This window comes from Lathyrus oleraceus, chromosome 7, assembly GCF_024323335.1.
Source record: "Lathyrus oleraceus cultivar Zhongwan6 chromosome 7, CAAS_Psat_ZW6_1.0, whole genome shotgun sequence".
Classification (NCBI taxonomy): Eukaryota; Viridiplantae; Streptophyta; class Magnoliopsida; order Fabales; family Fabaceae; genus Lathyrus; species Lathyrus oleraceus.
In genome coordinates, this window is record NC_066585.1 from 352,263,988 (window position 1) to 352,336,076 (window position 72,089).

At 38.3% G+C, this 72,089-nt stretch overlaps 1 long non-coding RNA gene and 1 other non-coding gene across 2 annotated transcripts; one reads left to right on the forward strand and one right to left on the reverse strand.

Moving 5' to 3' along the window:
• The first annotated feature begins 13,243 nt into the window (after positions 1 to 13,243).
• Positions 13,244 to 13,350, forward strand: LOC127108683 (small nucleolar RNA R71). Its single transcript, XR_007796206.1, has one exon. It is a non-coding gene; the product is annotated as a small nucleolar RNA R71 (small nucleolar RNA).
• Positions 13,351 to 31,188: 17,838 nt separating this feature from the next.
• LOC127106051 (uncharacterized) lies at positions 31,189 to 33,446 on the reverse strand. Its single transcript, XR_007795266.1, has 4 exons — positions 33,017 to 33,446; positions 32,729 to 32,900; positions 31,683 to 31,913; positions 31,189 to 31,522 (listed from the first exon to the last, which is right to left on the reverse strand). It is a non-coding gene; the product is annotated as an uncharacterized LOC127106051 (long non-coding RNA).
• Positions 33,447 to 72,089: the final 38,643 nt, after the last annotated feature.

The following is a 72,089-nucleotide window of genomic DNA, read 5'->3' on the forward strand; positions in this document are numbered from 1 at the left end:
TGAGCAATGGACTATATGTCCTTGATCTCGAAATGCCTATATATAACATTAATACTAAAAGGATGAAACCTAATGAGTTAAATCCAACTTACCTTTGGCATTGTCGATTAGGCCACATAAATGAGAAACGCATTTCCAAACTCCATAAAGATGGACTCTTGGACTCTTTTGATTATGAATCATATGAGACATGCAGATCTTGTTTAATTGGAAAGATGACAAAATCTCCATTCACAGGAAAAGGTGAAAGAGCTAATGATCTTTTGGCCCTCATACATACTGATGTATGTGGACCACTGAACATACCAGCCAGAGGAGGTTTTCAGTACTTCATCACATTCACTGATGATTTCAGTAGATATGGTTATGTGTATTTAATGAAACACAAATCAGAGTCCTTTGAAAAGTTCAAGGAATTCAAGCATGAAGTACAAAACCAACTAGGTAAGAATATTAAAACTCTTCGATCAGATCGAGGTGGTGAGTATTTAAGCCTAGAGTTTGATGACCATCTGAAAGAGTGTGGGATCCTATCCCAACTTACTCCTCCTGGAACACCCCAATGGAATGGTGTATCTGAGAGAAGAAATCGAACCCTGTTAGACATGGTCCGATCCATGATGAGTCACGCAGATCTTCCAAACTCCTTTTGGGGACATGCACTATTGACAGCAGCTTACACACTTAACCGTGTTCCATCCAAGAAGGTTGATAAGACACCATATGAGATATGGAGTGGTAAGAAACCACATATGTCTTACATGAAGATTTGGGGTTGCGAAGTTTATGTGAAACGACAAATTTCAACTAAGCTTGAGCCCAAATCTGACAAATGCTTATTTGTGGGGTATCCTAAAGAAACAAGAGGGTATTACTTCTACAATCCTTCTGAGGGCAAAGTGTTTGTCGCTCAAACTGGAGTTTTCCTAGAAAAGGATTTTATTTCCAAAGGAACCAGTGGGAGGAAAGTAGAGCTTGAAGAAATTCAAGAATCACAAAGCATCGACACACCTATGGAGGAATTGGAGCAGGAAACACAAGTAGTTGTGTAAGAGCAACCTGCTCAAGTAGAACAAGACCAACGTAGGTCAGGCAGGATACGTCACCTACCTGAGATATATGGATCAAGGTGATGTATTACTCATGGATCAAGATAAGCCTGTGACCTACTCATGGAATCTTCGTTTTGATGAAACAGTGAAACTGTATGGATTTGTTAAGAACGAAGATGAGCCTTGTGTCTACAAGAAGGTTAGTGGGAGCATGATCGTATTCCTGGTATTATATGTAGATGACATATTACTTATTGGAAACGATATCCCTACCCTGCAACAAGCAAAGTCTTGGGTGGGGAAATGCTTATCTATGAAGGACCTAGGTGAAGCAGCCTATATATTAGGAATCAGAATCTATAGAGATAGATCATAAAATGCTTGGCCTAAGTCAGAGTACATAGACAAGGTGCTGAGACGCTTTAATATGAATGATTCCAATGGTTATGTGTTTTGCTTAAATGGTGGCGCTGTGAGCTTGAAAAGTTCAAAGCAAGATACAGTTGCTGATTCTACTACTGAGGACGAGTATATTGCTGCCTTAAGTGCAGCAAAGGAAGTTGTTTGGATCAAAAGTTCATTAGTGAACTTGGCATAGTCCCTAGCATTGTGGATCCCATTAGTCTCTATTATGATAACAATGGTGCTATCGCACAAGCCAAGGAGCCTAGATCTCACCGACGATCCAAACACATACTTAGGCGTTATCATCTCATTCGAGAGATAATAGATAAAGGAGATGTGAAAATATGTAAAGTACCTACACTTGACAATATAGTTGACCCACTGACAAAGCCTCTTGCGCAGCAGAAGCATGATGGCCATACTAGATCAATGGGCATACGGGGTATGCCTGATTGGCTCTAGTGCTAGTGGGAGATTGTTGGTGTAAGCCCTAGAGGCCAATACATTTTGGTACTTGTATCGAATAATAAAAGGCATTCTCTTTATTATGGTTGATTAATAAAGTCCCTGGAATAGATAGTCCGTTTAATGTGTTAAGTGTGACTTAATCGTGAGAACACATTAAACATAAGGACACTATTCCTAAAGTATCCGTAGTCGAGCTTTAGTGTGAAGTGGGATAACATTAAAGCATTAAGACTATTATGTTTGTAGACTGATGATCACATCTCATGGATCATGGATAAAGAGTTATCAAGTCTTAAACATAGGTATGAATATTAGGAGTAATATTTATACCGGATTGACCCGCTATGAGAATACTATATAGAAAGTTATGCAAGGTGTCATAAGTTATTCTCATGGTGATAATAGTGTATTCCACTCTTCGACCTGAAACCACTATGGACCCTAGATGTAGAGTCGAGTGCTTTATTGCTGATCCAACATTGTCCGTAACTGGATAGCCATAAAGACAGTTAATGGGTACTCCACAAAGCATGCTGAGGGACATGAGTGTCCTAGATGGAATTTGCCCATCCTGCGTAACAGGATAAATGTCTATGGGCCCAATATTGAACTGAACAAGGATGACACGGTCTATGCCTTGTGTTCAATATAGACATAAGGGCAAAAGGGTAATTATACACATAAGTATTATCACAGAAGGAATTGTCAGATCACATGACATTTTCGTGTCTTGGGTAGCATTGATGTGTTGCTAGATACCGCTCATTGTTTATTATGTTAAATACGTGATTTAATATAATTGCCAACGCCGCGAAAACCTACAGGGTCACACACAAAGGACGGATTGATGAGAGATAGAGTAACTAAGGAATATCGTAAGGTACGGTACCCTTAAGTGAATTATAGAACATCGTAAGGTACGGTGTACTTGAGTAGAATACGAAATATGGTAAGGTACCATGGGCTTAAGTGATTTTGGGCATATTATAAGATATGGGCCAAAATACACTTAAGTGGGCTTTTTAGCTTGAAGCCCACACAAGTGGTTCTATAAATAGAACCCTTGTGCAGAAGCAAAAGTTGCGGTTGCATTCTTTTCGTTTTCTTTCTCTCTCTCTCTCACTCAAAGCCTTCACTCGTACCAGCTAGCACTGAGATTGAAGGAATTCGTTCGTGTGGACTGAGTAGAGACGTTGTCATCGTTCAACGTTCGTGATCGTTTTAGTGGATCTGCATCAAAGGTTTTTGATCGTCACAAGAGATCTGCACCAAAGGTTTCAACCGTCATAAGAGGTAAATATTCTATCACTGATCATGACCATTCGTAAGGATCTCTAAAGGAGAAATTTTAATTTCCGTTGTGCTTTGGGTCGCAATTCTCCTTCACTAATACCTTCCCTTCGCATAACCAACTCCCGATCCCATCTCTCTTTGGTCACGAGACCATGTCTTTTCCCGGTTTATTTCGAGCGTTTCCTTTCCCTCTTTTGGGATAAATAATGCACGGTGGCGGCTCTGTTTGTTTTGTTTTTCCCGCCAGTTATTTTTCGCGGATGCGACACATGGTGCCCGCCACAAGGGTAAATTGTGGCGCCCAAGTGGAGATAGTGGGAGACGTGGCAGTTGAGGGAAGTTGAGCTATGACACGCCATGGCTGGACCCATGGCGCCAGCCACAGTGGGAGCCACAAGTGCAAAATGCTTAATTTTAGTCTTTTTAGCTCATTTTCACTCTTTTTCTCGATCGGGGCTCTGATTAGACTGAAAACCTAAAAACAAAGAGAAACATAGTAATAACATAACAAAATAATATTAAAACAACTAAAATGCATGCAAAATCAGAGTCAAAAATACGGTGAATTTCAGTGTCATCAAATTCTCCCACACTTAAACCCTTGCTTGTCCTCAAGCAAGACACTAAAAAGTTCATAGAAGAAAAACTGGTGTCAACGAGTGATTCGGGTTAGAAAGGTTTCTAAGTTCAAGTCAGGATGCAGTGATAGGTACTAACTGAGCGAACTAAGGGTATCATGATGACACTTATCCGCAAACACGGACATAAACTCCATTCCTATATTAACCAACCCATATTATCCCACAATACCTAGGTCTGCCTCTTCATCTCTTTTTGTGTCCTTTTCATTCAAGCGGAATCACATTAAGCCCGTTATTCGTACATGCTTCATAGCAGAGTGACTTGTTAGTGATTATGATCCAAACATGGGGTTCCTGGCGCATAAATTTGTGTAAACCCTTTTATTTGACCCAACTACAGTTGTGGGGGATCGGATCGTAATCCTCCCTACCGAGTTCAGCGCCAGATACCTCTGAACCACCTAACAGCGGGTGAGTTTTTCTTTTTCTTTTTCTTTTGTAGCAGATTTTTACAACCTTTTTGGTTTAAATGACTTTGTGAGGGTCACCTATATCGGAGTTTCCTTTTTGCTTTCTTTTATTTATTTCACTGGATCATTCACTTATGTTCATCGGTCCCCTACGTAGAGGATGTGTAGGCCAGAGCTGACTGCTGGAATAAACTGCTGAGGACTTATACTGAAATGATGATTAAGGCCATGGTATATGGGGTTTCGGGAGTGATTCCTATACTCATGAATTCTATGGTGCTAAAACAATAATGATGTTTCAAAAAGTTCTCCCAAGTCACCGCATCCTTACTCAAACTCGTCTTAAAACCCAAAAACTTTCAGAATAACACCATTTTCTTTTGCAAAAAAAATTTGGTGGGGCTAAAGGAATGGGGAGATTAGACTGTACTAAAGATACACTATACTGGTGACTCGTCAGACTCATGCATTATCTAAAACACTCAAACTAAAAGCAAAATGAAATAAAGTAAACAACTAAAAACCAATAAAAATAAACAATCTAACTGAAAATAGCAAAGAAAAATAGAAAGCGATAAAATCTCCTCCCACACTTAAATCGAACATTGTCCCCAATGTTTCGAAATAAGATAAGGGGAGAGGAACCTGACATCCTACTGCTGACCACTGGTGCCTTCGCCATCCTGAGGTGGACGACGAGATCGGCTGCAACGACAGTCTCTCTAATCCATCCTGGACTGTAAGGAGTCCTGAGTAGTCCTCACCTCTCGAAGGTTGCCTAAAATGGAACCCTGAGTGGCTTCTATCAGTGCAGTATGTTGATGGTGGTAGTGCTGCTGACGGGCTTGCTCGTGTGTGATCGTAAGCAGGGACAGTATAACAGTCTCATAGGATATATCTGTCCTCCGCTGCGATTCTTGCATGAAGCTCATGTTGCCCGCCAGTTGTTACTGAATGGTAGAGAGTAGGTCATCACTCCTTTTCTCTCTAGCCATGTGGTCGCGTCACATCTCCTCTGTAATATAAAATCCAAGAGCAGAACCTGCAAAAGAAGAAGGTGGTGCGGTGTGTGGTGGTGAAGGGTGATGGGGGGACACATGAGGTACGAGAGATCGCTCTCTCCGATCATATTCTTCATCAGTGTCGTGTCCCTCCTCATCAGGAACATTAGGAGGAAGTGGACCCAAAACAGGTGGAGCATCTAAAACATAGGTCCAATTCCTTTCATTACGTACATCAGTACGCCTAGTGCACGGTAAGACAATAGATGGGATAGCTATACCATGAACCATAAGCACATACCATCCTTCTCTCCTCAATCGGCATAATTTCATATCTCTTAGAAATTTTAGGTTGATTGTGCGAGGAGCTAAGGGATCTAAAGTAGTTATCTCATTGTTCAGGTTAAGAGCCCGAGCAATAGACGTAATGAGTCCTCCAAAAACAATAGGTCCCGCTTTATTAAGAGTTAAAGCCATATGCGCGAGCATAAATGAGACCGAATTAATTCTTCTATTTGTGAGGCTTCCTTGCAAAAATAGAAGCTCTCGAGCATTGACCTTGTTTGGATTCTCCCGGCCAAAAATAGTACATGCCAACAGATATCTAAAAACTTTGATGGCCGGGTTATGGATGGTCGAGGCATGAATTCCTTCAAAAGAATTTATTGAAGTGTTAGACAATCTCTGCCAGAAGGAAAACACCTCGACCGACCAATCTGAATCCAAAGGGGCCTCACAAATAGCTCCTTCCCCATGAGGAACTCCTAACAGGCCTGCTAGTTCGTCGGTACTGAATTCATACTCAACAACAAACATTCTAAATCGGACAGTACCAGTTGTGCTAGCAGTGTTAGGATTGACAATATAAATTAAAGAACTTAAAAACTCGATTGTCAATCGCTCAAAGGTAGGTTCTTTGTTTGAAAAGATAGTGTGCAAGCCTAAATTATCTAATAAATAAAAAATGCTATGGTAGATACCCAAAGTGTAAAGACAATTATCATCCACATACCTTGTCGGGAGAATTTCCCGATTTTGCAACCTTTCGATAATCTTCCTCTGCCTATCTCCTGGTTTCCCTTATCGGAGAATAAATCTATTGAACTCCATTATTTAGCTCTTGCAATGCGATGAAGAAGATGAAGATGGGTTTGTAAAAAGGCGGGATTTTTATGAAATTTGATGGATGAAAATGAAAATGGAAGTTGGAAAAATGACTTGTATGGTGTGAAGATGAGAAATGTGGGAGCTTTTGTGGGGTTCAAAGGTGTTTTTGTAAGGTGGAAAAATGGGTTTTGGAGGTTTGAAGGTATGAAAATGGTAAAAAAATGTGAGTCAACCCCGAGCTTATACAGACGCTGCGGCGGGCGCCACAACATCTATGGCGGGCGCCACAAGGCTAAATTCGGCTGGGCCGGATTTTGGTCATTTGGCATGGGCTTCTCGTTCTCTTTTCGGTAGGGGGGTCCGGATAGTGTTTGCATTGTATTTTCCTAGTGACATAAGACTTGCATAATTTTATAAAAATAAAATTTAAATATTAGACTAATAAATAAATAAATAAATAATATAATTAGACTATAATAAAAATATAAATATAATAAACACACATAAAATATAGATATATAGATATGGAAATATTAATGTGCTGACATAGTTAAGAAAATATCCCAAATGCAATGATATAAAATAAGTTAGGTAAATGCGAAAAATATAAGCATAAATGAGACAAAATCAAATGAGATGGTAAAATCAAATAGTAGGGGGTTCGTCTGCCTGACTAGATCCACGAAGCATGGCTATCTCCTGGAGAAGCTCTGCAATCTCCTGGTATAAACAGTCAGCCTTGGTAGCATGTGTAAGGTCGAATACTCCCATCTGTAAGGTAAGGTCAGCCACCTCCTGCAAAAAGCCTGGCAATCTCTCTACGACACTCTACAATCTGGATGCGCATGTCTGGGATCTGCAAAGATAAATTGTTAGAGAATACAGTGATCCTGGGTGAAGGCGGTGTAGGGATATACTCAGCAACAGGTGGGGACTAGGCTCCTCGATAGTCTCTCCCTGACCCTCCAAAGCATAACTCCAATTAGCCGGGTCATGAACACTGGTCATCATCGGATCAGGCAATGTAAAGTAATGTATCGCTTCGTTATCAATCAGCAGTCTGAACTGTCTCGGATTGAAGGAGGATCTCCTCATCAATCCTCTGGTCAAGCAAAAATCGATATCCATAGTAGTGTACCCACAGTAGGTCCTGAGATGTATCAGTTTACGGGATAGTCCTAAGGCGATGGAAATCTGTGTGATGATCCCTCCTATATGAATGACTCCTTCGGACGATCTGGCAACACTGCTAAGGCCACACAACAGAAAGTTCCTACATGCCACTGGGCGAGACTGGGATGCACAGAACAATAAGAATATCTCCTTCTCACTCAGCAACGTCTCAACATCTGGTCTTCCAAGGAAGGAGTGTGCCACTATCATCTAGAAGTACCTAAAAGCAGGGTTGTGTATAGCCTGGGACAACTGAGTAGAAGGATCCTGACTCCCTCCACCTGAGATATCACTCCAGAACTTTTCCACTTCCTTACCCAGAAAGTATCCCATCAGCGTCTCAGGGATAGCGTCGGGGGTGGTCTGGAAGCCTAATAGGTCATCGAACTCCTTCTGGCTGAAAGAGTACTAAATGCCAAATAGCCTGAAAGCAGCATACCCATCTGGTCCAGAGTAAGGATCATAATCAAATGAACTGAGGAACTACAATGCCAAGTTCCTGTAGGTGTTGCTCAGGTCGCCAACGAACTCGTCCCAATGGAGTTGGTGGCTCAGAAATCGGATGCTTGGCTCAATGCCTAGGGCTTCCATGCAATGCTGATCTGGGTAGCGCGTAGGGGCCATAGGGCGCTGGTGGAGAGATATGTAATGCTCTCTCTGGGAGTTATCCCTGAAAGCTACGTGCATATCGTCGAAGTCCTGCATCCTATAAAAGTTAGGAAAAGGGATCCTGAAAACACAAACATTGCAAATATTTAGTCCTGGTGAAAATATGAAAAAAATAAAAATAAGATAAAGTAAATAAATGCAAAAAGGTAAAATAAGATAAGAAAACCGTGGGTTTCCTCCCAAGCAGCGCTTGTTTAACGTCATTAGCTTGACGATCGGAATTCATACACCTGTAGTAGGAATCAGTGGATCTATCAGAGTGTGGCTTGAGTAGTCTGTTGGAATGTCTCCTCCTTCGTAGAGCTTCAGTCTTTGTCCATTTACAATGAGTGGACTACAGGTTTCGTTCTTGATTTCTACAGCTCCGGATCTCAGAATCTTAGATACTTTGAAAGGGCCAGTCCATCTTGAGCGCAGCTTCCCAGGGAAAAGTCGTAACCTAGAGTTGAACAGGAGAACAGGGTCTCCTATATTGAAATCTTTCTTCACTATTCTTTTGTCTTGCAAAGCTTTTGTTCTCTCTTTGTATATTTTGGCATTCTCGTAGGCAGATTGCCCGAGTTCTTCTAGTTTGTGAATGTCAAGGATACGCTTTTCACCAGCGGTCAGGTAATCTAAATTCAAAGTTTTAATGGCCCAATAGGCCTTATGCTCTAATTTGAAAGGTAAGTGACAGGATTTTCCATAGACTAGTTGGTAGGGAGTAGTTCCTATAGGGGTTTGAAAGCGGTTCTATAGGCCCATAATGCTTCTTGAAGCTTCTGAGACCAGTCTCTTCTAGATATTGAAACTGTTTTTTCTAGAGTTTGTTTTATCTCCCTATTAGATACTTATACTTGGCCACTAGTCTGTGGATGGTATGGTGTTTCTACTATATGCCTAACTCCATATTTTCTTAAAATTTTATCAAATATTCTCGATATGAAGTGTGATCCTCCACCGCTTATGACTAAACGGGGTGTTCCAAATCTAGGGAATATGTAGTTTTTAAATAACTTAATCACTACCCTAGTATCGTTTGTGGGTGCAACTATAGCTTCAATCCACTTATACACGTAGTCCACAGCTACTAAGATATACTTGTTTCCTAAGGATGGTGGGAAAGGTCCCATGAAATCTATACCACATACGTCGAAGAGTTCTACTTCCTGAATGTTTCTTAGAGGCATTTCGTCACGCCTTGAAATATTTCCCGTGTGTTGGCATCTATCACATTTGATAATGCAAGCATGGACATCACGCCACATGGTAGACCAGAATAGGCCAGCTTGAAGAATCTTGGCGTATGTCTTAGAGGTGCTCGCATGTCCACCATATGGTGCAGAGTGACAGTGCTCAATTATACTTTTTACCTCCTCTTATGTAACGCAACGACGAAAAATGCCATCTTTACCCCTTTTGAAAAGGAGCGGTTCGTCCCAATAAAAGTTTCTCACATCGTTGAAGAACTTCTTCTTGCGGTGGTAGTCAAGATCAGGGGGTACGATATCAGCAGCTAGGTAATTAACAAAGTCTGCATACCATGGTACGTTACTTACAGCTAAGGATTTTTGGAAGTGCTCATGAGGGCCTAGGCTATCATCTTCAATGGTTTCTAGTCTAGCTATCAGTCTATCATATGAAAAATCATCATTTATGGGTACTAAGTCTGGTATTAGGTGTTCTAGCCTAGAAAGGTGATCAACTACTACATTTTCAGTTCCTTTTTTATCTCTTATATCTAAATCAAACTCTTGTAGTAACAGAATCCATCAGAGTAACCTGGGCTTGGCATCTTTTTTACTTAATAGGTAACGAATGGCAGCATGATCGGTGTAAACTATAATTTTGGCTCCTACTAGATAAGATCTAAATTTGTCTATAGCAAAAACTACAGCTAGTAATTCCTTTTCAGTAGTTGTGTAGTTAAGTTGGGCAGCGTCTAGGGTTCTACTGGCATAATAAATCGCATGTAATTTTTTATCTTTCCTTTATCCTAGAACGGCTCCAACGGCATAATCACTAGCGTCACACATTATCTCAAAAGGTTCTGACCAATCAAGGGGTTTCATAATGGGTGTTGATATTAACGCTTGCTTTAAAAGATTAAATGCTTCATTACATTTTCCATCGAAAATGAATTCAGCATCTTTCATTAAAAGGTCAATTAAAGGTTTAGTTATTTTGGAGAAGTCCTTAATAAAACTCCGGTAGAATCCAGCATGTCCAAGAAAACTTCGGACTTCTCTGATGGTTTTGGGTGGTTTTAGGTTCTCTATAACTTCTATCTTAGCTCTATCTACCTCTATACCTTTTTCAGAAACTATATGTCCTAAAACAATCCCTTCGGTCACCATGAAATGACACTTTTCCCAATTTAGCATGAGGTTCACCTCCACGCATCTCTCCAGGATTTTCTCAAGGTTAGCAAGACAATTGTGGAAATCAAATCCGCAAACCGAGAAATCATCCATAAATACTTCTATGATACCATCTAGGTAATCTGCAAAGATTGACATCATGCAGCGTTGGAAAGTAGTTGGGGCGTTACAGAGGCTGAATGGCATTCGTCTGTAGGCAAAAGTTCCATAAGGGCATCTAAAGGTAGTTTTTTCTTGATCTTCGGGTGGATAGGTATTTGGAAGAATCCTGAGTATCCATCTAGATAGCAGAAGTAAGAGTTTCTGGCTAGACGCTCCAACATCTGGTCTATAAATGGTAAAGGGAAATGATCCTTCCTGGTTGCTTTATTTAATTTTCTGTAGTCTATGCACATCCGCCATCCTCCTTCCATCCGTTTTGCTACATGTTCGCCTTTATCGTTTTGTACGACTGTGATGCCTCCCTTTTTAGGTACTACATGCACAGGGCTCACCCACTTACTATCCGAGATCTGATAGATTATGCCTGCCTCAAGTAACTTAAGAACTTCTTTTTTAACAACATCACTCATTATAGGGTTTATTCTTCTCTGATGTTCTCTAGAGGGTTTTGAATCTTCTTCGAGCGAAATCCGATGCATACATACGGATGGGCTTATACCTTTCAGGTCAGAGATATTATATCCTAAGGCTGAGGGATATCTTCGTAAAACATCTAAAAGTTGGTCCGTTTCCTCTTGGCTCAAGGTAGCACTGACTATAACTGGACGGTTCATCTCTTCGTCGACGAACTCATATCTCAGGTTCTTGGGCAGTTCCTTAAGTTCTAAGGTTGGTTTCTTAGGGCATGGCATAGGATCTGGGTTAAGGGATAAACATTCGTAAAGGTTATCATTGATGTAGGGTTTCCTAAAGTCATCATCTTCCAGTATGAGAGTTGATGGCAACTTAATTATTTTTATGATTTCTTCTTGTTCTAATTCCCTAACGCATTCATCAATGATAACTATGGCATAACATGTGTCTCCCATCACAGGTGCCATAAGAAATTTCGAAAGTATAAATTCTATTTTCTCGTCACTTACCTCAAAGGTCAACTTTCCTCTCTTGACATCTCTTATGGCTCCTGCAATTGATAAGAACGGTCTACCTAGAAGGATTGGTATATCATTGTCCTCTTTGATGTCCATGACAACAAAATCAGTAGGGATAAATAATTGACCTATCCTAACAGGGACATCTTCTAGAATGCCTATCGGATACTTAACAGATCTATCGACCAACTGAAGTGACATCTTAGTAGGTTGTAATTCTCCTAAGTTTAACCTCTCACAAACTGCTAAAGGCATTAAGCTCACACTAGCTCCTAAGTCTAGAAAAGCTTTTGCGATGACATGACTACCCAAAAGACAAGGAATGGAGAAATTTCCAGGATCTTTATCCTTTTTGGCTAACTTATTCTCGGAAATAGAATTGCATTCCAAGGGTTTCGGATCGTCGAGTCTACGTTTGTTGGTAAGGATGTATTTGAGAAACTTGGCATAAGAAGGTATTTGGGTGATGGCTTCTGTGAAAGGGATTTCTACGTGATGTTTTTCTATAACCTTAATAAATTTCTGATACTGGTTATTGATCTGGGTTTGTTTGAGTCTTTGTGGATATGGTATCGGTGGTTTATATGGCAGGGGTGGTACATAAGTTTTATCTTTAGGTTCTTCTCCTTTTTCTTGACCTTCCTGTTTTTCAGATTCCTCTGGTTCCTTTACTTTGTCTGTGGGTTCGGTATATTCATTAGAAGTTTTGGGTTCACTCAATCTTGGGTTTGGTGGGTCATCATAAGCGTTCCCACTTCGTAGGGTAATGGCATTGGCTTTTCCTCTCGGATTTTGTTGAGGTTGTCCATGGAATTGTCCTCCAGGTGTGGTTTGGGGGGCTTGGTTTAAAGCTACCTGAGAGATCTGGGTTTCAAGCATCTTGGTATGAGTAACTATTTGGTCAACCTTGGTTCCTAACTGGGTAATCAGTTCGTTAACGTGAATGTTCTGGTTCATTAACTCTTTATTTTGTTGAGTTTGAGCAGTGATAAAAATTTCCATAATTTTCTCAAGGCTCGGCTTTGGTGGCACAGGTTGCATAGGTTGATTTGATCTTGGGGCTTGGTAACCTGGTCTCGGAGGTGCATTATTTTGGATAGGGTTATTGTTCTTATAGGAGAAGTTCGGGTGATTCCTCCATCTAGAGTTATAGGTATTAGAATATGGGTTCCCTTGGGTGCAGTTCACTTGCTCAGAGTGGGTTTCATTTAATAGACTACATTCTGCATATTGGTGTCCTTTGGTTCCACATATCTCACAATCCGACGAAACTGCAGTTGCGGTATTCGGGTTTATGCACATATGCTCGACCTTAAGGGCTAATGCGTCCATTTTAGCTTGCATCATGTCTATAGAGCTTAATTCATGTACTCCTCCTTGGACTTCCTTCTTCTCAACTATCGCTCGTTCGACTCCCCACGATTGATGGTTTTGAGCCATATCTTCAATGAGGGCACTAGCTTCAGGATAAGGTTTGTTCATCAGCGCACCGCCTGCGGCATCGTCGATGGTCATCTTAGTGTTATAGTGAAGTCCATTATATAAGGTCTGAATGATTAACCAATTTTCTAAACCATGATGTGGGCATGCTCTTAACAGCTCTTTATATCTCTCCCAAGCTTCGAACAGCGATTCTCCTTGGTTCTGGGTAAATCTAGTTATATGGTTTCGAAGAACGGCAGTCTTACTTGGGGGAAAGTATCTAGCAAGGAATACTCTTCTAAGGTTATCCCAAGTCGTAATGGAATTGGATGGAAGGGAATCTAACCATGATAGGACTTTATCTCTGAGGGAGTAAGGGAATAATCTTAAACGGACTGCCTCAGGAGAAGCTCCATTGGTTTTAAAAGTGTCTGCTAATTGGAGAAATATTTTTAAATGTTGGTTTGGGTTCTCAGTAGCAAGACCTGCGAATTGTCTCGGTTGCACTAGTTGCAACAGGGAGGGTTTAAGTTCGAAATTATTAGTTGGGATGGTTGGGTTTACTATACTAGAACTAGGTTCTTCGTTGGATGGTTGGGAGAAATCCTTAAGAGGTTTTTGGTTTTGACCTTCGGCCATAGCTCTCCTAATTCTATGGAAAAATAAACGTGCGCGAGCGTAACGTTCAGGTTCCGCCAGAGGGTATACTAAGCTTCCGGTGCTGCCAGTTCTTCGCATTGACCGGCGGGTAGTAGCCTAAGTCTAAACGATATAACAACAGGGTACAAAATTTGACGAAATTGCTCCCCGGCAACGGCGCCAAAAACATGATGCGTGCTTTTCCCAAGTATATGAACGTGTCAGAGTAATATAAAAGATTGTCGAATCCACAAAGACCAAGTGTCAATCTATCGTTATCTATTGTTATGGTGTTTATCTAAGGTAAACGAAATAGGGGTTTTAAGAGTGTGCAATGAAAAGTAAAGTATTAAATAAAGTTCAATTAATAAACACAGGCTCGAATGTAATTCACATAATCAATTAATAATCAAAGTACTTGCTAATAGAATTACTTATGGGCAGTGTTTCCTACTTTGAAAAGAACTAATTTAATAGGAACTATCGCTTTCGCGTATTCAGAACCGAGTTGTACACCCTAATCAAACCCTCTTATTGTCACTTATAAAAAGGCGCGCATTGCGTTAGAGTAGTAAACCTATTTTTAAGAAATATAGTATCTTGACTAAGTTGAAAAGTATTTTAACCTGGATTTCTTAACCAAAAGAGGTTCTCACGAACCAGACTCTAAACTTATAAACGCGTCCGAAAATAGTTTTAAAATCACTTTTCTTCGTAAGTTAAAAACTCCTAATGAACTAAACAAAGCGCTTTCGCTGTTTTTGAAATAGTTAAAAACAATTAAGTTTAAAAGGACGTTGTGATGGAGAATTGCCATCCAAGGCGCAGCGGAATATAAAAATTTCTCCTTTAATGATCCTTACGAATGAGCATGATCAGTGATAGAATCGTTACCTCTTGTGGAGATTCAAACCTTTGGTGCAGATCTCTGACAATGATCAACCTTTGATACAGATCCACGGGGCGATCACGAACGTTGAACGATGACAACGTCTCTACTCAGTCCACACGAACGGATTCCTTCAATCGCAGTGCTAGCTGTTTGTGAGTGAAGGCTTTGAGTGAGAGAGAGAGATACGAAATTCCAGCTCTTCAGTTGTGTTGTTTGGAGTGTGAATGCTTCTATCCAAGGGGTTCTATTTATAGAACCACTTGTGTGGGCTTCAAGCCAAAAAGCCCACTTAAGTGCATTTTGGCCCATATCTCAGAATATGCCAAAATCACTTAAGTATTTGGTACTTTACCATATTTCGTATTCTTCTTAAGTACACCGTACCTTACGATGTTCCTTAATTATTCTATCTCTCATCAATCCGTCCTTTGTGTGTGACCCTATAGGTTTTCGCGGCGTTGGCAATTATATTAAATCATGCATTTAACATAATAAACAGTGAGCGGTATCTAGCAACACATCACTGCTACCCAAGTCACGAAAATGTCATGTGATCTGACAAAACCTCCTGTGATAATAATTATGTGTATAATTACCCCTTTGCCCTTATGTCTATATTGAACACAAGGTATAGACCATGTCACCCTTGTCCAGTTCAATATTGGGCCCATAGACATTTATCCTGTTAAGCAGGATTGGCAAATTCCATCTAGGACACTCATGTCCCTCAGCATGCTTCGTGGAGTACCTATCAACTGCCTTTATGGTTATCCAGTTACGGACAACGTTGGATCAGCAATAAAGCACTCGACTCTACATCTAGGATCCATAGTGGTTTCAGGTCGAAGAGTGGTATACACTATTATCACCATGAGAATAACTTATGACACTTTGCATAACTTTCTATATAGTATTCTCATAGCGGGTCAATCCAGTATGAATATTACTCTTAATATTCATACCTATGTTTAAGACTTGATAACTCTTTATCCATGATCCATGAGACGTGATCATCAGTCTACAAACATAATAGTCTCCATGCTTTAATGTTATCCCATTTCATAATAAAGCTTGACTACGGACACTTTAAGAATAGTGTCCTTATGTTTAATGTGATCTCATGATTAAGTCATACTTGATACATTAAATGGACTATCTATTCCAGGGACTTTATTAAACAAACATAATAAAGAAAAATGCCTTTTATTATTAATAAATAATTCGATACAAGTACCAAAAGTATTGGCCTCTAGGGCTTACACCAACAATCTCCCACTAGCACTAGAGCCAATTAGACATATCCCTAATGCCCATAGATCTAGTATGGCCATCATGCTTCTGCTGCGCAAGAGGCTTTGTCAGTGGGTCAGCAATATTGTCGAGTGTAGGTACTCTACATATTTTCACATCTCCTCTATCTATTATCTCTCGAATGAGGTGATAACGCCTAAGTATGTGTTTGGATCGTTGGTGAGATCTAGGCTCCTTAGCTTGTGCGATAGCACCATTGTTATCACAATAGAGACCAATGGGATCCACAATGCTAGGAACTATGTCAAGTTCACTAACGAACTTTTTTGAGCCAAACAACTTCCTTTGCTGCAGTTGAGGCAGCAATATACTCGGCCTCGGTTGTAGAATCAGCAACTGTATCTTGCTTTGAACTTTTCCAGCTCACAGCGCCACCGTTTAAGCAAAACACATAACCAGATTGCGATCTAAAGTCATCCTTGTCTGTCTGGAAGCTAGCATCGGTGTAACCAATTACAGCCAATTCTTCCTGACCTCCATATATCAAGAATGAGTCCTTAGTCCTTCTCAAGTACTTAAGGATATTCTTAACAGCTACCCAATGGGCATCACCAGGATCAGATTGGTATTTACTCGTTGCACTTAAAGCATACGAGACATCTGGTCGAGTACATAACATGGCATACATGATAGATCCTATTGCAGATGCATATGGAATCTTATTCATGCGTTCCCTTTCTTCCTTAGTTGAAGGGGATTGTGTTTTTGATAGACACATGCCATGTTGCATAGGTATGAATCCTTTCTTGGAATCATGCATATTAAAGCGTCTCAGCACTTTGTCTATGTATGTACTCTGACTTAGGCCAAGCAGTTTTTGTGATCTATCTCTATAGATTCTGATTCCTAATATATAGGCTGCTTCACCTAGGTCCTTCATAGAAAAGCATTTCCCCAACCAAGTCTTTACTTGTTGCAGGGTAGGGACATCGTTTCCAATGAGTAATATGTCATCTACATATAATACCAGGAACACGATCATGCTCCCACTAACCTTCTTGTAGACACAAGGCTCATCTTCGTTCTTAATGAATCCATATTGTTTTACCGTTTCATCAAAACGAAGATTCCAGCTTCTGGAAGCTTGCTTCAATCCATAGATTGATCTTTGTAGCTTACATATCTTATGGGCTTCTTCTGGTATGTCAAATCCTTCAGGCTGTGTCATGTACACATCCTCAAGAAGATTCCCATTAAGGAAAGCAGTTTTGACATCCATTTGCCATATTTCATAATCATGATATGCAGCGATAGCAAGTAAAATTTGAATAGATTTAAGCATTGCAACTGGTGAAAAGGTTTCATCATAGTCAACGCCATGAATTTGTTTATATCCTTTTGCAACCAGTCTTGCCTTATAGGTATTTACCTTACCATCCATGTCAGTCTTCTTTTTGAAGACCCACTTGCATCCTATAGGATTAACTCCTACAGGAGGCTCTACCAAGTTCCAAACTTGGTTCGTGTACATGGAATCTATTTCGGATTTCATGGCCTCTAGCCACTTCTCAGACTCGGGACCAGTTATGGCCTCTTGGTAGGTCACAGGCTCATCTTGATCCATGAGTAATACATCACCTTGATCTGTTATGAGATATCCATATCTTTCAGGTAGGTGACGTATCCTGCTTGACCTACGCTGGTCTTGTTCTACTTGAGCAGGTTGTTCTTCCACAACTACTTGTGTTTCCTGCTCTAATTCCTCCATAGGTGTATTAATGCTTTGTGATTCTTGAATTTCTTCAAGCTCTACTTTCCTCCCACTGGTTCCTTTGGAAATAAAATCCTTTTCTAGGAAAACTCCAGTTCGAGCGACAAACACTTTGCCCTCAGAAGGATTGTAGAAGTAATATCCTCTTGTTTCTTTAGGATACCCCACAAATAAGCATTGGTCAGATTTGGGCTCAAGCTTAGTTGAAATTTGTCGTTTCACATAAACTTCGCAACCCCAAATCTTCATGTAAGACATATGTGGTCTCTTACCACTCCATATCTCATATGGTGTTTTATCAACCTTTTTGGATGGAACACGGTTAAGTGTGTAAGCTGCTGTCAATAGCGCATGTCCCCAAAAGGAGTTTGGAAGATCGGCGTGACTCATCATGGATCGGACCATGTCCAACAAGGTTCGATTTCTTCTCTCAGATACACCATTCCATTGGGGTGTTCCAGGAGGAGTAAGTTGGGATAGTATCCCACACTCTTTTAGATGGTCATCAAACTTTAGGCTTAAATACTCACCACCTCGATCTGATCGAAGAGTTTTAATATTCTTACCTAGTTGGTTTTGTACTTCATTCTTGAATTCCTTGAACTTTTCAAAGGACTCTGATTTGTGTTTCATTAAATACACATAACCATATCTACTGAAAACATCAGTAAATGTGATGAAGTATTGAAAACCTCCTCTGGCTGGTATGTTCAGTGGTCCGCATACATCAGTATGTATGAGGGCCAAAAGATCATTAGCCCTTTCACCTTTTCCTGTGAATGGGGACTTTGTCATCTTTCCAATTAAACAAGATCTGCATGTCTCATATGATTCATAATCAAAAGAGTCCAAGAGTCCATCTTTATGGAGTTTGGAAATGCGTTTCTCATTTATGTGGCCTAACCGACAATGCCAAAGGTAAGTTGGATTTAACTCATTTGGTTTCATCCTTTTAGTATTAATGTTATAAATAGGCATTTCAAGATCAAGGACATATAGTCCATTGTTCATCTGTGCAGTAGCATAGAATATATCATTCAAATAAATTGAGCAACAATTGTTCTTTATTGTAAATGAAAAACCAAACTTGTCCAAACAAGAAACGGAAATAATATTCCTGCTAATTGCAGGTACATAATAACAGTTCTCTAACTGAATTATTAAACCACTAGGTAAAGTCAATCCATAAGTTCCTACGGCTAAAGCAGCAACCTTTGCTCCATTGCCAACTCGTAGGTCGACTTCACCTTTTGCCAATTTTCTAATCCTTTTTAGTCCCTGCACATTTGTACAAATGTGAGAACCACATCCAGTATCTAATACCCATGTCACAGAAGTAGATAAATTAATTTCAATAACAAAAATACCTGAAGTTGAAGTCTCTACTCCATTCTTCTTATCTTCCAGGTACTTTGGGCAGTTTCTCTTCCAGTGTCCGGTTTTACCGCAATGGAAGCAGGTGCCTGCTTTTGCTATGCCTCCACTAGGCTTCAAAACAGCAACGGTGGGTTTGGGTTTGACAACTTCCTTGCCTTTCCCTTTATCACCCTGCTTGATGGGCCTTTTGTTTTGTCTCTTTCCATTTCCGATCATCAGAATGGACTTCCCTTTTGACTTCAGATTCTGCTCAGCCGTTCTTAACATGGCTAGCAGCTCAGGAAGCGATTTGTCCATATCATTCATATTGAAATTTAGGACAAACTGACTGAATCTATCTGGCAACGATTGCAAGATCAAAACAGTCGCAAGTTCCTTTCCGAGGGGAAAACCCAGTCTGTCAAGGTTTTCCACATACCCAATCATCTTGAGTACATGGGGACCTACAGAGGCTTCCTCAGCTAACTTGCCTTGAAAAAGGGCTTTTGAAACTTCAAACCTCTCATGCCTTGCTTGCTCTTGATAGAGCAGCTTCAGGTGTTCGATCATATCGAATGCTGACATGTTCTCATGTTGCTTTTGCAATTCTGAGTTCATGGTAGCTAGCATGAGACAAGCAGTTTCATTGGCATCATCGACATGCTTCTTATAAGCATCTCTTTCTGCCTTAGGTGCAGAACTAGGAGGTTCCTCTTCAGGAACAGGTGTCTCCAAGACATACAGCTTTTTATCATGTTTGAGGACAATCCTCAGGTTTCGGTGCCAATCCAGAAAATTTGTCCCAGACAGTTTTTCCTTGTCAAGGATCAATCGCAAAATGTTGTTAGAGGTATTTGTTGTCATGGTAATCTACATAAGAAATAATGAAAATATAAGTATCATTGGCATATTTAATTAGGCCTTTAATTAAACATGCTCCCACTATTTTACTCAAAACAAATGACCCTCATCATCTGATTCGGAAAATCCCGTTGGAAGATTTTCTAGTGGGTCGAGATCCATATTTCACTTCGTTCTAAGTCCGCGTAGGCGGATTACACAAAACTAGGTTATTTAGGTAGGAACTCCTTCCAATTGTATCTCATACAACTCTCGAAAATTTCAATTGGGTGAATAACTCCTTATTCTAATCCATCATATGGATTATTCCCAACTCTTGCTTCTAAACATATATAATCTTATTATAATTTGTTTAGTTAAGTTTGACCCATTGTTTTAACAGTTGGATATTACAATTATCCCATCGCACCTTACTAATATATAGATCATGCACCTCGCGTAGGCGAAACCTACAATTTCCATTACTAGTCTTGATGAGTGTTAAAACTTGGAAAGCTTAAAACTTAATATTTAGTTTTGAGGGAATTGCAATTTTACTGATCTCACCGGCTTGTTTATCATATAAACCGTCTCTCACATGCATCAACATACATACAAACAAAATGAAACAGTTATGGCCCCTAGCGCAAATGTTCTCCCAAGCCAATGAGAGAACCTAAGCTAACCTACGACGATCTAAGCTTCTCCAAGCAAGATCTTCAAGGATGTCCTCCTTTGGCACTGACTTCTTTGCTTTCTTCATATCATTACATTACATGAAAGAAACTCGTTTTACATACGAGGGAGTGAGATGAGAAAAGAAGTTACATTTTGGAGATTAAGAGAGAGGCACGACACGCAGGTCGTATTTTAAAATCCAAAACAAAACAAAGGAAAACTAAGGCCATAACCGATCACCACAAGACAATAATAAACACTTTATTATTATTATTAATTCCTTTAATTAATAAAATTAAATTAAATTTCGACGACCGATCACACTACGCAGAGTTAGCCGGGGGTCCGCTGCCCGGACAGCGGGAACGGGTGTTCCGCTGCCCGGTCAGCGGACAGGGGTCAAGGGGGCAGCGCCCCTTGCGGGGTCTAAGGGGCAGCGCCCCTGCTCGAAAATTTTAATGAACAATTCATTTAAAATTTACGTCGTTTTTCGTATCAACACTTGATACTTCAAAGCACTTTTTCTAGCCGAACCTGTGAATTTTTCCTTGCGTTAACCGGTTAACCATATGCGTTAACCGGTTAACACTGTTTGAAAACATTTAAAAAACTCTTTTCTGCCTTGCGTTAACCAGTTAACCAAATGCGTTAACCGGTTAACACTGTTTGAAATTTTCAAAAACTTTTATTTCGCATTCCGTTAACCGGTTAACCATATGCGTTAACCGGTTAACACTGTTCCAAAATTAAAAAAAATTATTTCGTATTACGTTAACCGGTTAACCATACGCGTTAACCGGTTAACACTGTTCGGAAAAGTGTTTAGGACGCACAACTCTTGTGCAATCAAACCCCAATCGCATAACTCTCTAACAACACAACCCTTGTGTCGTCACTAACCCTAATGCACCAATTTCAGACCGTCAAACACGTCTCGATTGTTAATTCAGTATGATTGATCAACATGTCATTGCTTCACCATAATAATGTCGGATCAAGAAGCAAATGACCATTGATCGCTCAAAGGAAAACAATCATCGAGGTTTTTGAATGAACGAAACAAGAACATTATATCATATATAATGTATTTTGCATCAGGGTTACATATATCACATATATGTAATTTGATCGATCTCAATTTAATCTTTGATTCATTCTGTTTTAATCATATTATTACATAACAAAAACAGATATCAGATTCATGGTTTCGCAAGTGGCTCTGATACCACTGATGGAGAATTGCCATCCAAGGCGCAGCGGAATATAAAAATTTCTCCTTTAATGATCCTTACGAATGAGCATGATCAGTGATAGAATCGTTACCTCTTGTGGAGATTCAAACCTTTGGTGCAGATCTCTGACAATGATCAACCTTTGATACAGATCCACGGGGCGATCACGAACGTTGAACGATGACAACGTCTCTACTCAGTCCACACGAACGGATTCCTTCAATCGCAGTGCTAGCTGTTTGTGAGTGAAGGCTTTGAGTGAGAGAAAGAGATACGAAATTCCAACTCTTCAGTTGTGTTGTTTGGAGTGTGAATGCTTCTACCCAAGGGGTTCTATTTATAGAACCACTTGTGTGGGCTTCAAGCCAAAAAGCCCACTTAAGTGCATTTTGGCCCATATCTCAGAATATGCCAAAATCACTTAAGTATTTGGTACTTTACCATATTTCGTATTCTTCTTAAGTACACCGTACCTTACGATGTTCCTTAATTATTCTATCTCTCATCAATCCGTCCTTTGTGTGTGACCCTATAGGTTTTCGCGGCGTTGGCAATTATATTAAATCATGCATTTAACATAATAAACAGTGAGCGGTATCTAGCAACACATCACTGCTACCCAAGTCACGAAAATGTCATGTGATCTGACAAAACCTCCTGTGATAATAATTATGTGTATAATTACCCCTTTGCCCTTATGTCTATATTGAACACAAGGTATAGACCATGTCACCCTTGTCCAGTTCAATATTGGGCCCATAGACATTTATCCTGTTAAGCAGGATTGGCAAATTCCATCTAGGACACTCATGTCCCTCAGCATGCTTCGTGGAGTACCTATCAACTGCCTTTATGGTTATCCAGTTACGGACAACGTTGGATCAGCAATAAAGCACTCGACTCTACATCTAGGATCCATAGTGGTTTCAGGTCGAAGAGTGGTATACACTATTATCACCATGAGAATAACTTATGACACTTTGCATAACTTTCTATATAGTATTCTCATAGCGGGTCAATCCAGTATGAATATTACTCTTAATATTCATACCTATGTTTAAGACTTGATAACTCTTTATCCATGATCCATGAGACGTGATCATCAATCTACAAACATAATAGTCTCCATGCTTTAATGTTATCCCATTTCATAATAAAGCTTGACTACGGACACTTTAAGAATAGTGTCCTTATGTTTAATGTGATCTCATGATTAAGTCATACTTGATACATTAAATGGACTATCTATTCCAGGGACTTTATTAAACAAACATAATAAAGAAAAATGCCTTTTATTATTAATAAATAATTCGATACAAGTACCAAAAGTATTGGCCTCTAGGGCTTACACCAACACGTTGGACGGCTTTCGATCTTACTCAACGGAAATTAAGTGCGGGAAAACTTAAGTTGAAAGTCAAAATAGCCCTTAAGTGTTTCTACGAACAATTGTACGGATTATCGGTTCAATTACGGTCCTTACATTCTAACCTTTATAGATTTAGTTAGACATGGTAAACTGAAGGTGCATTTTAATTTAAATAAAAGTAGTGCGAGTGCGGAAAATAAATAAAAGTAGTGCGAGTGCGGAAAGTAAATAAAAGTAGTGCGAGTGCGTAAAGTAAATAAAAGTAGTGCGAGTGCGGACAGTAAATAAAATTAGTGCGAGTGCGAGAAATAAATAAAAGTAGTGCGAGTGCAGGAAATAAATAAAGTAAAGACAGTGCGGGAAATAAATGAAAGTAGTGCGAGTGCGGGAAATAAATAAAGTAAAGACATTGCGGGAAATAAATGAAAGTAGTGCGAGTGCGGGAAAGTAAAGTAGATAAAGGTAAAGCAATAAAAACCTGCTCCAATCGGAGGGTTGAATAAAATGCGAAACGGAAATGAAAATGGTGGCAGGATTAACTTCCTTCCAAAGTGCTCCAAACTCGATTACAGACTCGATCACAGACTTGATTACACAATTGTGGCAACACCCCAATGCGAAGCGATTACCACTTTTAAAATACTGAATATATGCCTAAGTGAAACTAAGTTTGCTCTAAATTTGGATGATGAAACAAATGAAAACGAGTTTGTATTTATAGGCAAGGAAAATAATAGAAATGATAAGGATGTCCTTCAGTTTGAAATTTGGAGGGAAAAAATTTCTTCTTGTGGCGCCCTCCATAAGGGTAAATTGTGGCGTCCAAGTGGAGATAGTGGGAGACGTGGAAGTTGAGGGAAGTTGAGCTATGACACGTCATGGCTGGACCCATGGCGCCAGCCACAGTGGGAGCCACAAGTGCAAAATGCTGAATTTTAGTCTTTTTAGCTTATTTTCACTCTTTTTCTCGATCAGGGCTCTGATTAGACTGAAAACCTGAAAACAAAGAGAAACATAGTAATAACATAACAAAATAATAATAAAACAACTAAAATGCATGCGAAATCGGAATCGAAAATACGGTGAATTTCAGTGTCATCATTTATTAGTATTAAATCTTGCTTGGGTTAATTAGAACTTAGTGGTAAAAACTAATTAGATTTAATAGAGATAATTAGAATTAGAAATATTAACCTCTAGTTTTAATTAGGTTTGATCCTTTCGAATTAGATTTAATCGATTTGGTTTAAGAATTTAGATTTGATTTGTAATTGATTTTTGCTTGAGTAGAAATTTAATCAAATGTTAATATTTTGTAACATGACCATTTTATCCCTTAGAGGTCATTTTAGTTATTTTCACCATAGAATCACATGTTCCTTTAGAGATTATTACGTAGAAATTTTAATCCACAATAACATGCTCCCTTAGGACTTTTAGCATAGAATTTTAATCAACTTGGATTGACCAATGAATGATCCCTTAGGATGGTCTCTAACAATTCCCACCTTTATAGTAGGTTTAACCTAGTTATTCCAATCAAATCAAACCCATGATTTAAATTGATCAAAAGCAATTTTAATCAATTAAATCCTTTGGACTTGTATAATCCCACAGTCTAATTTGAGTGACCAAAAGACCCTTGGTCACTTAATAAGACTTTTCTTCTAAGTTGTGGAGCTCGAAGCCTCAAGTCAGATTCTCGATCAAGGCATCCTCAATCATACCAAGCAACGGATTATACAAGATAAATCAAAGGCCAACACTTGGTAAATACGATTCAAATTGTACGAAACGAGTCTTAAGTAATATGGAATGATGAGACAGAGTTTCTCCCATCCTTGTCTAGAGCGACTTTACGTATGGGGCGTAGGCCCCAAATATTCAAAGCGTTTTCCCTTATTCATAGACTTTAGTACAATACAAACCGATTAAACTACCAAGTCTTCTTCATGCAAAATCAACATCAACACAAGGATCAAGAATGAAGATTCTTCACCAGTAACTTGTCAGTTAAGAGAAGTATCATGCGCCATGAGCCTTAAGTAATAGGGAATGATGAGACGGAGTTTCTCCTATCCTTGTCTAGAGCGACTTTGCATATGGGGCGTAGGCCCCAAATATTCAAAGTGTTTGCCCTTATTCATAGACTTCAGTGTGATTTCTATCAATCGACTGTCAAGTCTCTTATCAATTCATCTCTCCATTCTAATCATTTCAATTCAATCATTCAATCATATTCTTTTGCCTCCAATCACCTTGTTTTCAGCCCTAGTGGGCTGAACTACGAAAGCTCTGATTTCCTTATTGCACTATAAGGATACCTAGGTAGGAGAACCCAAATTCTTCGCGAGGTACCATATTTATTCAATCAATCATTCTCCATCTTTTTGATTTCAATCATACTTCTCCTTGGACTCCTTGTCTATCCTTTTAGGACGATCTAGCTACAGTCCACCTCATCAATTGAGAGTTGTTTGGGACTATGCCCAAACACTTAATTCAGTATTTCTTTTTGGCTTTACCCTATAATGGCGGTCTTACTAGCCCACGTACTGGTAAACACCTACATTTCTCTTCAATTCAGAGTCTATCTCCTTCTTGGATCCGAGATACTATTCTTATTTGGTCTCGAACTGTTTGTTCCCCATCCAGTGATACACTATTCCTTATACTACAGTACTGTAATCATTCCTTGAATTGGTGTTTGTCTTGTGAGTCCCCGTTGCTTAGACAAATACCTCCCTCCCCTTGTTTCATGGCAGTTAACCTTTGAAATTGGGTTTGTCTTGTGAGTCCCCGTTGCTTTTACAAATACCTTTTGATACCATTCTATTGGTACAGATTATACTTTTAATCATTGTATGTCTCTCTCTCTCTATTCTCGTGGTTCCGAATTACGATTGCTCTGACTTTCTTATTGCACAATGAGAATACGTAGGCACGAGGATGTGAATCCTTGGCAAGCATACTTCTAATTATTCTTTCTTTCGCCTTAGGGCATTATTCATATCTTTCACTATCCATTACCTACCTTCGATCATAAACCGTTCACCTAGTGACATATTATTCCTTTGAGATCAGAAATGCCACTTCCTTGGAATTCCATATACACCCTTTTAGGACGCCTAACGTAAAGTCCGTATTTCTACCTATAGTTGTTCAGGACTGTGCCCAAACACTTAATTCTTTCTTTTTTGGCTAATCACCCTATAGTGACAGTCCTGCTAGTCCACGTATCACTTAAAGTTGTTTCCCTCTATGGTACAAATCTCATTTCTCTTATGGATTCCAATACACTTTCACCTTTCGGTTTCAAACAATACTTCCTCAGTCACTTGTCACCAAATATTCAATTCTATGACTTTGGTCACTTCATTCCATTCATCTCCCCGATGCACTCATATTCTACTTTCGTTCACTCCATGTGATATACTAATTATCTTTGAGCCAAATACACTACCTCTTTGTTCTCCTTCTTGTGTCACCTTGTGAACCAAGAGATGTTTGGGATTATGCTCATACACTTATTTCTTCGTCTTTTCGGTATTACCCTATAGCGGCAGTCCTGCTAGCCCGCGTACTGGTAATAGCCACCTTACTCTTGTGTTCATATTTTCACCCTTTTTGGAGTTCATCACACAATCTTTGGTTCAGACCACACTTTGATCATAATTATTTTCATCTCCCACCACTAGTTCTTTGAAGTACGGAGCTCTGAATTCCTTATTGCTCTATGAGGATACGTAGGCATGAGGGCCCTAATCCTCATTGAGCACTTTATCTATTTCTTTCCCTTTTCCCATTCTTTTGCGAGTAATCTTTAGATATCACACCTATTCGATCAAGAACAATCAAAACGGTCCCCATGGAGTACCATGGATGTTTGGGGTGCTAATACCTTCCCCTTGCATAACCGACTTTCTAACCCAGCATATCTCTTTCCCAGGGGTTTTATCGATGTTTTCCTTTTCCTTCAGGAATAAATAAAGTTCGATGGAGACTTTGTTGTATGTTCGAGTGTGCGATACGTTCGGGTATATTTCCACTAGCTTCAGTTCCCATTGAGTACAACGGAGGTGAGGGGTGCTTATACCTTCCTCTTGTGTAATCGACTCTTGAACCCGAATATGGTTGCTATTACCATCTTCTTTTAAAGGTTGTATCAACATTTTCCTATTCCTTCATTGGAATAACTAAAGTTTGGTGGTGACTCTGTTCAAATCAAATTTTTCCGCGACTTCGCGAAGGATCATATTTTTTGAGGTACAACAGCTTCCGACTTTGTTGGGGATCGTGCTCCAAGCTAGAGAGGGTCAAGCCTAACTTAGTTTAATTAGTGATGATTGTTAGCTTTTTTTATTCACTTTCTTACCTTTATATTATGTCTTACCTTATTATCTTTTATTATTATGTATATGTTACTTGGATCTCATGATCTCTTGTTATGGATACTCTGATTGCTTGAAACATTATGAGAAAATGTCTATACCCGAGTCTGAGGAAACACATAAGATATGACAAGGTTGATTAGTGTGGGCTCTCAAAAAAAATTCTCGTAAGGGTCGACACAAGAACCTCACTTATAGTAGATTCTTTTGAGAATGTTGTCAGTCGTCAAGTAATTTATCGTAAGCTTCAATGTTTTCATTAGGATCTATGACTCTAAGGACCTTTGTAGAGCATTAAACCTTTGACCAACTAGGAATGATGGCGGATTCCCGAGATGTTTTTCTCGTAAGGGTCGGCACGAGGACCTCGCTCATAATAGATTTCCTTGAAGAAGTTGACGTCTAGCAAGTAATTTGACATAAGAAACAAACATTCTTGGTGAATCCATGACTTTGAGAACTTTGTCTAGAACCCCGATGTTAATGGTCATGTAGTACGGCCCCCCGAGATGTTTTTCTTGTAAGGGTCAGTACGAGAACCTCACTCATAATAGATTTCCTTAAAGGAGTTGACGCCCAACAAGTAATTTGTCGTAAATGGAAAACATTATTGGCAAATACATGACTCTGGGAACCTTGGTAAACCCTAGTTCATTCCCAGTGAGAACCTTGTATGACAAAGAAATCATATTTGTCCTACATCCGTACTTAGGACTTATGAGACCCTGTACTTGGAAAAACCAAAAAATGCATCACATTGCATTCATTCACACATCATATACATGAAAAGAAAAAACAAATCTTTTGCACAAAAACTCGCATTCATTCATGCATTCATATCCAAAAGCAAACAAACACTTACGCCTTATACCCTTTGTCCAACAAAATTAACTACTCGACACCGGTACGAGACGCACCGCAACTACAGAATGAAACTCGAACAAGTTGAGACCAACCAGGCTACAATGAGAACAGACATCGACTATATGCAAGCAAAGATGGATCCCTTGCTTTAGACTATGCTACTCTTATCCCAAAGCCAGAAGTGTTGTTGCTCAGTTTGGCCCGCCCTAACTCAATATCCCAGGGGTGACTAACCTTGAAGGATGTTTTGTTCATCCTGAAGGAGTTCATGTCCACATACCAGTGGTCAGTGATGGCACCCTGAATCATTCTGCTTTGTTTGCTCAACACATATCTATGACTGATAAGGAAGATCAGTATGATGCTTTCTTTATGCCATAACCCACAAGGCTTAATGTTGGAGTTCTTCCAAACCCAACTGTTGAGACACTCCATGCTTTGGAGGATAAATTCAAGTCTTTGGAGATTCATACTACTCTTGGCTTGGATGTTGTTGATATGTGCCTGGTGCCAGGTCTAGTGATTCCCCGGAAATTAAAAGTTTCGGATTTCGATAAATATAAAAGGATCAGTTGTCCTAGAACTCACCTCAGAGCTTACTGTCGTAAGATGACAACCCACATCAATAACGATCAACTCTTAATCCATTATGTCAAGGATAGCCTCAGTGGGACATCTTTGGAGTGGTACATGCAGTTGGAGAGAGGGCAAGTCCAGTCATGGAGATACCTTGCAGAAGCCTTTCTCAGGAATTACTAGTATAACACTGACCTGGAACCCAACCGCACTCAGTTGTAAGACATGATTCAACGCATCAATGAGTCATTCAAGGAATATGCCCAGCGGTAGAGAGAGCTTGCAGCTCGTGTCCAGCCTCTTCTCCTTGACAAAGAGCTAATTGACATGTTTATGGGATCTTTTCATGCCCAATATATGGAGAAGATGGTAGGATACAAATTTCCAACATTCTCTGAGGTCATTTATGTTGGGGAACAAGTTAAGATCCAAGTGAAGAAGGGGAATCTGCCCTATGCTACTAGTGCCTCAAGTGTATGGAAGAAACAATACTCTAAATTCCCGAAGAAGCCAGAAGGTTAGACCAATGCCATAATGGGAGCAAGGGGAAATATAACTCAGCCATATATTCCTGTGCCTTACAACCAAGTTGTTTCCATTACGCCCACGCCATATCAACAATCATTTCAATAACAACAACCATATCAACAACCGACTTACCAACAACAACCGTGTCAACCATAAGTGTATCAACAACAACACATAAATCAACAGCAACACGTTCCACAACAACGTCAACTTAACCACCAAAGGGTGAGGAAGCCAGAAAGACATTTCGATCCTCTGCCGCTCCCATATGGCCATATACTTCCTCATTTGTTAAAAGGTGGATCAATTACCTTGAAGTAATTACCACCTGCAATTCTTCCTTATCCACCAGGCTTTTATACCAATGCTCACCGCGAGTATCATACGGGTGCCCCAGGTCACATAGTGGAGAATTACAAGGATTTAAAACACAAATTTCAAGACTTAATTGACTGTAAGGAAATCTCCTGCACACCAACGAGCCCAAATGTTGTGACAAACTGCATGCCGCTGTCGTACCCCAAAATTTTGCCCTATCATTTTCATCTTTCCACTCAATCTATGGCTTAAGATTCATATGTGCACATCTATCTGCATTCATTCATATGCATCATGTATTCATGTTGATACAAGCATCATAGATTCAAAGCTTGTGGTTAATTAAAACTAGGGTTTTGCCTGAGTATTGGAGTTTGACTCAACATGTGAGGGGAAACCCTAATTTCATTCTCTTTTAGACTTTAATTTAAAAAGGTTACAATCATGATACTCATTTATGCATTCAAACCATAATTCTTGACTTTACTATTCTTTGGTCTCATAAGCGTTCAAATATGCATCATGAAACCTTAGTCAGGGAGATTTGGCCATAATACACCTTTATGGCTTGATTTGTCACTCTGTGCTCGATAGAAACCCTATTTCATTGGGGAGAAATGCTTGACTATCATATCATGTATCATCCACTATCCACAGGCTTACATAGTGAGTATTTCATCTAATTCAAGTCTTGGCTCAAGCATCCATGCCTTGATTGCATTATATATTGAAACCCTAATTCAGGTCTCACTGTTGGCTTTGGTCAATTGTTGACGTTTTGGTCAACTAGTTGACCAAAGTCAATCATCCGTGTTGTAGCCCCATTTGATTCAAGTTATACCTTAGATTTGTTTAACCATTGGTTTTTCCATTTAATTGGTGCATCCAAATGCAATTAACTTTCGAATTTTTTAATTTAACCATTTGGGTTGAACATTTAGAGTCTAAATCATTGTTTAAGCTCATTTTAATTTATTATTCATAACAATTTTCAAATCATTTTTCAACCAACAAATTTCATATACATTCAATTCAATCTCTAATTTCTAATATTCAATTTCATACACTTAACCATTAAATTTCAACCGTATTTCATACATTCATTCAATACAATTCACTTTACCAATTTCATTCATAATTAACCTTTTCAAATTCAATTTCAAGTTAACATTTGGAACCATTTGACATTAACTTTTCAAAACCATTTCAATTAAATTTCCAAACCCATTACAATTAACATTTTAAAACCATTTTAAAACAATCCATTTCAAACTAAGCATTAACTTTCAAATTACATTTAGGCCCATATTCAAGCAAACTTTTATTAACTCTTAAAAAAATTTCTAAAAAAAAACAATTCAAATATAATACTAATTCTATCTCAAATATTCATGTATAATTTTCTTTCTTTTTAACTAAAAACACATTCAATTTCAATTACAACCTTCAATCCATTTTCATATTTTTTATTCCATTCACAAAGTTTCTAATCAAATCCTATTCATGTCACAATCCAATATTTTACATTAAATTTTTCTATAACATATAACTTGTTCAAAATTTATACATCATTACTCGTAATAAATTCAAATTCCCAAATCCTAACTTCTAATTCAACATCCAAATAGGCTTGTTTTCTTTCATCCATCACACAATCGGGCTGCACCGTCCTGCAACCAAGCTGCACCAAATCTTAACATGTAGATTAGAACTAATACTATCCTGCAAGTTCATAACAGAGTCAACTTATTAGCAAGGACTATAACAAGATGGCATTGTATTTAAACTAGCAGCAGTAGCAAAATATTTCCAGCGGTTATCCAATAAGCCATAAAATCTAAACTGATTCAACAGGAAAAGTCAGTTTTAAAACAAGTCCCACCTTCAAGTCCATGACCCTGCAAGTTGATAACAGGAAAAATCCATGGCTTGAACACTGCATGATAACTCTTGCCACTGATCCGATACGGCAAGCCCTTCATGAGATTCATAACCTGCAACTAACAGATTTTAAACAACATCCTAATTATTCATTTTCAGTTGATTATAACTAATACCAATCATAATATACATCAGCCTTCGTGAAACATTTCCAAAGCTCCACAATATTGCCCTGCAAAATTAACCAATGTACGCAAGTCAGGAAATTCATTTGCCGGCATTTTCACGTAGCAGCTAGCGACATTCCACGATGTTAAGAAAATTTGCAGAACATTCCTAACAAATGTTCTGTTCATAATATGATTGCGTTTTAAATAGATTTTCTTTTAACTTAAGTAACTCATGGTATTAACGTCATATTTGATTTTAACAAGTTCAAAACCAAATGAATGTTTACTGCCATTACAGGGTCAAATAGCAGGTTCCTCAAATTACATCTAACGGTTATCCAATTTTAGAACTTATAGGCATGACAGTTAACTAATATTAACTAGGTTCAACAAAATGGAAAAAAACTTCAAGATTGAAATGGAATCATACACAACTAACAACTCTAACATCTAACTGAGCTTACTAACAAATAGCTAATTCACGTTGAATTGGAAAGAAAACTAACAGAATCTGAAATAGTTTCCTCTAAATAGCCTATTAAGTATTCCAACTGCAAGGTAACAAATTTGACAGTTCATAATATCAACAATAACTAACCAAAAACTAACAGAACACGTGACATTTCAATTCATTTCAGGAATGTTAGAATCCTTAACCTAACATTCTATTTAACTAACCATTTAATGCACCACCTAATACAAAATAAACAGATTTCATTTCATTCAAATTTTAATTTCATTTGAATTCCAAATTTCTAACTAATTTTTTCATTTCTAACTAACTTGAATCTCATTTCATTTCATCTAAATTCCTAACTAACTTTAATTTAATTTCATCTGAATTCCTAATCAACTTCAGGTTCTATAAATAGCATACCTGCACTGTGATTTGGAAAAAGATTCTTCATTCTGCATCATTTTCTTCAACTCTGCATCAGAGAGTTTTTTTTGCTGATTCTGCAATTTTTTTGCTTCTGCATAAAGCCACCATTCTGCAATTTCTTCATACGCACAAAGCCATCGTTCCGCAACTGATTTTCACCATTCCCCTGCGAGCAACCACAGCACCATATCACATCCATAGCAGTAATAGAGAAGCAGAGAAGAAGCCCCGCAGCAAGAAGAAAAGAAGAGGCATCGCATCAAAGAAGAAAGAGATTCGTACCTATTCACAAATTGTGGCGATCCGGTAAGTTCATCGATCCCTTTTCGATGCCATTTTTTCCGTTTTCGCGTGTGTGCGGTTACAAACTTGAATGGAGATGGTGATGGAGAATTTGAAACATGACACACTGAATGGAGCGACGTACTTTGCATTATTCGTCGCGAGTGGGCGGAGCTTGAGACGACGACGAAGGCGCGACGCCACAACTGATTGTTGAAGATACGACGATGTTGTGTTGAAAACGCAAATTTGTAACTGATGCGATGAGAACGTGATGCAATGAGATGCGACGCTCCGCGTTGACGCTGGTGATTGGAGGCGAGCGCAAATGAAAAACACGGTGAAGATGTTCGTCGCTCACTAGATTTTCTTTGAGTGTTTTCTCGTTTCAGCTGCTTCCGCGTTTGGATTCGGTGTTGATTGTTCTCACCTTTCAGCAGGATAGCCAACCTCATTTGGCCGTGTAGGATTGGGTTTGGGCCTTAAGCCCAAACAAATCTTCCTCTACCCGTAACCCCTTAGTGGGCCTGCACCCCTGGTCCTCTTTCACTTCATTAATTTAATAAGTTAATCTCATGTTAATTAAAGGATAATTAGGGAGTCTATGCTAATTAGAGTTTAACGATTTTGGGCAATTAGGAAAATTAGGAGATAAGATTAATTAAGTTTTTAGGCTAATTAGAGTCTTAATTAATTTAATTAGTTTTTGAAATAAATATTAATTAGATTTTAGAATTTAGTTAATTAGGATATCCTAGAATAATTAGGAAATGCATGTTTTTACATAATTAGACAATTAGGTCTGATTTAGTTTTGATTAGAGTTTGTTTTAGAAAATTATTTTCCTATTTATTTATGTTTTTGACATAATAGCCATTTTGCCCTTATGACTTAGGAATTGTGATTTTTATACATGTTGCCTTAGTCTAGGGCCTTAATCAGATTTGTCTGATTCTTACTTAGTTGATTAATTCAATAGATTATTATTATACATGTTTTAACTATCATTTCAATTCCACTGATTAGTGTTGACCAAAGGTCGTTTTGGTCAACCAAATCCTTTATATTGTGTTGTAAGCCCCAAGCTTATTCAAGTGATCAAAAGACCTTTGATCACTTGATAGGGAAAGTTGTTGGTGTAAGCCCTATAGATCAATACTTTTGGTACTTGTATCAAATTATTTATTAATAATAAAAGGTTTTTTCTTTATTATGTTTGTTTAATAAAGTCCCTAGAATAGCTAGTCCGTTTAATGTATCAAGTGTGACTTAATCATGAGATCCCATTAAACATAAGGACATTATTTTTAAAGTATCCGTAGTCGAGATTTGTTGTGAAATGGGATAACATTAAAGCATTAAGACTATTATGTATATAGACCGATGATCACATCTCATGGATCATGGATAAGGAGTTATCAAGTCTTAAACATAAGTATGAATATTGAGAGTAATATTTATACTGGATTGACCCGCTATGAGAATACTATATAGAATGTTATGCAAAGTTTCATAAGTTATTCTCATGGTGATAATGGTGTATACCACCCTTTGACCTGAAACCACTATGTACCCTAGATGTAGAGTCGAGTGCCTTATTGCTGATCAAACATTGTCCGTAACTGGATGACCATAAAGACAGTTTATGGGTACTCCACGAAGCATGTTGAGGGACATGAGTGACCTAGATGGAATTTTCCCATCCTGCGTAACAGGATAAATATCTACGGGCCCAATATTGAACTGGACAAGGATGACACGGTCTATGCCTTGTGTTCAATATAGACATAAGGGCAAAAGGGTAATTGTACACATAAGTATTATCACAAAAGGATTTGTCATATCACATGACATTTTCGTGTCTTGGGTAGCAGTGATGTGTTGCTAGATACTGCTCACTGTTTATTATGTTAAATACGTGATTTAATATAATTGCCAATGCCGCGAAAACCTACAGGGTCACACACAAAAGGACGGATTGATGAGAGATAGAGTAACTAAGGAACATCGTAAGGTACGGTGCACTTCAGTGAATTATAGAACATCGTAAGGTATGGTGTACTTAAGTAGAATACGAAATATGGTAAGGTACGACGCGCTTAAGTGATTTTGGCATATTATAAGATATGGGCCACATACACTTAAGTGGGTTTTTTAGCTTGCAGCCCACACAAGTGGTTCTATAAATAGAACCCTTGTGCAAAAGTATTTGTGCAGTTGCAATTTCATTTCTCTCTCTCTCTCTCTCTCTCTCTCTCTCTCTCTCTCTCTCTCTCTCTCTCTCTCTCTCTCTCTCACACACACACACACACACACACACACACACTCAAAGCCTTCATTCATAGTAGCTAGCACTAAGATTGAAGGAATCCTTTCTTGTGGAATGAGTAGAGGCGTATTCACCATTCAACGTTCGTGATCGCTCCTTAGATCTGCATCAAAGGTTTCAATCACCACAAGAGGTAACAATTCTATCACTGATCATGCCCATTCGTAAGGATCACTAAAGGAGTTTTTTTTTAAAATTCCGCTGTGTTTTGGATCGCTCTTCTCCTTCAAAAGTCCATTGTGCTCAAGCCATATTGGATATTTTGAATCCCAGGAGCTCAAGACCTCAAGGTTCAAATGCATACTCAAGACTTCAAGTCAACATCAGTCATGCATAGCTAGCAAAGTGGAATACTTATCAATCACATCAAATGTATCAAAACTTGACAAGTGTGATTCAAATTGTAAGCCATAAGCCTTAAGTAATGAGGAATGATGATACGGAGTTTCTCCTACCCTTGTCTAAAATGACTTTGCGTACGGGGTTTCTCCTACCCTTGTCTAGAATGACTTTACGTACGAGGCATAGGCCCTAGCTATTCAAAGCATTCACCCTCATTCATATACTTTAGCATAATTCCTATCAAACAATTATCAAGTCTTCTTAATACAACAAACAACATAGAATCATCAAGATCAATAATCAGAAGCCTCTAACAACACTTGTCAATCATGATGAGGGTTATATGCTATGAGCCTTAAGTAACAAGGAATGATGAGACTGAGTTTCTCCTACCCTTGTCTAGAGTGACTTTGCGTACGGAGCATATGCCCTAGCTATTTAACACACTCACGTGTGTTCATAGACTTTAGTGCAATTTGAATCATGCAATTGACAAATCTTCTTCTTCAAGCAAGCATATCAATCATTCAACACTCCAATAATGTAGCATCTTTTTCTATTAGCAATTTATGGTTGTACACCCTCTTTCATTCAATTCTTTTCCTTGAAAGGTGATAAACCTTGGTACTTATTCTTTGCCTTGTAAGGTGATAATCCTTGGCAGTCTAATTCAATTATTTGCCTTGTAAGGTGGTAAACCTTGGCACTTGCCTTGTAAGGTGGTAAACCTTGGCAATTTAGTTATTTTCCCTAAGAATCATGGACTTTGCCATTTGTTTCTCTTTGTCCTGTAAGGTGATAAACCTCAGCAATTCAATTCAATTCCTTGTCTTGTGAGGTGGTAAACCTTGGTAGTTCAGTTCCCTTTGTCGTGTAAGGTGATAAACCTTGGCAGTATAGTTCAGTTCTTTGCCTTCAGCAATTATAAACTTTGGTAGTGATACCTTGCCTAGAAGGTTGTGAACATTGGCACTCTTTTCTCATCCTTGAAGGGTTGTGTACCCTGGAAAATCAATTTGTTTTCCTTTGTTTCATCCGTAATGGGATGAACTATGATTACTCTGATTTTCTCATTGCACAATGAGAATATGTTGGCACGAGGATTCAAATCCACCGCGAGCATACTTATTTATTCCTCCTTCCGCCTTAGGGCACCATCTGTAACACCCCGATAATGATATGATAATTATTTAAATTAAGTTAATAATATATTTATTAATTTAATTAGATAATTGGATTAGTATTATTATTATTTTGGAATTATTGAATTATTATTATTATTGGAATAATAATATAATTTGGAAAATATATAAGTTGGAATAAGGAAAAAGAGTTTCATTTGGAAAATAAGGTTTTCACGTGAAACTCAGAGAAGCGGCTGAAAGAGGAAAAGGGCAAGAGGCAGAGCAAGAGGAAGAGGGTTGAAGAAGAGAAGAGCTTGGAGCTTAAAGATTCGCCGGATTAACTCAGGTAAGGGGGGGTTTATCGTCGTTTAATGGGTATTATGGGTTAGCATGTAATGGGTAGTGATAAACCGTTGAATTGACCCTAATTGGGATTGTGAATGCTGAAAATGATGTTGGATAAACTGTGTTAAAAACTGTAATTGAATCGATAATGGTGTGTGTCGTAATTTACTGGACGTATAGCTTTTTACGGAATTGGAATCGGAGGTCCGGAAGTCCTCCAACGGCGGAAAATGCGGAGAACTCTGCATTCTGCTTTGTGTTAGCGCAGGAACTGCTGTTTTGTCTGCGTTAACCGGTTAACCCAGGGTGTTAACCGGTTAACACTGTTACGAATTGAGAATTAGTGCTGTTTTGCCTGCGTTAACCGGTTAACCCAGGGCGTTAACCGGTTAACACTGTTAAGTTTTGGGCAGTAAGTGTGTTTTGCCTGCGTTAACCGGTTAACCCAGGGCGTTAACCGATTAACGCTGTTGCAGAGTGGAAAAAGTGTTAATTAAAATGATGTGTGCCTAATTGGTGGTTGCCTATATCGGTGTGTGATATAGTAGGGATTATTTCCCGCTGTTTTGAGCAGTATAGGTATTAGTAGAGTGTGCTAATACTGTGTTTAATTATTTGACATGATATGACGTGTTGATACATGTGTTGATGATGTATGATGATATGCATAATGCTGTGAATGTATATATTATGCATGTATTTGTGAATGGACTGTTGTATGGCTTAGAGTGTGAGCATATGTCCATTGTGGATTGTTGTTGATGTTGCATTGCTAGGTGATTAGCGTGCATAGCATAGCCTTCGGGGCTGTAGCTAATTCCCATGGTGAGGAATTAGTGAGTGAATCATTGTGGATTTGTTGTTGATGTTTGCATGCTAGATGATTAGTGTGCATAGCATAGCCTTCGGGGTTGTAGCTAATTCCCATGGTGAGGAATTAGTGAGTGAGTCATTAGATCTCAAATGAGTGGGACTAGTGAGCTTAGTAGCCGTATCTGGATTTGATCGGTGAGCTTGAACTATATGTTCAAGAATAGTCGGTACCGCATGTGTGGAGTCTCATTGCATAAATTATGTATGGCGTATAATATGAATGGATGTATTCCAATATTATACGTGTGTGGTGTTGCCATTGAGTATGAGTATGATTGAGTTGATATTGCCGTTGCTGAATGTGTAATCTGATTTGGGTGATGAAATGTGTTATTTACTTAACATGACATGATAATTTATAATGCTTATTATATCGATTGAGGAACTCACCCTTACAACTATTTTTCAGGTAACGAGCAATGAGTTGAGTAGAAGCTAATGCTTGGAGTCTAGTGTAGTCTCCTTAGTGGGTCGTGCTCTGATAGATGTAACATCGGGATGGGATGTTTTGAATATTTTATTGATTGGTTGTGAACCATTTTACATGTAATATGTTACATGTTTTGAATGATAATTTGATCTCTATCCGCTGCGTATTATGCAACTGTTTTATTTGATAAATAAATGAGCATGACAAGCTACTTTGATGAATAGTGTGAAATGTTGTGTAACACCCTTGGATGCATAATTACTCTGATTTATATATGTTGTTATTTTAATTAAATATTTGGGGTATTTTAGAAGGGTGTTACATTAGTGGTATCAGAGCATAGTCGGTCGAGTCGAGTCGTAATTATTCTGTTTCCCCTGTACGGTATAGGTGTTGTGTAACCTTATCAGTACTCATTGTTTTAGTTTGTTTGGGTTTTCAGAATAGAGATGGCTGGAAGAGGTAGAGATGATGCTGCGATTGCTGAGGCTCTGGGTATGCTAGCTGGAGTACTTGGAGGAAATCCGAATGTTGTGGGAATGGGAGCTGCTCGTCAACTGAGTGAGTTCCAGAAGAACAATCCTCCAATGTTCAAGGGAGCATACGATCCAGATGGCGCTCAGAAATGGTTGAAGGAGATCGAGAGAATCTTCCGAGTAACTGAATGTGCCGATAACCAGAAGGTCAGGTTCGGTACGCATATGCTGTCAGAAGAAGCTGATGATTTGTGGGTTGCTACCCGCACTGAGTTGGAATCTGCTGGGAATGCTGAGATCACTTGGGCTGTGTTCAGAGAGAGATTCCTGAGGAAGTACTTTCCAGAAGATGTCAGAGGAAAGAAAGAGATAGAGTTCTTGGAATTGAAGCAGGGCAATCGGTCGGTTACTGAGTATGCTGCTAAGTTCACAGAGCTGTCGAAGTATTACACTCCCTATAATGAGGCTGCTGGAGAATTTTCGAAATGTGTGAAGTTTGAGAACGGGTTACGTCCCGAGATCAAGCAGGCTATTGGATACCAACGGATCAGAGTGTTTTCTGACTTGGTTGACTGTTGCAGGATTTTTGAACAGGATTCCAAAGCCAGAGCAGAGAGCTATCAGCAGAGAGTTGATAGGAAAGGCAAGAATCAGAATGATCGTGGAAAACCGTATGCAGCTGGCAAAGGTTTCCAGAAGCAGAGTGGGATGAAGAGGCCTAGTGGGGGAGACTCTAGTGCCCCTTCTAAGTGTTATAGATGTGGTCGGGCTGGACATCGTGTCCATGAGTGTACCAGTGCTGAGATGAAGTGTTTCAAGTGTGGCAAAGGTGGTCATTTGGCTGCAGAGTGCCGGTTGAAGACTGTAACTTGTTTCAACTGTGGAGAGTTGGGTCATATCAGTCCACAGTGTCCTAAGCCGAAGAAGGAGAATCAGTCAGGAGGCAAGGTCTTTGCCTTATCGGGTTCTGAGACTTCTGCAGATGATCGTTTGATCCGAGGTACGTGTTATATTAATGGCTTTCCTCTTGTAGCTATTATTGACACAGGTGCAACTCATTCCTTTATATCTTTGGATTGTGCTGTGAAACTTAAGTTAGAGATATCTGAGATGCTTGGTAGTATGGTGATTGATACTCCTGCAAAGGGTTCAGTGACTACTACTTCAGTTTGCTTGAGTTGTCCTTTGAGTATTTTTGGTAGAGACTTTGGAATAGACCTTGTGTGTCTTCCACTAGTGCAGATTGACGTTATCTTGGGTATGAACTGGTTGGTGTTTAACCGGGTTTCCATCAACTGTTTTGATAAGACTGTGATATTTCCTGAGATTTAAGAAGGAAAGAGTTTGTTTCTATCAGCCAGGCAGGTAAATGAGGAAGTAGCAGATGGGGCAGAGTTGTTTATGCTGTTAGCGACTTTAGAGGCTAAAGATAAACTGGCGATTTGTGATCTAGCCGTGGTGTGTGATTTTCCTGATGTGTTTCCAGGAGAAGTGAATGAATTACCGCCAGAGCGTGAAGTTGAGTTCTCGATTGATTTGGTACCTGGTACTAGACCGATATCGATGGCTCCGTATCGTATGTCTGCTGTTGAGTTAGCTGAATTGAAGAGTCAGCTGGAAGATCTGTTGGATAAGAAGTTTATTCGTCCGAGTGTGTCACCGTGGGGTGCACCAGTGTTATTGGTTAAGAAGAAAGAAGGTACTATGAGGTTGTGTGTGGACTACAGGCAACTGAATAAAGTGACGATCAAGAATCGGTATCCTTTACCGAGGATTGATGATTTGATGGATCAGTTGGTTGGTGCGACTGTGTTCAGCAAGATAGATTTGAGATCGGGATATCATCAGATACGTGTGAAAACTGAGGATATTCAGAAGACTGCTTTCAGAACGAGGTATGGACATTATGAGTATTCTGTAATGCCTTTTGGTGTGACTAATGCGCCTGGAGTATTCATGGAGTATATGAATAGGATTTTCCATCCGTACCTAGACCAGTTTGTTGTGGTGTTTATTGATGACATTTTGGTGTATTCGAAATCTGAAGAAGAGCATGTTGAGCATTTGAGAGTGGTTTTAGAAGTTCTACGAGAAAAGAAGTTATTTGCTAAACTATCTAAGTGTGAATTTTGGTTAGAAGAGGTTAGTTTTCTTGGTCATGTGATTTCAAGAGGTGGTGTTGCTGTTGATCCTTCTAAGATAGAAGCGGTGTCTAAGTGGGAAGCTCCGAAGTCAGTTTCTGAGATAAGGAGTTTTCTTGGTTTGGCTGGCTATTATAGGAAATTCATTGAGGGATTTTCTAAGTTGGCGTTACCGTTGACGATGTTGACTAGAAAGGGGCAAGCGTTTGTTTGGGACTCAAAATGTGAAGGAGGTTTCCAAGAGTTAAAGAGAAGGTTAACTACTGCTCCTATTCTGATATTACCGAGTCCGTCGGAACCATTTGAGGTTTACTGTGATGCTTCATTGTTGGGTTTGGGTGGTGTGTTGATGCAGAATAAGCAGGTTATAGCTTATGCTTCGAGACAGCTGAGGGTTCATGAGAGGAACTATCCGACGCACGATTTAGAGTTGGCAGCTGTGGTGTTCGTTCTGAAATTGTGGAGGCATTACTTGTACGGGTCAAGATTTGAGGTTTTCAGTGACCATAAGAGTTTAAAGTATTTGTTCGATCAGAAAGAGCTGAATATGAGACAGAGGAGATGGTTAGAATTTCTGAAGGATTATGACTTTGGTTTGAATTACCATCCGGGTAAAGCAAACGTAGTGGCTGATGCATTGAGTCGGAAATCATTACATATGTCTATGTTAATGGTTAAGGAATTGGATTTAATTGAGCAGTTTAGAGACTTGAGTTTGGTGTGTGAGAATACTCACAATAGTGTTAAATTGGGAATGTTGAAGTTAACGAGTGGTATTCTGGATGAGATCAGAGAGGGTCAGAAATCCGATGTGCTTTTGGTTGATAAGTTGACTCTAGTGAATCAAGGTCAAGGTGGTGAATTCAGAGTTGATGAGAATGGCATTTTGAAATTTGGTAATCGGGTGTGTATTCCGGATGTTACCGAACTTAAGAAGAGTATTCTAGAAGAAGGACATCGTAGTGGCCTGAGTATTCATCCTGGAGCTACGAAGATGTATCATGATTTGAAAAAGTTATTTTGGTGGCCGGGAATGAAAAGAGAAATTGCGAGTTTTGTTTATTCCTGTTTGACTTGTCAGAAGTCAAAGATTGAGCATCAGAAGCCGTCTGGGCTAATGCAACCGTTGGCTATTCCAGAGTGGAAGTGGGATAGTATCAGTATGGATTTTGTTTCGGGTTTGCCGAGGACAAATAAGAATTTTGAAGCCATTTGGGTGATTGTTGACAGGTTGACAAAATCGGCTCATTTCATTCCGATCAGAATGGATTATCCGTTAGAGAGATTAGCCGAGTTGTATATTGAGAAGATTGTAAGTTTGCATGGTATTCCGTCGAGTATTGTTTCAGACAGAGATCCTAGATTTACATCGAAGTTCTGGGAAGGTTTGCAGAGGGCTTTGGGAACTAAGCTGAGATTGAGTTCTGCATATCATCCGCAGACTGATGGTCAGACTGAGAGGACGATTCAGTCATTAGAGGATCTTTTGAGAGCTTGTGTTTTGGAAAAGGGAGGTGCTTGGGATTGTTATTTACCTTTGATTGAGTTTACCTACAACAATAGTTTTCATTCGAGCATTGGTATGGCACCGTTTGAAGCTTTGTATGGTAGGAGATGTCGGACACCTTTATGTTGGTATGAGTCCGGTGAGAGTGTTGTGGTTGGACCGGAGATTGTTCAACAAACTACGGAAAAGATTAAGATGATTCAGGAGAAGATGAGAATTGCTCAGAGTCGTCAGAAGAGTTATCATGACAAGAGGAGGAAGTCACTTGAGTTCCAAGAGGGAGATCATGTTTTTCTTCGTGTCACTCCGATAACTGGTGTTGGTCGAGCTTTGAAGTCAAAGAAGTTGACACCTCGATTTATTGGTCCTTACCAGATTTTGGAGAGGATAGGAGAGGTAGCCTATCGTATCGCTTTACCGCCGTCACTTGCGAATTTGCATGAGGTTTTTCATGTGTCTCAGTTGAGGAGGTACATTCATGATCCGTCGCATGTAGTCCAAGTAGATGATGTACAGGTGAGAGATAACCTGACTGTTGAAACATCACCTATGAGGATCGAGGATCGAGAGTTGAAGCAGTTGCGGGGTAAAGAGATTGCCTTGGTGAAGGTAGCTTGGGGAGGACCAGCAGGTGGCAATGTGACTTGGGAACTGGAGAGTAAGATGAAGGAGTCTTACCCAGAGTTATTCGCTTGAGGTATGTTTTCGAGGACGAAAACTCTTTTAGTGGGGGAGAGTTGTAACACCCCGATAATGATATGATAATTATTTAAATTAAGTTAATAATATATTTATTAATTTAATTAGATAATTGGATTAGTATTATTATTATTTTGGAATTATTGAATTATTATTATTATTGGAATAATAATATAATTTGGAAAATATATAAGTTGGAATAAGGAAAAAGAGTTTCATTTGGAAAATAAGGTTTTCACGTGAAACTCAGAGAAGCGGCTGAAAGAGGAAAAGGGCAAGAGGCAGAGCAAGAGGAAGAGGGTTGAAGAAGAGAAGAGCTTGGAGCTTAAAGATTCGCCGGATTAACTCAGGTAAGGGGGGGTTTATCGTCGTTTAATGGGTATTATGGGTTAGCATGTAATGGGTAGTGATAAACCGTTGAATTGACCCTAATTGGGATTGTGAATGCTGAAAATGATGTTGGATAAACTGTGTTAAAAACTGTAATTGAATCGATAATGGTGTGTGTCGTAATTTACTGGACGTATAGCTTTTTACGGAATTGGAATCGGAGGTCCGGAAGTCCTCCAACGGCGGAAAATGCGGAGAACTCTGCATTCTGCTTTGTGTTAGCGCAGGAACTGCTGTTTTGTCTGCGTTAACCGGTTAACCCAGGGTGTTAACCGGTTAACACTGTTACGAATTGAGAATTAGTGTTGTTTTGCCTGCGTTAACCGGTTAACCCAGGGCGTTAACCGGTTAACACTGTTAAGTTTTGGGCAGTAAGTGTGTTTTGCCTGCGTTAACCGGTTAACCCAGGGCGTTAACCGATTAACGCTGTTGCAGAGTGGAAAAAGTGTTAATTAAAATGATGTGTGCCTAATTGGTGGTTGCCTATATCGGTGTGTGATATAGTAGGGATTATTTCCCGCTGTTTTGAGCAGTATAGGTATTAGTAGAGTGTGCTAATACTGTGTTTAATTATTTGACATGATATGACGTGTTGATACATGTGTTGATGATGTATGATGATATGCATAATGCTGTGAATGTATATATTATGCATGTATTTATGAATGGACTGTTGTATGGCTTAGAGTGTGAGCATATGTCCATTGTGGATTGTTGTTGATGTTGCATTGCTAGGTGATTAGCGTGCATAGCATAGCCTTCGGGGCTGTAGCTAATTCCCATGGTGAGGAATTAGTGAGTGAATCATTGTGGATTTGTTGTTGATGTTTGCATGCTAGATGATTAGTGTGCATAGCATAGCCTTCGGGGCTGTAGCTAATTCCCATGGTGAGGAATTAGTGAGTGAGTCATTAGATCTCAAATGAGTGGGACTAGTGAGCTTAGTAGCCGTATCTGGATTTGATCGGTGAGCTTGAACTATATGTTCAAGAATAGTCGGTACCGCATGTGTGGAGTCTCATTGCATAAATTATGTATGGCGTATAATATGAATGGATGTATTCCAATATTATACGTGTGTGGTGTTGCCATTGAGTATGAGTATGATTGAGTTGATATTGCCGTTGCTAAATGTGTAATCTGATTTGGGTGATGAAATGTGTTATTTACTTAACATGACATGATAATTTATAATGCTTATTATATCGATTGAGGAACTCACCCTTACAACTATTTTTCAGGTAACGAGCAATGAGTTGAGTAGAAGCTAATGCTTGGAGTCTAGTGTAGTCTCCTTAGTGGGTCGTGCTCTGATAGATGTAACATCGGGATGGGATGTTTTGAATATTTTATTGATTGGTTGTGAACCATTTTACATGTAATATGTTACATGTTTTGAATGATAATTTGATCTCTATCCGCTGCGTATTATGCAACTGTTTTATTTGATAAATAAATGAGCATGACAAGCTACTTTGATGAATAGTGTGAAATGTTGTGTAACACCCTTGGATGCATAATTACTCTGATTTATATATGTTGTTATTTTAATTAAATATTTGGGGTATTTTAGAAGGGTGTTACACCATCCATATCTTTCATGATCCATTATCTATATTCAATCATAAATCGTTCACCCTAGTGACATAATGTTTCTTTGAAATTGAAATACAATTTTCTTTGGAATTCCATATATACCATTTTAGGACCATATAGTGACAAATCCGCATTTGTACCTATAATTGTTTGGCTCGTACCTAGACATTTAATTCTTCCTTTTTTGGCCCAACCATACAGTGATACCATGCCCTAGGCACCTCACTTGTGGTTTATGTCATCTTCCCTCTATGGTACAAATTCAATTTCTTCTATGGATTCCAACATACATTGACCTTTGGTTTCAAACTATACCTCTTCAGTCACTTGTTACCAAATATTCAATTCTGTGACTTTGGTCACTTCATTCCATTCATCTCCATGATGCATCCATATTCTATCTTCATTCACTCCATGTGATATAACTGATTCTTTGAGACATATGCACTACCTCTTTGAGCTCCCTCTTGTATTTCCTTGTGAACCAAGAGTTCTTTGTGTTGTGAAACCAAACACTTAATTCCTTTATTTTTGGTTATTCCAATACAGTGATACCATGCCTTGGCCCCCTTACTTGTTGGTTCATGCCAGTTTACTCTTGGGTTCATATTTCACCCCTTGTTGGAGTTCAAACAACATAATCCTTTGGTTTAGACCATGCCTTTGATCACTCTTGTTTTCATCTCCCACCACTAGTTCTTTGAACTACGGAGCTCTGAATTCCTCATTGCACTATGAGGATACGTAGGCATGAGGGCCTTAATTCTCACCTGGCACTTTATCTATTTCTTTCTTTTCCCTCATTCTTTTGCGAGTAATCTTTAGATATCACACCCATTCGAGCAAGAACAATAAAAAAGGTTCCCATGGAGTACCATGGATGTAAGGGGTGTTAATACCTTCCCCTTGCATAATCGACTTCCTTACCAACATATCTCTTTCCCTCGGGTTTTATCGATGTTTTCCCTTTCCTGCAGGAATAAATAAAGTTTGATGGCGACTCTGTTGTATGTTTGAGCATGCGATGCGTTCGGGTATATTTCCGCTAGCTTCATCTGCCTCATGTCGGTCGTCACTAAATTCCATTGAAGGGGTTTCCGAAGATAAGCATCATACCAGGTTTGAACAAGCAGAACTATTTCCAACAAAGCTAGTCCTGCAATGAATCAAGAAATGAAAGCTTTATTCCTCAATGAAGGAAATCATTATACCATATTACCATGTTGCATTCTTGTGATTTGTTCTTGTTTGTCTAATTAATGTTTGCTTTAAGCATTGTTATTTATAATTTCTCTTATCAATGAAGTGATTATGCATATTTTGAATCAGTTTTTTCTTATTCACTCATCTTTTCTCATTTATTGCAAAGCACAAACACATACTTCTCCACTTCACTTTCTTTATCATATTTGTTTTAGCAAAGATTGAAAGGAGAATGATGAAAAGGAAATACCCATAATTTCTAATGGTATGCATTCAGATAAGATCTTGCAGATGATGTACAAGCATTGTTTCAAATCTCCAAACACTAGAGAGATAAGGAGTTAGTCCTTAGTTAACCACTTCAAGCCTAGAAGTAGGTACTTCTTTCGGATATAAAAATCGTTTATGCTTAACCCAGGGCAGGGTAGTGTTTAGTTGATCTGACTACACATTCTAATTACAAAATGAAACATCACATTTGGGGATCAACCACATGCCATACTTTGTATGTGTCCTAAAGTGTCGAAGGAACCATACAAAATCCAAAAGTTATGGAGGTTGTTCTTCAATGACATAAACATGGCATTCACAACCTCTAAAAAAATCAAATAAAAAAAAGAAAAAGAAAAAGCCCGCTAAGTTAAACATCCCAAAGAGACGACTTAGGCAAAAATTAGGGCAATCCCAATGGACTAAAATCTTTGAAAAAGCGATCCAGGAAAAAGTTAGGGATAAAAGAAAAAAAAACAATAAAAAAGGTTGTTAAATCCTTAGCAAAAAATAACATAAGATTAGGTGACCACCATATCAAAAATCAAAGGGTTACCGACACCCGCGGAAAAAAGCAAAATAAGATGAATGTCATTTCAAGAAAATCTTCATCTTCATCTTTACACCGTCAAGCTCTCTTGGAAGACGAATTCATATGTTAAGTTAATTGAATGTAGGATTGAAGATCATCATGAAGAATGGGTGGGTTAAAATCAAATTTAAGCCTTATATCGTTTGTTTCAAAAACCATGCACCATACCACATTACAACCCTTAAAAGATCTAATTTAAGCAAGGTTTATTCTAAAAGCATACTACGGAAAGGTTTCATAAACTGACTCCTAGAGGTTTGCTAATATTATGTATTGGTATCATATTCTCACTGTATCTTTCACACTAGCTAAAACAACACCGTGTTTGGACTCATGGTCCACTTGTGACACAATATCAAATCATTCTAATAAATGATTTTTTTTTCAAAACTTGCATGAATGTCGCATTCAAATTACCACTTTTTAATGAAATTTTTTAACTACACATAAGTTCTTAGTATCAAGGAAATTACAAGAAGAAATCAGAGAGGAACTTGAACATTCGTTGGTGCTGACTCGAATCAAGACCACCTCATAACCCTATGGATCAGGGGCATGTCATCCAATGACTATGTTGACCTAAGAATTAGTCAGTCTAAGACAAATATCCAAGCAGCAGTTGATCAGGGAGGCAAATCACTTTGATGATCAGTCAGTCTGAGGAAAATCAGGGGACATATTCATTTCGAGAGCACAACAAAATTAACCACTCCAAGAGTCAGTTAGCTAAAGACAAGTATCTTCAAAAGTTGGGGCAAGTCCCTCAAAGGCTCAATCAGGGGAAATTCATCCCAAGAGTACAGTGAAACCCAACTTCCAAAGATTAGTCGATCCGAAGTGAACTGTTTTAAGAACCTGTTAATTAGGGGCAGGCCACTACAAGATTCAGACACTGGGGTAAATCATCTCAGACCATGTCATGATATAATCACTCCCAAAGCTTCCTTTCGAGGATAATTCCTTCAAAAACTCTATATACTGGGGCAAGAAAAGTTGCAAAGGGTAAATTCCTTCCATACTGTCAAGTTGGTTAAAGACCATTCCAGACACTAGTGGTCGTTAAAGTTTCCAGAGTCACGCTAATACAACATCATACCTTAACAAGAAGCCTTAGGGCAGAGCAAGAGCATAATCATAATGCATTGATCATGTCACTACGCTCATTTGCAGGCCATCCTGGTCCTCAGTAAAAGAAGTTAAAGTTTTGAGGAACAAATACGCAATTCATCAGCAAGGGATCAACATTGGGGCCTCAAGAGAATCTACATATATCCTCTAATCATTGCATTGTCAAATTTCGAGTGTCGGGAAGTCAAATCCTTTCATCAACCAAAGTCCAATCCATATTGGAAACTATAAAAAGACAATATCCCACATTGATAGAATCACCATAAATACAAATCCAATCAACATTGATATCCAAAAAAGATCTCACCTTTGAAAGAGGGAGACCAATTCCAAACATCTAATCATCTATTTGCATTCAAACATGCATCACATGCATCACTTCATGCACAACGTTCCCTCCAAAACAAGTAGTTTCAAAAATAAATAAAAAATATGTCATGCATCACTATATACATATCATTTCTTCTAAGATGAGACATTATACACAATCATGTGAGTCATTTGCGTTCCTACATGAACCTTAAAAATATCCACAACAGTTTCATCCCTACATGTATATCAGTGCACCAACTCATGCACCGTATTTACACTAAGGTAAAGTATCATATAAATCAAACATGCATACATGCATAAGCTAGGATCCGAGATCAATCATGAAAGTTCAGGTCGATTTCCTCATCTAATTCAGTGGTATTTCTCTGAGTGAGTTCCTACCCTATTTTGTTTCCTCATTGGGAGTTCCTACTGAGTTGCTTCCTTCAACCTTTTGTTGATGAAGATGTTATCTTCAATTAAGCTAGTGGTATTTCTATGAGTAAGTTCCTAACCTACATTGTTTTCTTTTTGGGTGTTCCCTAGTGAGTTGCTTCCTTCAACCTTTTGTTGATTGGAATTATATCTTTCAAGGAATCCTTCCCTTCAACCTTTTGTTGATTGGAATTATATATTTCAAGGAATCCTTCCCTTCAACCTTTTGTTGATAAGGATGGTGTTCCTTAATGAATATTTTCTTCAACCTTTTGTTGATGATATCTCCAAGCAAGTATTACCCATTAATGTCCCATATTCCCCAACAAGTTTGTTCTATAGATCTTTTTTCAATTGTCTTATTTTCCAACAATTGTTTTTACTATCATCATTTTGATGGAAGTCTTTTTATCATTAATACTAATCATCACCCTTTTGGTGATGGTTGTCATCTTTTTGGTGATAGGTAGCTTTTTTTTTTATCTTACCTTCATCCTTTTGGTGACGGGGATCATCGAAGTTGTATGATTACTATCATCCTTTTGGTGGTGGTGATCATTGAAGTTGTATGCTTGCTATCATTCTTTTGGTGATAGCAAGCTTTATTGTGATCTTACCGTCATGCTTTTGCTGTCGGCGATTCTTGATGTTTTCGTCTAACCATTGTCCTTTTTGTGATGACGATCTTTGCAATCATTATGGTCTTACTATCATCCTTTTGGTGATAACAAGATTTGTTGTTTGATCTTACCGTCATCCTTTTGGTGATGGTTATCATTGAAGTTATGTGCTTACTATCATCCTTTTGGTGATAACAAGCTTTGTTGTTTGATCTTACTGTCATGCTTTTAGTGCCAGTGATCATTGAATTCATTATGAATTAATCTTCATCCTTTTGGTGAGGGAAATCTTTGAGTTTGCTGGTCTTACTTTCATCCTTTTGGTGATGGTGATTTTTTGAAATTATGAATTAATCATCATCCTTTTGATGATGGCCATCATCATTTCGGTGATGGAAAATCCTTGTCAGTTTGATCTCACCGTCATCCTTTTGGTGTCAATGATATTTGCAAGTTGTTAAGTCTTACTATCATTCTTTTATTTATAGTAAGCTTTGTTGTTGATCTTACCGTCATCCTTTTGGTACCGACAATCTTTGAAGTAAGTGTGATGTTATCCTCATTCTTTTAGTGATAACAATCATTGAAGTTTGGTTTAACCATCATCCTTTTGGTGATGGTGATGTTTGTCACTGTGATCTAATCATTATCCTTTTGGTGATGAAGATCGTTGAAGTTTGGTATAATCATCACCCTTATGATGATGGCAGTCTTGGCAGTTTGATTAGTATCAACTCGGGGGTTGATATTGATCTAGTATCCTATCCCAGTGAACTCGTTTTTCTAACTTCTCTATATTTCATCTCTGCATTTCATTGCATTTTTCATTTGCATTTCATCTCTGCTTCTCGGCAGATAAAATTTTGGGGGCTTATTGTATCTAATTGACTTCTATCCTGAAAGTATGAACATCGTGGCAGTTCATCTTCCCGAGTTTAAGACAATTAGATATGGGTAGTTATCATACCTCAATAACTACTTCATCTAGTCATTAGGCTCATTAATTTCAAAATTATTCATTTGCATAAATCAGACTCGTTTGCTACATTGAATTCACTATTTTTATCTGCATCGTGTGTTCACCATTGGCTTGCATCTGAAGAAGGGTCAAAGTCACTATTTATTTTGATTTAATCTTTTAGCATTTTTAAAGTAACATTTCTCATGATTAGAAGTTGCACAAAATAAGTACTTTGTCACTTTAAGTAATTTAGGGTATTTTACTTGGTTTTGACTTTACTTCACATAAACCATTTCTTTTAAATCTAGAATTATTTTCACATTTATACATGTTGCATCAAAAATAAATAATAAAGACTTATTTTTTATCATATTAATTTTAGTGTTCTTTTAGTGCATCCAAAAAGAATAGATTAAAAGTTGGCTTTTATTTTTACACTTAATCATTTTTTGCTACCATTTATTTTTGTTGCATTTTCATTAAACAATAAAAAGAAAAAATGGAATATTTTTTTATTAGTATTATATCCATACATCACAAAATGGTAAATAATAGATTATAAATAATAGTTTGTTTATTTACATCAATATTGCTTCACATTAATAATAATAATAATAATAATATAAAAAAAAAGATTTTTTGATCTGCATATTTTTTTCACGTGTTTCTTCATTGCATCATCATCCATTATGTATCCACCATCCCACATGATTTGGTTTTAGAAGAAACTAAGTTCAAATTCAGAATCTACTCGAAAAATAAGGGGTTGGCCTTTGGAAATTTCAATTTTGGGGTTGCTCACCAGAGGAGGCGGCAGCGGCCACGGCGGGCCGCCTACGTTGCCGCCATCGATGATGGAGGAGAAGATGAAGTGGTGCGGAGAAAGGGTTAATAGGAGAAAGGGTGAAAACACATAAAGAAGAGGGGGAGTGTATTAGATGTAGAGAGGGGAGTTTTCTCTTGTGTTTATGTTGTTTATTATTATTCAGTCCCCAATATTAAAGGATTCAATGCTTGTTTTCATTTTCTTTTTTTTAATTCACTACAGGTTATAAAGCTGATTGATTAATGGGTGAATGAGAGAGAGAGAGTGTGTGTTTATTGAAGAAGAGGAATAGCTAGCGTGTGATTAGGCAAGGAGGAATATGTCAACCTTTTTTTGTCCTTTCGTTATCTCTCTCAAATTAATTCATTTAGTGTTTTTTATTTGAATTTTTTTCTCTCTCCCTCCCTTAAATGAGCACAGGTGGCATCACCAGAGAGGGAAGACGCCCTATCTCTTTCTTTTTTTCTTTCTTGTGCTTTCATTTTTAGGGTTTCTGTTTAGTGATAGGTGGGTTTGGGCCAATTGGGCCCAACCCAGTTTGGAGTTCTAGAACCAACACCTTATTATTCTACATCTCTCCTTTTAATTCACTTTGGACTCATTCTTAGAGCACATTTCATTTATCATTTTTTTTATACATGTTTTTGTTTTCTTTTTATTTCATTTTTTTATCACTATTATAATTTTATTAATTAAATATTATTATTTTAATTAGTTAACTAAGATCAATTAAAACTTAACTAGTAAATTAATAATTGGATTAAGTTTTTCAATTGACTGATTTAATTAATTAATTAATTTTTAAATGATTTAATTAATTAATTTGAAGAGATATTAGTTATTTAATATGAATTGCCCACATCATTTGCTTAGCCATATATCTTGCATGATCATACATTTTTTTAAAATTATGTTTATCTTATTATTATGTTACTTGTTTGATAATCAAACTTAATTTGAATAAAAGTAATAAATAATTTCAAAGTTAAAAAATCATTGGTCCAACACAGAGTCAGTTTTTCAAAAACATTGGTCCAACGCCATGTAGACTCTTAAACCCGATACACTTCAAGCCATTTTGCATAATATATTCAAACACAAATCAAACGCTTGATCCAACAACAAGCGATTTTCATAATCAACTTCAGAATGATTAATCCATACTCTGACCATTTCATAATAACGAAAGAAAATGGCTACTTGGGTGAAAGGTCTAGTGATGGTCCTGATATGTTAGGCCTAAGTAATAATTGCTTGCAAGCTATAAATATTTTGTCTTTCTATAAAAATACAAACGCATCACAATTTCACAACAAATCGAAAGAAAAAGACTACTTGGGTGAAATGTTCAATCATAGTCTCAAACACTAAGAACAAGTAGTAATTGCTTGCAAGATCAAGTGTATGTATTTCATTTAAAATACTTATAAATACTCAAAACACTTACAACAAATAGGAAAGAAAAAGACTACTTGGGTGAAAGGTCAAATCATAGTCTTGAATATTAGATCCAAGTAGTAATTGCTTGCAAGTCTTGAATGCTCGTCTTTTAAGATTACATTCAAACAAATCCAAACTATATTTTATTGCCCTCGTGTGATCGAAACTCTTTTCAGAAAAAACATTGTTTAGTCAGTTCTAATGCAAATACAAATAAATGCTTTAAGTCTCCAATGGTGAGCACAAGCAACGTTTAATCGTTAGAGCGGGACCTAAAAATTCGTTCATTAAAATACATAACCCAAACTCATTTGTTGCCCTAAACTATGAAGATTTGAGTTCCTCATTGTACCCGAGGGTACGTAGGAGCGAGACCCGCAATCTCGTCAAGCACCCTAATAAAAACATTTTTGCGACCCCTTTTCTTTTTTGTACATTTTATCACTCGAAGAAAACAATTAACATAAGCTAACATTCAATCACTAATTTAACTAAAAGGTTCCCGTTAAGTACAATGGGTGTGAGGGGTACTAATATCCTCCCCTTGCATAATCGACTCCCGAATCCAGATATGGTTGCGACGACCATATTCTTGTAAATGTTTTATCAATATTTCCCTATTCTTTCAATGGAATAAATAAAGTTTGGTGGTGACTCTATTAAAGTCAGTTTTTCCACGACTTCGCGAAGGATCGTATTGGTAGAGGGACGACACCCGTGATTCGACCTCTGGCTGCCATAATGTCTATTTTGTCTTTTGATGCACTGTACGATGATTTTGGCTGTAATTTTTGTTCCGTAAGTCCAAATTAGATGTTGTTCGAAGCTTTGGGAAGCTAACGTGAAATACTATCAAATGGTAATTGTTTCAGAGGCTGAATATGAGGGTATGACCTGAATAATTAAAGGAAATTATATGTGTAGTTACCCAATGATTTACGCCATAACTTTTGATTTGTAGGTCCAAATAATGCGCCATTTGAATTGTTAGAAAGCTAACGCTCAGAGTTATATCATGGTAGTGTTTTGTGAGATATATGAGAGGTAGTAATATGCATACTGTGACAATGTTTTTGATGCCTTGTATGATCGGCTAGTAAATCGTTGTGTTTATACGATGATGTGTTTTTGTTTAGATGGAGTAACATAAATGAATGCTTATGAGTTTATATTTGTTGAGTTGATGTTGTTTGTTGTTGTCTAGTGATGTCATGACATGGATTGAATATTGAGTATAATGAATAATGATGTCGTGTGAATCGAGAGTGTGACAATGTCATTATGTTTTGAGATGACATTTATTACTATTATGTTGTTGCATGTATGAGTAATGATCTAATCGAGGAGATTGATTGTAATACTTGAGGTGCACTGAGTTATATGATGTTGTACGTATGTGAATTATTGTAGTGTCGTAATCTAGAGAGAGGATTACTTGATTTGTCAATGCATTTATGTTAGGATCGGAGAGGGGTCTTAATGCGTTGATTTAATGATATGATCATGCATCATAAGAGTTGTGTCAATGGGCATATCTGCTACTTTAGAGAGGGGACTAGTAGCCTATCCCAAGCTTAGAGAGGGGGCTTGGAGCTCAGAGAGGGAGTTCGGGGTTCGTAGAAATTGGAACCCGGTTCGTATGAAGAACAAAATGGGTTCGTGGAGATTAGAACTCGGCTCGTATGAAGAACCAAATATTAAGTTTGTACCACATGCATATGAATAGAGTTGCATAGTCGAGTTGCATTGCATAATGATTTATATGCATACTTGTTGAGTTATGATTGATTGATGAGTTAGGTGTAAAATTGTGATGAGATGTGTTGTGAATGAAATTTCATAGAGAATATTGTGTTATTATCATACCTTGCAATATATGCCTGTTATTATTGAATTTGATTTCTCACCCCTTATGTTCGAATGTTGCCTTTACATGGACATTGTACATATAATCAAGAGTAGAGTCGCTGTTGTGAGTGAAAGCTTATTCTTGGAGCTATTTCTTTTAATTTATTTATTTTAGCTTTGGTTATGCTCTGCTATATAACATCGGGGAGAGACTTCTTTGTTTTATGTTGAGATTTCTGAGAGACAATGTATGATGTCATACTTTATGTTTTGGTGTGATAAGCATTTGGAGAAGACTTAAGAGTCAATGTTTTTTAATTATGATATGAGATTTATTATGAGATTTAAATTGGTGTGTTTTAATTGAGTATTTCTACTACAATGATACCCTAAGTGAAGGTGAACACACGATGACAAGTGTTGCATATTTATTTGAATTAAGTGTTACATGGTCATTAGGTGTTTTCGAGATGTGTAACATCCTATGTGTGAATGTTGTAAAAAAATCTCTGAGTTAATTATAATTATGCGTTGGATAATATGGGAAATCACAACACACCCCATTCAATGCCTTTGTAAACAAATCTATTAATTGATCTCATGTCCTAACATTGGAAGTGAATATGAGATTTTCTTGAACCTTCTCATTGATAAAAGGACAATCTACCTCAATGTGTTTTGTTCTTTCATGAAAGACCGAATTTAATGTAATATGTATGGAAATATGGTTATCACACCATAATTTCATAGGATAGTTATTCTCAAATCCCATTTCATACAAGATTTGTTTTACCCATATCGGTTTGCAAGTCGTTCAAGCCATATCTCTATATTCTACTTCTGCATTTAATCTTGCTACTACATTTCGTTTCTTACTTTTCCAAGATATTAAATTACATCAGAAGAATACACAATATCATGTTGTAGAATTCTGATCCACTGAACATCCTGCCCAATCTGAATCAGTAAAACCTCCACATGCAGATGCCCATGATCTTGGTACACAATTCCCTTTCCCTGAGCTTTCTTCAGATATTTAACAATGTGAATTAGTGCTTCCTAATGAGTATTAGTGGGGGAAGACATGAATTGATTTAAAAAACCTATAGGAAAAGCAATATCAGGTCTCGTAACAATTAAGTAATTTAATTTTTCCACCAATCTTATATACTTCTATGGATTCGAGAAAGGAGCTCCATCCCTTGCTAGCTTAACTTCATGCTCCATAGGAGTCTCACATGGTTTGGATCCTGTAGTGGTGTATTCGTTGCTATATGATTTATTGGTTAAACCATAAGCAAAGTATACAATGAATCGAGTCGCCACCGCACTTTTATTTATCCTAAGGACTGGTTAAAAAGCGAACAAAAACCTAAGAAGTTTTACACGTAGAAAACTAATGAAAAAGATCAGAGAGTCTGGGTAAGAGGTAAATTACGCAATGGGAAGGTGTTAGGCACCCATCACGTCCTAGGTACTCCTAGGGAGCCCTTTTCACACTTGTTGTATAAAAATATTTATTTGTTTTGACATATTGTGCAAACATGAATGGGAAGATGAGAAAAGAATGTACAAGTTAGTTATTTTTGTGTTTGAACGGATGAACCCGTTGCCTACGTACCTTCCATCAAAGGTAAGGATCAAAACGTCGTAGTTCGGCTAAAAGATTTCCAAAAAATTTGTGAGTTCATTTTAAAACACAAGAGCACTAAGGCTTTTCATTACCAATGGGAGAAAACTCAACCCGAATCAACAATCCACCATGCGAGGACGGCTTCGACGTACTAGAGGGGTTAACCCTGTTTTCAGTACGGAAGTCTTACAATCGACTCACTAAGGACAAGGTAAGATTTACATCAACCGCTATGGTAATTGAAACCTATGGCTAATGTATGAAAACATATTAACAATGGACAAAGCCAAAACAATTGAATGGGTGAAGTTAATTGATTATGAGTATTCACAAAAATATGGTCAATGTATGATTAAGATTGATTCAAAGAGAAGTATTAACAAAAGTGAAGTTTGAAAATCAAGGACTTAAGGTCCAGGTTTCTAATTTGAAAAAGTCATGAGAATGTTTGCACAACATGTATATACAAGTTTTTTGAAAGCAAAGTGTGAAAAGGTTTAGGACAAAGAAGGTATGGATGATGGAATGTAAAACTTCTTAGAAAGGTTCACCTCTTGAGATCATATAGAAGATGATTCAAGTGTGTCCTTAGGAATAGGCAACAAAGCAAAGCGATCAAAATAAAAGCAAGGTGATACCGGATGCCATCAATGGTCTTATACCAATCTCACAAACAAAAGCGGATATCGGATACCAATAAATGGGTTTACACCAATCTCCTAAAATAAAACAATGATACCGGATGCCATCAATGGTCTTATACCAATCTCACAAAGCAAAAGCGGATATCGGATACCAATAAATGGATTTACACCAATCTCCTAAGGTAAAACAAAACTTGGATGTCGGATGCCAATCTATCTGGACTTATACCAACCTCCAAAGTATGGTCATAGGAATACAAATGCCACATCACAGGGACTTACAATTGCATCCTCTCACACAACAAACAAGAGCAAAGAAGATATGAGTGACCAATGAGGTCTTACACTCTATCCTTCCATATCATGGGAACAAAAGCCAATCAACATGGACTTACAATTGTCCTCAATGGGCAAACAAACATAGATCACAAAGATACGCAATGATGATCATGCAATAATGAACAAATTAATGATGATAAGTGCACAAAGGCAAGCATGCAAACATGTACAAATGCAACAAGCACTCAATCAACAAAGTCATTTAGCACCCACTATAACCAAACAATTAGGCTCAATCAAAGGGTTAGACTTAAAAGTCCACTGGAATAGAGTCAATGGTGCTCTTAACCTTGACATTGAGAGCCAAGGTGAAGCAGATGAAAGGATATGAGGGGTGTGCCTCATCACTCTTATCCCTGGTCAGGGAGAGTATTGAATATCAGAAGGTGGGGGAGTTCAGAAAGATGGAACTCTCTCCCCAAAGTTAGACTCGATAGATCTTGGGTATTTACTCAACATGCATCCAAACACAAGTAGTGTGAGCAATGTGAGTGACTCACAGAATAGTAGGAGATAGGCTACATATCTCTTTTGTCTACCAATTGCCTCACATGAGGTCTTTACCCGCTTGGGGACAAAAATAAACAATCACAAACATCGCCTCTTAAGGAGGACTTCAGACAGTTGCCTGGCTAAATAACAAGCCAGGTCTTCCAGACTACATGAAGAAGAAGGTGTTATACCTCAATGCAAATGCTATACAAGCAAAGCAATGCAAGTTCTCAAGGAACTATTAGCGACTATGGTACCTGAAATCAATCAAATATAATCAGTACCAATCACAAAGGTCAAAACAAACAAGGTAATGAACCAACAGATAATGTACAATCAAACAATGTAATGTGCAAAGCACAAAGCTCAAATGAACCAAGCATCCTACAAAACAAACAAGTTAGTTTACAATATTCAAATGAAACAACTCAATCAACTTGCATTAATTCCTTTAAAGCATTTTGCTTCTTAACCTGAAAAGTCAAAGTCAAACTCAAACATGAGAAGTAAGACCACTAGGACAAGCCTAGGGTCAAAAGGAGAGAAAAATCTTAAAACAGCAAGTGAAACATGATCAAAACCAAGATAATTCAATTAAGAAGAGAGTCCAATTGGTCTCATATCAAAACAATACCCCAAGTCCATTTTATGCACAATTTAGATCAAAGTAAGCAAGTGTGAACCACATATGAGTGAACAGAATGATCACAATCAAACAAATACCAAAACAGCTCAATAAATTCCACAAAAATTCCAGCTCAAACAGGACACATTCAATGAGCTACATATCAAATTTCATAGCATTTGGACAAGTGGAAGTAGGGGAATTAAATCAGGAAGTCATTGTATGCAAAAATCAACCTAAACAAGGCCACAAAGTGTACACCAACTTCAAGCAAATGTAAAACAGTGAAAACAAATGATAAATGAATGGGACCAAAGCCAAAGTGAAGCTAGACATGTCAAGAAACACTCCACCAAATTTCATCTTCACAAGATAAGGAATGAGAATTTTACAACACATGTAAGTGAACTACTCAAGAAAAACCCTAAAATGACTAAACAGCCAACAAAAATCCTAATCAAATAGGAAATGGATCAATCAAATCCACAAAAAATCATGGTGAAACTAGACATACATATGATATCACATGCAAAAATTCAGAGCTATAGGCATAGCATAGGTATGGAAAATAAAATCAAGAACATGGCGTAACATAGTGTGACACACATTGTCACACTCATGAAGATCACATCATATCTCTCTAACCAGGGACTCAAAAATAGCAAACTATACATCAAAATCCCCAGGAAAGAGTCAAGAACATGCCTATAAAATTTCATTCATTTTGGATAATGCATGATTATTTCATGATCAATATGGTAAAACATATGTATAATCCATACATGTCAAAGATCACTAGGCAAAACCAAAAAATCACCAGGCACAACTTTCATTATCATGCCTAAAAAAAACTAGATAAAATTTGGAGATCAACACAAAAATCCCCATCCAATTTGGACAAAAAATGATTTAATTATGAATTTTAGAAGATTGGTTAAGAATTGAAATAATTATTTAAAGATTTAAATGAATTAGATGAAACAGCGTGGCAATTTCGTAATTCTGGACAGCCAGGGGCAAAACGCCCCGTTTCAATAAAATGCATGGCGTCACGTGATTCGCTGAAACGCGCGGCAAACGGAAAATTTGAAAAGAAGCCAAGCCAGCACGGATCAAATCGCGAATTGGACGGAAATTTGAAGTGTTCTTCGCATTCAGCACTGTTCATCATCTCCAGAACTCACGATGAACAAAATTTCACAGAATGGCACAAATTATATATGGTTCTCTTCGTCTTTCAACGAGGATCATAGATATGGCAACGAAATTGTCCAGCAGTCAACATACAAAAAGATCTAATCAAGAAATGTTTTAACATACAAACTTTAATTCAAGATTTCATGATGATTAATGGATGAAATCGCGCGATTCAACTTTCAGATTACTCTATGATGAACGATCTATTGAATCCATATGTTGATTTAAAGAATCGGAGATTTCGAAAATTCACCTTGTGATTATGCAATGAGGAATCCGTGCGAGTTTTGGTTCCAATGAGTGAAAACAGATGGAGTAGATTGATGTAGAAGGTGAATAGTGGTGATTGTTCAGCTCAACGATGCTTGAATCAAGGGAAACTTGTAACTGCCATGTGAGAGCAAGCTTGTAACAGTTGGAGTTTTTGCTCGATTCTTCAATCAATTACCAAAAACAGCTCCTCCAAATCACCTGCAAATGATGATCACAGCAAAAAATAGCACAAAGATTGATGGATTCTTGATGAATTGGTGAAAAAAGTGAATGTGCAAAATTGTGAAAATTGAGAGAATTTGTGAGATTTTGTGATTTAGATCTCAATTGTGATTGTCCATTTCGTTTTCTGTTATGATTAGGCTTTTATATCATCACTTAATCCATGCCTTAATCATGTTTAGCATAATTTGGATGATTAGCAAAATGAAGCTTGTTATGGAAATTGGCCAATTTGCCCTTTGATAGCTTGAACCAATGGAACAGTGTTTTTTCTTTTGAAGCAAGTCATAAATCACATTTAGAAGCTATTCCAATTGGTTTCATGTGGAAATTCCATGTATTTTGAAATTTGGCCTTTTTTCCCACCAAAATTAATTAGTTCACTTGAAAAATGGCCTTTTTATGTGAAGGTTTTTGATGAATTGTGATGATAGATTTGGATAGTACACATCAAATGTGGTTTGCTCAAAAAAGAATCATCCAATTTGGCCATTCCATGTGAAAGTTATGCCACTTTGAATTTAGGCATTTTCTGAAAATGATTTGATCATAACTTGCCAACCATAAATGAGAAATGAGTGTTCTTGGACTTTTTAGAAAGGTGAGATCAAGATCTTCAACTTTCATGTTGGACAAATTTTGATTTGAAGCTTGGTTCATGATGTAATTTTGAGGAGCATGACTTTCCATTTTTGGCAGGTGAAAATTACAGGTCATTTCCATTTTGGGAAACTTTTTGTCTGACTTCAAATCCTTCAACCTTGATCTTTGAAATGTTAAATGAGGCTTATATGGACATGAATGAGACCTTTCCAACCATCTCACACCTTCCAATTCCTGATTAAATGTACAGTTGACCACAGTTGACTTTGCTAGGGTTTTGGTTGACTGAGCCATGCTTTGATGAATTTCAAGCCTCTTTCACTTGAGATCTTGATTCCAAATGATGTCACAACTTATATGAACCTCTGATGAATGATCATGGTGCCCAAATTCTTCAAGAATGGTCACCATCTGTTGCTCAATGGCTGATTTGACTGTTTTGACCTAGTTTGCTTCATCTGCAAGTAACATGGTTAGATGACAATATTTTTGTACTTTTGGTTAGTAAACAAATGAAAAGCAATGATATACAAATGCTAGACATGCTTGGTGGTCAAGAATCACACTCACAAGATAACCCACCCACTAGGAGGGAAGCAAAGGTGCACAATGATCCTTGAGGCAATGAATGATATGATATGATGCCTTGAGGCCATGAGGGATCTTAGGGCAAAAATTGGGGTCTTACAGATCCCATTATATATGTTTCACGTAATAGATCCAGAACATATTTACTTTATGAAAGGAAATCCCCTTCTTTGAATACATAACTTCAATTCCCAAGAAGTACTTCAAGATTGTCAAATCTTTGGTCTGAAAGTTTTTTTTGGAGAAAAGCCTTCAATTTGTCAATTTATTTGCTATCACTTTATGTAATTATAATATTATCAATATACACCACAAGTAAGATATTTTCACAATTGCTTTTATTAGAAAATATTGTACGATCACTCTGACATTATTTCATTCCAAATGCCAAAACTGTTTCACTGAATCTCCCAAACCAAGACCTAGGTGATCGTTTCACACCATACAATGATTCCTTTAAACAACACACATGTCCATTCTCTCCATGAACAAGAAGCCCAGGTGGCTGCTCCATATATACCTCCTCTTGTAAATTACCATGCAAGAAAACATTATTCACATCTAATTGAAACAAGGGCCAGTGGTGCTTGACATCAAGAGTTATAATAATAAGAATAGATGAAAGTTTAGCCACGGGAGAAAAAGTATCAGTATAGTCCAATCCGTATGTTTGGGTGTATCCTTTGACAACTAGTCATGCTTTTAAGCGGGCCACAGAGCCATCTGGTTTCATCTTGATAGTATACACTCATTTGCATCCAATAGCTTTTGATCAAAATATCTGCTACTCAAATTGGACTGTGGGATTATACGAGTTCAAAGGATTTAATTGATCAAAATTTCTTTTGATCAATTTAATCATGGGTTTATTTTGGTTTAGGGAACTAGGTTAATCCTAATCTAAAAGTTGGTAATTGTTAGAAACTATCCTAAGGGATCATGCATTGGTTGATTAAAGTTGATTAAAAACCTATGTTAAAATCCTAGGGGAGCATGTGCGTGTTAATCAAAGTCTTGATAAAAAATTCTAGGTACAAGCCCTAAGGGAACATAAAATTGTTAGGAACTGATTAAATCCTAATGTCAAGTTCTAATCCTAAGGGATCATGTTATAAAAATGGATAAAATGCCCAAAATTACCCCTAAAGGGCAAAATGGTCATTTACAAAATATGTCCAAATATTAGCACAAATCAAATTCTAGTTAATGTCTAACCATATCCTAAAATTGATTAAATCCTAGAGCTTGATCTTAATCTATTTGCATAGAAATTAACTAAATTCTAAAAACATAATTATTTCTAACTAATTCTAAGTATCATCCTAGTGTTCTAAAAATCAAGATTTTTAAATCTAATTACAAAATTGATTTAATTAACCTAAGCAAGCTAATTAAACTAATTAAAATGGTTAGAAATCAATTAGCAAAAAAATAAAACAATATTAATGCATATGTAATGGGCTAAGAGAGGTGTAACACATGAAAAGGGGTTAAAAATCTGAATTTGATGTGTGGGCTTCAGCCAAGCCCAATGCACAAATAATGTTGGGCACGGGGGTGCACCACGTGAAACAGGGTGATGAGCAAGAAAACCTAATTTGGGCTTTCGGTTAAGCCCAACATGTTATTGTTCATTGTCCCATTGGGGGGTGTATGAGAGACATTGGTGTGTGAATCAAAATCATTGGGCTTGGAAGAAGCCAAGCCCATTAAAAGAAATCCAAGACCAACATTGACTTGGACAAGTCAACAAGAGTTTGAAAATAATCCTCTGCACGCTAACTATCTCTCTCATTGCCTGTTTCGACGGCCGGCCACCATGGGGAATCGTGTCGACGGTTGCCTCCGGCTACGGTGGTGTGCCTGAACTAAAGTGGAGGCCACCATCTGGTGCGAAATACTGCGCTGATGACGGATTTGGGAGTGGATTGGGAAAATTCTCACTAGATAAGTTGAATCAAAGGCCTCTACTTGAAGAACCCTAGGTAGTTTTAAGTAAATTAAATGGAGACTATGAAGAATCAACACCTACAACCTTAGGGCTTGGATTACTCTTCCTAGACTCTACAATCTGGTAACCAGGAAGCGCGAAAAGGCAATGGTTAGAGAATTACTAACCGGAGAAGGAGGCCGGAAATAGTCAAGTGAGTTTCTGATTCCTTTTCTTTGCTTTTCTTTGACACAGATTGTTCTCTTCTCTTCCTTCTTTCTTCTTCTTGTAGAAATCGGGCATGAGCGAACGATGAGGGATGTCGTCTCTGTGCGGTTTAGCTCAAGCAAATTGAAGCTTCAATGTGAAGCTTCAATGGCTTATGGGAGAAAAAGAGCTTTGAGTGGTGGAGTGAGGGAGAGATAGAGTGTTTGCAATGAATTCAGAGTGATGGCGCCAAGGGTTCTGCAATGAGTAATATGGTCTCAATTTATAGATGCTAGGTTTGGATTGATGTAGGTTAGGAGTTAGTTATGGCTCAGGCTTGGAGTTTGTTAGATTGAACCCAGTGAGTTCAGTTTGTTGACTCACTGAGTTAGAGGTTAGTAGGTGTAACTTAAGTTGGTTAATTGGTTAGTCCATTGATTAGATTTCATTAGCGATTGGTTGTGGCAGGTTACCCCTGGACTGGAATTGGCCTTGCAACTTGGTTAATGACTTGTAGAACAGGTTCCCACTTGGTTAGTGAATTGGATTAGGCAAGTGTTATGTTATTAGTTTGGATGTTATACATTGCAAACCCATACATGTCTAGGTTTCTACTATTTTGCATATGCTTGTTTGATTTCGTTTGGACTGCAGTAGATTGTTGTGGCATTGTTATGGTGTATGCTGACAGTAGTGAGATGGTATGTTTCATTCAGCAGGGTGTTCAATCCATTTTGGTTTCCTTGTGTTGATGTGGTTCTGGTGCAAGCAGCAATCACATGATTCTACAGTAGACTTGATAGCAAGGTCTGTGTGTTTTCTTCCTGGCCCTATTCTGCCCTGGTTTGCTGCGGGATCTTACTTGGCTCATGTTTGTGTTCTGCTGCAGGTTGGATGATTTGTGGTAGGGTTCTGTAGTAGTGTGGCTTGTATTACATGTTTGTTATGGTTGGATTTGAAGCATGGTAAGCCATTATGATTTATGTGTTTCACTGTAGGATCACTTGGCTTGATTGGGATGCTTTTGTGAGATGAATTACTTGTTGCCAGTTGTTGTATTACTGCAGGTCTACTTTGATGCTTTTTGTGGTTTTGTCATGATGTTACAATTTGGATGTCATACTGCAGGTCAGGTCCACTTGTGTAAGGTTGGTTGCATTGGTTTTTAGAAAATTTACATGATAGTTCCTACTGCAAGTTTGATAGAGGCTTTAGGTTTGTGATTTGCTACATGACTTGGCCTAGATGCCTTACCAATTACTTGATGTAAACTGATACATTGCAGGATTACTTGGCTTCCCTGGATGTATGTCTGTTTGGATAATTTGTTATACTGCATTGGTTTGCTCCTCATGGCTGCATATGTATTCTGCAGATGTATCATGACTTGGTCTCACTTCTTTGTAGCAAGCACTCATCCTGATTGGTGTAGTATGGGTGTATTTGCAGGCTTGTTATTGCAGTGATTTGGCAAGGTTTAGATTCAAGTTTATATTGTTATTTGGATTGTTCATGATACATGTGCAAGGGATTGGAATGGTAGGTCCTGAAATTGGAACTGACTATTGTAATACTGTATGTTGTTGCTTGTAGGATTTGATGTTACATGATGTTGCTCATAATGTGAATGCAAGGTTTGTTAAGGGGTTGCTTAATATTTTGGTTGTGGCAATGTGAGGAAGTTGCAAGCCTACTGTTTTGATGCAATTGAAGTGTGTTATGGTTGCAGGTTGTAAGCATGGTTGTTTGTTGGCTGATGATTGTAAGTTGTTAAATGCAATTGATTAGATGAAAGGTGTTTGTGGCCTGTTGTAGGGGGAAAGGGAGTGGAGATGGTTGAGTTTGTGCAGGCTTGAAGTGCATTGTGGACTGTTGTTGTACAAGTTTGATGATGTTTGAGTTTTGATGATGTGCGACCAAAGAGAATGGGATCGGGAGTCGGTTATGCGAAGGGAAGGTATTAGCACCCCTACGCATCCGTCGTACTCGACGGGATCCACGCTCAGAAGGAAAGAAAAGGTTGCTAAAACAAACATCACACACACACACTGAAACAACACAGGTGGGGGAAGAGAGGAACGGGCTCGCTAGGATATCGCATCCTATGCCTACGTATCTCATCTGGAATGAGAATCAGAGCTACCGTAGTTCGGCTCATGCACGCCAAACAAAACACACACAAACAAGCAAACATGGAAACCGAATGCCAATCGCTGGACTTACATCGGACTTCACACAACAAACACCACTAGGATACGGACTGCCAATCGCTGGGCTTACATCCATCTCCTAACACACAAGAAAGAAAACAAACAACAAGTTACTAAGGAGTCGGGAACTCGAGCCTAGCAACTGTCAAGCAAACACACACAAAAAGAAAAAGGGTGCCCGGAGAGATCTCGGAAGACCTCCTGCCTACGTACCTCATCTGGTATGAGGATCAGGGCAACGTAGTTCCCCTTAACAGGGGAGAAACTTTCTCCTAACCAGAGACTGGGAAATGACAAACTAGAAGGGAGACTGACTCGAGCCTAATAGTTATCATGTATTCCACAATGGTCCTAGGTTGAGTTTTCTATCTACTTGCACAGACTGCAAGCTAATCCTAAACAGGCAAAGCAAAGCATGCAAGCATAATCAAAACAAGGCAAACATTCACAATTAGCACACACTATATACAGACAAAGTGGGCTCACACAAGGGTTAGGCTGCCAAAGCAAGCCAACTGTATCAGGTGATGTTAGCTCTTAACCCTAACATTGAGAGTTAGGGTGAAGCAGATGAAATAGGAAGTGAGGGGTGTGCCTCACAGCTCTTATCCCTGGCCAGGGAGAGCTTTAGACAAAGGAAGTGTGGGTTCAGAAAGTGGGAACCCTTCTACACTTATGACTGAATCAACATGGATCTTGGGTTAATATCCACAATGCATCAACACCAGTTGTGTGAGCAAAGGGATGACTCAACTGAATAGCAGGAGATGGATTGCACATCTCTTGTATCTGCCAATTGCCTTATCAAAGGTCTTTTCCTGCTTGGGGACAAAAATAAACAAGCACAAGCATTGCCTCTTAAGGAGGTCTTCAGACAGGTGTCTGACCAAATAACAGGCCAGGTCTTCCAGACTACATGAAGTTAGTGAGCTCTACCTCAATTGGTTAAGCAACCAAGCAACAACAAAAGCAAGTTCAAAAGAACTATAGCAACTAATGTACCTGAAAACAATCTAACATAATCAGTACACAGCTCAAACAGTCAAACAGACATTTACAAGTCAACAGTTAACTGTACACAAACAGACAAACAAGCAAGGCAATGCACAAAGGTGCAATCCACCATGCCTAAGTACAAGTCTCAAAGCCTACAAAACAAACTCAAGGTTAGTCATAAACAAGCAATGGACCAACTCCAATTGAGTGCACATCATCAAGTATAAGCAATTGTGCTCTTTGACCTGAAACAAAGCTCAAACATTAAGCACTAACCACTAGGACATGGCCTAGGGTCAAAATGGGAGCAATAAACCAAAACAGAACATAAAAATTATCAAAAATCAATTTCAAACAAATAATAAAGAAATCCAAGTGGTCTCATATCCATATCATCAACCAATTTCATTTCACACAACAAATAGTGCAAAGCATGCAAGTTTAAAGCTCATTGGACCAAACAGAATGTCTCAATCCATTTCAACTCCAAAACAATTCAATAAACCTCAAGAAAAATCATGGCTAAACAGCATTCATCAAAGGATCACCACACCAAATTTCAAGTCATTTGGACAAGTGGAAGCATGTCAATTAAATTCACTAAGTCAAGGCAAGGCAAAACAAGCTCATACAAGGCACAAAATCATGCCTCAACTTCACACAAGCCTAAAACAGAATCTACACATGATAAATGACTCAAACCAAAGCCATGGCAAACTACAATGTGTCTAAAATCAATCCACAAAATTTCAAGTCCATCCAATAAACATCAAGAATTTCACAAATCATTTAAGATCATGACTCACAAAAAGTCCACAAATGACCAACTAGCAAAGAGAATCTCAAACAAATTGGAAATGCACTCAAAAAATCCACAAAAATTCACACTCAAACTTAACATCCAGAAGAATCAACATGCAAAAAATCAGATTATTTGGCATTCAACAGGCATGGTAAAGAAATTCCACAAATTGGGCAAGAAATGGTGTGACACACATTGTCACACCTCCAATGATCAGACCATATCTCACAAACCAGAAATGATAAAATCACAAACTCAGTGCCAAAATGTCCCTAAAGGTGTCTAGTTTAATCATGCAAAATTTCAAGAATTTTGGATCAAGCATCATTATTTCACAACCAAAATAGCAAGCAAGGTACAAGAGAACACATGTATGAACAAACCCTAGGCCATGTTAAAAACCACACGTGCACAATTTCTGGAAAAATCACCAAAAAATAGTAGAGATCTTGAGGAAAACAATGGAAAAAACCTCATGTTATTTGGACAAGTAATCAAGAAGTTATGAATTATTGAATGAGGAAAAAAATAAAAAATGGCATGGAAACATAGCATGAACATGGTGAGAATAATGAAGAAAAATGCTAAATGTCAAAATGAGAATGTCTTGAGGCCAGAATCGAAGGGAGGACATTTTCAAAATCCAGCGCGCGCTTGAGTGGACCTGGACATGTGGTCCACTACATGAGCCACTAACACCAAAAGCATGCAGGCAAGCGAAAAAGTGGATCAAAGCACAAATTCTGGAAAAAACCTAGAGCTTCATACGCGTTCATCACAAGTTCATAGCTCAAGAACATTTGTGCTCAGAAATTTACAAAATCTATATCACTAGAATCCTCTTTCCACGTACATTAACAATCTCAAATCAATTTAACCTAATTCCTCCTAAATTAAAAGATTCGAAGAGAAACATATTCATGCATCAAACTTCTAATCCATGTAACTTCCTCAATTCTTGATGAAAATCAATGAAACAAATTGCAGTTTACTCTACTAAGAAAGATCTACAAGTTACTTCAATCAATTTCATGAATTGTTAAGGTCGAAAACTAACCTTCAATGATGTGCAGAAGTGAAATAGTGGATTTCAAGCTTTGTAAGGTGCAAACAGAAGTTCTTCAGTGCTTGTATGAGTGAATGAAGCAAGGCTTTGATGTTGATTGTGAAGGATCTAGCTGAAAACTCGAATTGCCATTGAAGAAGCTTGATGCAACAGTTCTTGAAACAGCATGAAAATGGAGGATTCTTGCTTCAAATAGCTTCCGTTATGCTCATGGATGAAGAATATATCAAGATCAATGCAAGGTTTTTGGAGAATTTTGGAGAAAAGTTGAGAGAAGAAGTTGAAGAATTTTTGGATTTCTAGATCTAGATCTCAATTCTGTTATGATTATCAATGAAACAGTTATGATTTAGCTTTTATATGTGATGCTAATGATGTTGCTAATCACAATTAGCCAAAATGCAAATGATTAATGGAAACCAAGTTTTATGCTAAATTGGCCAATTCACCCTTCACATGCGATTCAATGTAACAGTACCATTTTCTGTCTTGGATCACTTGGAAATGTGGTTTAGAGGCAAATGCATGTGAAATCAAGTGAATGCCATGCCTAATTTTCAAAATCATTTTTTCCCTCCAAATTCAAATTAAGTTCAAGTGAAAAATGCACTTTTTGTGTGATGAGTTTTAATGAAATGTGATGCATGATTATGATAGTGCACATCAATAGAAAATTGCTCCAAAAAGAACCACATGATTTGGCCATTTGGTTCAAAAGTTATGCACTTTTGAAATTCAACTTCCATGGACAATGATTTGATCATAACTTGCCAACCACAAATGAGAAATGGATGTTATTGGACTTTTTGGAAAGGTGGGAGCAAGATCTTCAACTTTCATGTTGGACAAAATTTCATTTGAAGCACTTTTGGACATGTAATTTTAAGGAGAAAACCTTTCCATTTTTGGCAATTTTGAATTACAAGTCACTTTCTATTTTTGGAAAGTTTTCATCTGACTTTATTTTCTTCAATGTTGATGTTTGAAATGTCAAATGAAACTTGTTTGGACATGAATGAAGTGTTTCTAACCCTCTTCCACCTCCAAATCCATCAATTGACCTCTGGTTGACTTTTGTTGACTGATAGATGAATGGGCTATGCACTGATGAACTTGAGCTTCAAACTCCTGATGAAATGGCTCAAACCTGAAACCCTAGCTTCCATAAGCTCAATGAAACCATATGATGATCTTCAATTTCAATGAAACCCTCATCTCCTTGACAAGCCCTGATTGGCACAATACAGATGATTAGGGTTGACCAGAGGTCAAAACCCTAATCCCAAGGCATCTGATCAATTAGAATGAATCTCTTGGTGATGACAAGACCATGATGATGATGATGTACCATTGCTACCAAGATGAAGCTCAACCTCCTTTAAGCACCAAGAAACCCTAATTTGAAGCACAAACCCTCAGATGGTTAGTGATCAACTCAATGAGACCTTCAGCTTGAATCTCTTAACCTCTTTATCTTCTGAGCAAGACTTAGGAGGATGACCTGCTTAATGTTGCCATATGATATGCAAAGATGCAATGACTAATGTCCTAAAAAATGAAATGCAATATGTTAAGCTAGTCCCAAAAAAGGAGGGCAAATTTTGAGGTGTTACAGCTGCCCCTATTCAATCCACTGTGAACCTGTCGATATGAATAGCCTCGGCTTTCAGATGATCAGGATGAAGAGTGATTGAATACCAAGAACAGACGAACAATTTGCACTCTGATGGGATATAATTAACAATGCATGTCAGCATCGGCGAAGAAACAATCTTAACAGAAGAATAACCCGTCTGGCACGGAGAAAGGTCGGCCTGAATACCGAACAGAAAGATGTCTGGATAAACGGTAACACAAAGATAACCATGGCCTGAACGCCGCTCGTCAGTCTGCATACTGAGCATCAGAATATGAGAGAGTCGATATCGATCTGAACACCGAGATATTAGCCTGAGCACCACTTGTCTGGATACCAATTCGGTCTGGATACCACTTCGGTCTGGATACCACTTCGGTCTGGATACCAGAAAACTGGCCCGAGTGCCACAAGCTGCATCGATCTGAACTTCGGAAGCTTCTTTGACCTGAGAATCGGAACGGGCCTGAGCGCCACATCGGTCTGAATACCCGCCTCGGTTTGGTTACCGGAAGATTGGCCTGACTGCCACAAGTACTTCAACATGATCCGTTGGAAACTTCTTCGATCTGGAAATCAGAAACGGGCCTGAGCGCCACAAGTTCTTCGTCCTGATTGTTGAGAACTTCTTCGATCTGGAAATCGGAAACTGGCCTGAATACCACAAGTTCTCCATCCTGATTATTGAGAACTTCTTCGATCTGGAAATCGGAAACTCTTCATGCCTATCAGCATCGGCAAAGAAAAACAGTGATAAATGAGTCGGCACGCATGCCCACGACCCATGCTGGGGATAACAAGCCACGAACCGGCTATTCTCTATCCAACCTAGCCAACGGACACTCCGTGCTTAGCTGGGGATTATCTCTCTTTTTTGAACCCCGAAACTTCTCGGGTTAACATTCCCATCTCTGCTCGACAGAAACTCCTCCTCCAATATCGCACTACTGGGGAATACCTTTGGTTAAAACCACGATGCTAAACTCCTCGGAGTAACACCTTCACCTTCGGGCAAAACCACCTCTCAAACGGTAACCACGGTTTGAGACTAGCTTATGCTTGCAATAATGATGCATGATTGATTTTTTTCAGCGTAATGCTCCATAATCATAGAAATGCTACGCGATTTATTATGCAATATGCTATGCTTATTTTTCAATGATGAATGTATAAAAGGCATCCCCCTCAAGGGACTCTTCTGGGGAGCTCGAGGCACTCTGCTGAGGAACTCGCAAACACTCCAACTCCACCCTGCTGGGAAATAGCACTGCTGTTGGGAAAAGGCAACCCTTGCTGGGGATAACCTCCTCTGCACCCGATCCGCTTGGGGAATTGCTGGGGAAGAATCTACCAACGCACTCTGTGGGGATAACAACAGTCTTTGACTGGCTGGGGATATCAATCCCGACTCTGCTTGGGAAACCATCGCACACAGATACTTCCGCTGGGAAGTTGCAACCTTCGAGCCTGGCTGCTGAGGAAACACCAATCTCAAACCTGCTGGGAGATAACCATCTTGACCCTGCTAGGGAGGCCACAGATCTTGAGTCTGCTGGGGAATTATTCCTTCCGACTCTGCTTGGGGAGTTGAGGAAAGTCTGGTATTGAACACTCGTCGACCCGTCGGACCATGGCCTTCACCCTCCAAATCCACTGTCAGCTTGCCACTTCTGAGAACTCCCAGACTCGTCTGGACTTTTCTGATTCACCATCTAGTATTCTC